This window comes from Sinohyriopsis cumingii, chromosome 14 (genome assembly GCF_028554795.1).
Source record: "Sinohyriopsis cumingii isolate HCF-2022 chromosome 14, ASM2855479v2, whole genome shotgun sequence".
In the NCBI taxonomy this organism is placed as follows: Eukaryota; Metazoa; Mollusca; class Bivalvia; order Unionida; family Unionidae; genus Sinohyriopsis; species Sinohyriopsis cumingii.
The window spans coordinates 74,247,421-74,309,603 of record NC_142974.1 but is presented as its reverse complement, the minus strand read 5'-3'; the positions used below and the strand labels follow the sequence as shown (position 1 = coordinate 74,309,603).

General features: G+C 35.0%; 1 protein-coding gene and 1 long non-coding RNA gene across 2 annotated transcripts in view; both read right to left on the bottom strand.

The window, feature by feature from the left end:
- Positions 1-1,977: 1,977 nt before the first annotated feature.
- Positions 1,978-26,519, bottom strand: LOC149784158 (uncharacterized). The gene is made up of 2 exons (XM_089932239.1): positions 26,449-26,519; positions 1,978-13,808 (listed from the first exon to the last, which is right to left on the bottom strand). The coding sequence occupies exon 2, from the start codon at positions 13,781-13,783 to the stop codon at positions 10,214-10,216; it is 3,570 nt and encodes a 1,189-aa protein (XP_089788365.1). The 5' UTR covers positions 13,784-13,808; positions 26,449-26,519; the 3' UTR covers positions 1,978-10,213.
- A 33,729-nt stretch (positions 26,520-60,248) lies between these two features.
- Positions 60,249-62,183, bottom strand: part of LOC149784157 (uncharacterized) — a 4,440-nt gene continuing 2,505 nt past the window's right edge. The window contains exons 2-3 of the long non-coding RNA XR_016414104.1: positions 61,415-61,508; positions 60,249-60,820 (exon numbers count right to left, since the gene is read on the bottom strand). This is a non-coding gene — a long non-coding RNA (uncharacterized LOC149784157). The remainder of the gene's footprint in view (positions 60,821-61,414; positions 61,509-62,183) is intronic.

Here is a 62,183-nt window from a genome sequence, read left to right as displayed (position 1 = left end):
ATACAGGTGTTCCGTGATAAAACGCACATCATGTTACACGGGATAATCCTACATACCCTAACTGAATTAGACATTTCTAATCATATGATGTTTATGTACGTTTTACATCTAACGAGACCTGGTCATCTGAAACCTATTTCAAATTTTCTTCGCGTTCCAATTTCAATATCCATCAGCGACACAAAAACACAATTGCTACGTAATTTGAATTGAAAAATAAATCATAAAACGAAGGGAAATTTGGCTGTTGGAGTAGTGTACCATTAGAGTGTGTCTTTCTTATTATTAGAGGCAAGCTATACACACAGCTAAGCTGTTTGCAAGTATATATTAGAAATTCTCCATATCGACTAGCTTCATACAGACTGTGCCATATAAGGAGGTATGAGGTCCTGGAGCAGTTCATAAATGCCTTTTCACCTCCATTCCATTTTATTGCGATGCCGGGTCTCTAACCGAACGGGATCCCTGGAAAAATGTTCCATTTGCTTCGCCTTTATTCAGACCTTGTATATCTTCGATCAGTTGGACCTCTGAACTTCACTATGTCAGTGCTGTGGTTTTATGTAGGGATTTTAGTGCGGTGAAACTAGATATACTGTGTGTTCTTTTCTTGCAAATAGTGTAAGGAATTTAACGCCTTTTGTCAGCACATGCTGGATTATACACGTACGACGGTACTCTATATTGTCTTGACCTCAATACGAATAGTTAATTATGTTCGTTAAGCATAATCTGTAGGTTACAGTGACCTTTCTTTGAATATAGGTCCATTAAGTTATCAAGCTTTACTACTCTAAAATGAATAGTAAAAGTTTAACGATATATCTCAACGTATCCAAAGTAGCACGAATGTACATATCAGATTACTTATCGCAATGAGGATGAAGTTTTTATCAAGGTACATCACTTCACAAAGTTTCATGAGTAGGAAAGGTTGAAAGTAACATGACCAAACCCATGCATTCATGTGATACTTAACTAATCCAGTCAAAGGAGAAATATAGTTTACATCGACTTTCATGAATCTTAAGTAGGTTGTAAAAACATAGAAGCATTGAAACCAATTATTTACGTGCAACTCGAAACCAGACCTAGAGGCTAAATGTAGCAGACACGCAATGTACACTAATAACCATCTCACACAAAATGTTTCTGCTAGATTGCTGTATTGAGTTTGTTACGTTTCCATGCGGAAATAACGTAGAGGCGAAGTTTCTAAAACAGTGCACCTAAAGACACTATAACTTGTCCTTCAAACAAGGAAGAACTTTTTTATATTTTTAATTACTGTATGCATGCAAAATGTATAATGATCTGCAAAGCAAATTATGTTATTTATACATGGATAATGTTACGTTTCTACTATGTTTATACAGATGTTGTGATTAACGTTCAAATCAGATGGGGAAACAATATTGTTTCGAGCATATTTCAGTGCTATTTTCAAATGATATGACTGATTGAAGTCTGCAACTGGTGCTGGGAATAATTTGTCTGTCGTGTCTACTTGCATGTTTACACAATTTCAGTGTAATAGTTGCGACGCTAGCAAAAGAGGGTTTTGAACCGTCAAAGTATTCATTGAGGTACAAATAATTTACGGGTCATTTCGTAACAGAAGCTGTCGTACACAGGTAAACACATTGCGTGGAGGAGTGATACTGAGGGGAAGAAAATTATCTGGTAGATTGCTATGTACAAAGGCTAATATAAATTCTTAGTGGATTTAAGTAGCCTTTAACTGACTCGTATATATTTGTTTATACATATTTGAAAAAAACACGTGAAAGCTGTAAAGGGGAAGTTCTGAAAATAAAATCGGTTAGGGTTGGCAAAGACAATACCATGATTGAAATAGTTAGAAATGAGTTGGCGTGTGCATCACATGGGTAACATGGACCAGAAATAAAAGTATTAAAAAAAACAAGAATGAAAAAAGAAAAAAATCAAATGTAAAGAAAAACAATAACAAAATTTAAAGAGCAATCGAAAGGAAACGAAAATCCTGTGTATTTTAAACACGTGTTCCTGTTGGTGATAGGCATAAATATAAAGACATAAACACTTTCTCAAAAAACAACAACCTGAAACAAAACAAGCAAAATACACACGAAAATATAATTCAAGTGTGTTGCTGATGGAAAATATTAATAAGCCCTAAAAAATGTAAACATAATAAAGAAGATTTGTGTAAAATGATATGTTCGTGCATTGTTATTGTGTATATAAAACCTGAACGAAAAGACAGAACATATTTGTCTAATAATGAGTTGATTTGTGAAACAAGCGCATATGCTGTCAAATTACAATAGTGGATACGATAAGTTTTAAACCACCAATTAATAAAGGTTGTCAAGTAAGAAGTTGCAGAAAAATAAATTAATTTTGTATTGGAACTTTCAACTTGTGAATAGAAATTAACTGATGATGCAGTTTTTACATCTTGCCAAACCTATTTTTATCATAACTTAATTTCGCACGTATCAAATTTTCCGGAATGATGTCATTAGATATATTTGTCAAGATTTATTCATTTATTTGAATTTAATTTTAAAATGTTCTATTTAAAATGAAAGAAACAGTCATGCTGTTGCAAACACAACGATATTTCTGATGGTAAACAAATTACTTCAGGATTTAGTATTATGGTTCTTTAAATCACATAAAGTGTATGATGCATGATAAGATAACAGTTAAATATGAATCTTGTTACATAGATTGTAGATACTATGCCCGGAATACATGTATAAATTTGAAGAATTGTTACATAGATTGTAGATACTATGCACGGAATACATGTATAAATTTGAAGAATTTTGATGCCATATTTGATAACAACTTACTGGATAATAAATACTAATGTCTTGTTTTATAGTCAGCAGAACGACCACTGTTTTATACGACTTGGTGAAAGTGACACTGAAGATATTCATAATTTTTACTTCTTACTGAATTGTGCACTTTTGGCCCTGGCAATTGATCTGGAAAATATACAAGAGCATGTATCCTCTCAAAGGAAAACTCTTCTGAGAGTATACGGAATAAATATTTTCTAGGTTCAGAGACGCAATACAAGAATACGACATTTGCCGCATGCTGAAAGCGACTAAATTCGTTGCGGAAAATGATAGTTTAAGATCTTTTGTTTTCAGGTATAGAATAGAGAAACAACCTTTGAAGGATTTATTTATAGTTTTACAGTTAACTATGCACCACGTACGTATTTGTATAAAGTATATAATATGTGTATTGTCGCTGCAATTAGCCCAATCGAGCCCAATGCTCAATGTCATTTAAAGTTTTCGGTGATCCAATGTCGGTTTGTTTAATTTTTACATTGTAGCTAATATGTTGTGTAATTTAGTCCATGCATGTTTATACGGTCTATTCTAAGATGTGAGAATGTAGGAATCTTACTTGTTTCTAAACAATAATCACTCGTATGAACTGACCCTCTACCGTTAAAAATGAATTTCCGGAAACTGAAATAATAACACGCCTTCTTTATAACTGCTCAGTGATGAAACCATCTCTATTTCTTCCTGAAGGATAGGACTTTTATATTAGCCTCTGTGGCTGTAATATTATCTTTAGAACAGGATTATTTTTCATCTAATATATATCATTAGAAAGCGTTTGTTGAAAACAGCAAAACTTTCATATTTGACTTCCTTTACATACAGGGCCAATTGGATATCATGCCAAACATTACAATGAAAATCCTATATTAATATGGCCATTAGTTCTGCAGAAGTAGTGATACCAAGATTTTTAAAAGAGCGACCTTCGTGGTCGTTTTGAATTTCAGATCTGCATCATTTTCATGCTGCATCAACTGGTTACAATATAAAGTCTTTTGTTGAAAACCTACGTGGAAATGACCTCTCATTCGTTAGCAGCAGGAACAAGATTTTCAAGATGGCTGCCGCTGCGGCGATGTTAGAATTCTGAGAAACACTATTTTCATTTTGGAGCAACTAGCCATCAAATATATTCAATTAAAAAAAATAACAACGTCTCGTTATGATATTCAGTTGAAAGTGAGTGTTAATAATACTATTGTAAATAACTGAAGATCATAAAAAGTCCTCTAGTTTGAACACCATTAGTGATATGTCCATACATTCAGGAAGGTAGCCATTGAAAAGAGTTTTAAAATAATCGCTGTAGCTGTAAGTTGTAAGAATGCACATAGGTACCAGTTTAATTTAGGACTTACCAGGCATCATAAAATATCTTCAGGTGGAAACCCCCTTTAGATATGTCCGTCACATTAGGTGGAGATTATATCAAAAGAGTTTCACGTAAGCTAATGTGGCGATCATCTATATATTAGAACTGAACTGTTTTCAGTTCAGATCAAGCTCAACGTCATTATAAGTCTTTTAGTGAAAACCTCTAAATAGAGTAATGATTCAAATTTGTGCTAACGAATGGACGGAATAACTACATCACCCCAACAACGCTACCAAATGATTAGGGTCTCAAGGTCAGTCAAGGCTTCTGCTCAGTAAGAATGTAAAAATGCATACTGATGGATAACCATTTTATGACGATCAACTTTCTAAAGAATGTCGATTCTACATTTATATTGATTGCTATGCCATAATGTACCCACATCGACATGGACATCATGATAACTTTATAATCAAATTAGGTTTAACCCTGTAGTTGCTTACATATTATCCAGTATACACAATTTCATTTCAGACAAAACCTATAGTAGAATAAGTTCACAAATGTAGGCTAGAAAACAGGTATATCAGTACACACACGCGCTTTATACGCTGCAGATCGATCGATCTATCGATCTAGCTATCAATCAATCTATCTATCGCGTCGAATTGTCCTATTCACGTGACCTCACCCAACCGATGGGAAGTTACATAATTATTCTGGAAAAATCAAAATCCCATCAGCTCTGAGAAACTAAGACATATGATCCATTTCATTCTTATTATAAAAATTATTATTAATAACTGTTAACACATGGGTAAACATCTATTTATAGATCCTAAGTAACTGTGCTCTTTAAGAGACTAAAGTCAAATAATACAATTTAACTAAAGGCATTCTGTTCAACTTACAGCCCCGATTACAAATTATAAAATAAATAATAAAAGCATGTATCAGAAATTGCCAAAAATATAAATATACATAATAATATGATGAAACAAATTACCAGTTTGCATTTAGTAAACTCAAGTATAATGAAAACGATAACGTCCATCAGAAGGAACTATAGAAAATCGTATGGTTTGACTTTTTTTATTATAGGTTGCAGTCACTTAGAAATTTAACATGATAATGTTAAGATACTCGTATTTACAGCAGCACTTGAAATGTTTTGTTCTTGAGCATATTTAGGGATACCGTTATGTGTTTCTGCTATAACAAATTTAGATAATTGCACTCCACCTAGCTGTATGTAATAAGAATTAATAATTAACACCCGTTCATCATGATACGGTCTGCTTATTTGTTTCTGGAAAGCTTAAACATCTTTCAGGTATAAAACACGAACCAAAAGTACGTATGAGCTCGCTTCTGGGTCTGTACCGTTCAGTCACCGCCTATATAGGTTTGTCTTCATTTTTATTTGGCATGATAATGAACGTCACAGTTGAGTGTGGTGTCTCATTTGTCTATAAATTTCATGTTTTGCTCAGTAGTTAAGTGTATCTTTAGTCTGAGGTGATAATATATACATACTATTTGTTTAAACCTGTGCGACCTTACTTTATTATTTGTTTTTTATATTCCTTGCAATTAGTGATAAAATACTTTTCTCCGGTATGTTATCGTGTGCTATTGATGTATTGCCAGAAAATGTATATGTGCTCCAATCTGATTAAAATCTTGCCTCTACTGTAATAAACGAAGATTTAGATTAGGGGTCATGTTCTGGTAACATGGTATTACCGTAATCGCTAATGTTATCAACCAATCAGATGCAGTCTTATATCTTCGCGTTTGGAAAAAAGAGAACTGTGGATGAAGAGCACGTATGTGTTCCGAACGAGTTGATTTACGCTTTTATTTTTGAAAGCTGCATTTCGATTTGCTATTTCAAGGGTGACCAGAACACAACCCTTAAGCAGTCATCATTAGACCATCACACATGACAGCGGAGATTTTATTTTAATAGGATTGTCTCTTCTTACACCATGTTATGTAGAACATCTCTCCCTAGTTTGTATTGTAGTATAATATTATTCTTTGTATTGAAAATAATTTAGAACTCTCAAGAAAATACAGTAACAACAATGCTGTTTGATCATCGGCTTAATCGTCTAAAGTCGATGCAACAAGTAACTACGAAGTGCATATAGTCCTATTATATTTTCAGCGTTTGTTTTGAAGTATTTGAGAAAGATAGAGAAGGTGCATACAATTATTGCACACTAAAGATTACTCGTTTTTGTCAGCAATATTATTATTGACAATCAGGCCCATTCCCTTTTGAAACGCTCAAATACAGGTAACGAATCTACTCCACAGAGCTGTGCACTATTCTGTAACTTGTTAAGCTATACTAAAGTCTACTAATAATAAGTTAATAATTCAAACAATGAGTCACAATGATAAATTCTTAGTAGCGATGTAAATGTTATTAGAATCGAGGGTAGCTCTGTTGCAACTACCAAATACTTGCATTGTTATGAAGCCGCCATATTCAATATTAACTTTCGTTCGGGCTTTGTGAGATCAGTTTAAAGTCATACATTGGGCCTACATTATGTTACCATGACCTCCTCCAAAATGGGAACAACATATAAACATAAGACTGAATATAATCTTTAAAAGAAACCATTTGAATATATATCTCTTGTAAACCTTTTGAAACTGACGCATTGCAAATGATATCCGAGTTAAAATAAAGAATCAGGAAAGAAAAGGAATCTTACTGGATACGCCGCCTTAGAACATTGAAAGCAAGCGGTTTAAACCAAGAAGGCTAGAAAAAGACAACCATGCACAAATGCAATTATCTTTGCAGCCAACACATTTTCTTTAAAATAGTTCTCTAAACTTGCTTAATAGCTGATGACTACTATAGCAATGAAATATCCGGAATATGATCTGTCCTTACATAAATTTACATAAAATAACAGATGACGTTATGGTTCATTAATATCAAGGTAAATACAAACATTTTCCAGCATCAGCAACAAGCGGACCTAAACTAATTCACACATAATAGAGTTAATTGGTTGAATTCCAGTAGAAACAGCCATGAAAAGTTTCGTAAACATAACCGTTTTTCTGTTTTATTTGTTTGTCTTGTCAATGTTTTGTATTTGTCTTTGAAAAAGATTCAGTAAAATAGTTTAAAGTGTCAAAAAGAATCTATTAATGTATTTGTCATTTTTTTTAAAAATGTTGATGCACACGTTAGGATTTATAGAAATTCATACTTTAAAAACTTAGGGTTTCGTCCATTATGATATAATTTGTCTACATCAAAGAAATGTTTGAATGTATGATAACAATTCAAAAATGTTATCTCATTTTATTGCAAATGCCTCTGGGAAATAACGGTATTTATATGAATATGTCTTCTACTCTATTATCGATTTCATATCATACAGGTATAACGACAAAATCTGAAAAATAGGATTTGAGCAAGCTACTAAATCTTACTATACATAAACAAAAACAGAACATTCTTTTCTGTGAAATGAACATAGAATGACAATTTTGAGTTGACTCACATCAAACTATTAATTTTGTCCATCACATAATCCAGAGTTTGTGAAAATGACAGACTTTCAGTGGAATTGAGCATGACATAGGTAAATACCATAATCTGCACCTGAAATGGATGCACTCTAATCTTCTCAAATCTAATCTTTAATGTTTACAATACACATTTGTATACTGACAGTAACCTAGCTTAATGTAATTATCTAGCCACAACTGTCAAATGTTTACTTTTCAATAAACCTAATTATTCCTTTTTCAAATCCACTGTCATATAAATTCTTGTGTGAGGGCCGTTATGTATATAACATACAGAAAGTAATTTGGTCAAGAGCTAAAGACAAAAATTCATAATGTTCGGACAACGCGCAGCTTTTGATTTGGCTGTTTTTCTCGACCTGATAGCAAATGTAAAAGCCACATAGTTTGGTTGAAACATCTCTGGCTTATTGAAAGATCGTAAATATAATAAAATCGATGTTTCGAGATCGAAGCAATATCGTTATTGATTTGCATGCGTGAGTGGGAATTGAATTCGTGTGAAATTAACAATGCACACAAACACGAGATAATGTTCTGTTACAAACATAGTTTTTGTAAGAATAATTGACCAAAGTTTATGACACAAGTGGTCTTCATTTTAACCCTTTTATAGAAAACACCCCCACACAATAATCAAATCATGTTTTCGTTGCCAGCGCTGTTACCCGCCACATTCATATCAAGCATTAGTAATGGGATTTCGTTTTACGTTATTTCTTAGTTCCTAGCCTTTTGCAACAAAACTGCATCGTTGCCCCATTTGACCTACGATACCTCCATCAAACATCATTAGTGGCTAGATGTCTCCATAAAGTGAATAATACTATGAACGCTACCGTTAACAATATAAGGTATTTGACGGCATGGCGGAATAAGCTCTAATAAGAAAAGAGAGGAACCAGAATACAATTATGACGAAATTTATCTTTTAAACTCTTTAAGCAAATTAATTATGTGAAAACATCAAGTTATTTAAACACATTATGCATATTAGTAACCGAAGCAGTCCGGTAAGTTATTTCCTGCCTTAAATTTACACCAGTACTTATTAGTGAAAGAATACAGCTGAATGAAACCATCTTGTGTTTATAATAATAATAATAATAATAATATATATATATATATATATATATATATATATATATATATATATATATATATATATATATATATATATATATATATATAGACCGCCCGGTATGCGGGAAGTCGTGGGTTAGATCCCCGGTTGAGTCATACAAAAGACATACAAAAATGGTACTAACAGCTGCCTCGCTTTTCGCTCAGCATTAAGAGGTTAGTGTTATGACTGGTCTGCCTGGTGTCTGGATAATGTGACAGGGCAGTGCATCATGCTACCCTGGTGCTAGATTCCACTTTCAACTGTCACAATGTAGACATTGTATCGATATGATTGGAAAATTGTTAAAGCTACGTTAAAAATTAAAAGCACACAAACATTTTTTAAAATTATTGTTCTTAATATTATTAAAAATAAGATTCATCTTGGTCGAGATAGAACGAAAGCTGTGCGAGTCCAAATTATAATGCACTGCATTCTACCGTTTGATATCATTTTCCTACTGGACAATGTAATTTCATGATGGAGTGTTTTATTTCTGGAAATTTAAGTAGACTTTGAGTTAGCAGCAAATGTTTTGTAATAAGACATGCGTATTAAACATAACAAGCTTACCACGCAAATGACTTTATGTAGAGCTTGGGTGGATATCTTGTTGGTTCCCCTTGGTATTCACCAATCACACAAATGCCTCTGTTTAGGTCACTATTCCCGAAACGTGCTAGAATAGTTCCACATATTGTCAACTTGTGCTACATGTATTTTAATTATATTTCTGCTCCCACTCCTACCTATAGGCCGCAGAAAGGAATCAAAATATATACTACATATAGGAAAATTGTATTATCCGCCAGATTGTTTAACAAGATAACTTTGTGTTGGCAGCTAATAATCACGAGCCTGATCTAATTTCCTGACAGGAGTGAGAAATTCAGTCAAATAGCTACCATTGGTTCGTTAGGTACATGCTTTCTCCGAGGAAAATAGCTTATGTGTCTCAGCTTATTTATATCAATATCCCCATTTGAAACAAATTAGACGCCGGGGGGTGGGGTGGGGGGGGCAAATTATGTGTCTTTGGGGATATACGTTTTATAAACAATTCCTGATTAAATTTGGATTCATAAAATCAGAAGAACATGAATCATATTACTTAAAGACGCTTTAAAAATAATAAATCAACTAAATATTGAACGTTTTACGTTCTGTAAACATAAAATATCTCTTGCAATTTTGTTCTTATATCCCATGATACTGATGAGAACTTTCAAATCTAAGTCTTTCCCGATATGTTATACCAGTTCTGCTTGACTTACATGAAGTTATTTTCGATAATTCTCTACCACATGTATTCACTGCATGATATTTTGTTTTAATTCTTTCCTAACATTCAAAGCCAAATCCAAGCTCTCTCAAGAGGCGAAGAATAGTTTGGATGTAAGACATTCGCAGCGTAATGCTTGCGGAAAGATTGTTATCGTCTTGTGGCTGGCGATAAATATTCTGACCTGGGAAGAAGAGTGTGGTCAAAAACTGGCTTTCAACTGCAGTTTTAAGTTTGTCGTATACTTTATACGGAATTGTTTGCAACTGACGGTCGGAGAATGTGCCTGATTTTGATAAAATGTCTTCTGCTTCTTGAAGAAAAAGAGACTTGAGGTGGTACGAAGGTATACATTGTTCAGCTGTTATTTCATACGTGTCCTCAGCATGATCATTTCCGACTAAAACCTTAACTATGCCACCATATTTGTCAGTTGAAAGACTACTATCCGGTATGGAAAGAACACCACTCTGATGCTCACCGATATCGAGGTCATGCCACTCTTCACTCTTAGCAATATCATTATTTTCACTTTCAGTCCTAAATTCATTCTTTGCGTCTTTCCTCTTTTCTTTCGCTTGTATTTCACTGTCATCACCATGAAAATCATCTTCACTATACTCACCAAAGTTGCCATCATCCCCGTATGGAATCACGTTTCCTCGTTCATCTAGAGGACAAAGCTTCTGTAAACCTGTTTCGGACATCCAGCCCTCAGTTTTATTTACTTGGATACTGCACGTGAGTGGTTCCAAGCGGAATGCTTTGCAAAGCATGTAGGAATCTTTTGCTTCTTGAGGAAGCCTGTGCATCATAATTGCTTCAACATGATGAGTCGAATACCTCCACAAGTCCGAGTCGAGCGTAACACTTTCCACAGCAACAGCAAAGCAACGTTTGTTGCAGTACTTCGGAATCAGGTACATTCCTTCTTCCTGAATATTTGGAAGTAAGATGCAGCTACGCAGGGCTTTTGATGGCCACTCGGTCGTGTAAAGTACTGGATTTATATCGATGGATACATCAATGTGTTTGTAGGTTGGTCCTCGCCAGGAAACAGTAAATCCTTGCAATTTCGCAAACGGAATAGGTGCATCCCCGAAAACTGCCGCGCATTCACTCAGTAAAAGGAATCCAGAATAAATGTTTTGGTGGGTTCTTTTAAGAACATCGTATGATGCAATCCTTGTAAGTCTATAGAAATGGCGAAGAAGAGCACCGGCATTAAGACTTTTCTTTGAACGAAGACAAAATCTGGATATATCTGGAGGCAGTGAATCTTTCATTGTAATTTGACAGTATTCCGGGATGTCGACATTTTCCACCTTCTCTACAAAAGCACTGATTTTCTCTATATGACAAACAAAATCGAACTCATCAGGATATCCTACTTTTACTCCTTCAAAACCGCTGCCTGCATTCATAAGTTTGCATTGGAAAAGGGGGTCTAGTTGCCCGATACGTTCGACGATTTCCAAACACAGTTGTTGGATGCTTTCATATATACGTTTGCTTTCCCCTTCATCTAAGCGAAGTCTTCCCAGTCCAGGTGTGTCTAAGATAGCTTTTCCGATACCAACTCCGGGTTCTCCGATGGTTTTTAACGGTTCTGTGATTTCTTCCAAGTAGTCGTCTAATTCATGCATTTTTCGAAGAGGTCTATTTGGGAAAAGACCTGGGGGTAGTCTCCCAAATTTCACTGCAGATGTGGAGTCTGCAAGAAAAGTAGAGACTCTGTATTCTCCTCTCAGCAATGCCAAATCTAGAGGCACTAGCCCTTGAGAATCCTTACAGTTCTTGTTGACGTTTTGATCCAGAAGATATCTAACGGTGTCAGGATTTCCATCTGATGCAGCATAATGAAGGGGTGTTGATCCGCTTGCATCTGGAGTGGAAAGATCACAACCCATGTTTTTCAAAATTTCCATCATTAAAGAGTCACCGTTTTCCGCCGCTATATGTATTGGTTGTATTCCCAGATCACCATGGGCCTTATAATCAGCACCATGTTCAATAAGAATCTGAACCGCATTTGTATTGCCATGGAGACAAGCATGAGTTAAGGGTCCATCCCCATGGATATCTTTAGCTTCAATGTCTGCACCGAGTTTAATCAGTGTCTCTATCACCATAATATTTGTGTTCCGTGCTGCCATATGCAAAGGCCTTCGCTGGAGGTAATCAGTCGCCTCTACGTCAGCTCCTGATTTTACGAGGAATTCACAAACAGTATGATTCAAGTTCGCAGCAGCAAAATGTAAAACGGTTGAATCATCAATCCCTTTGATATTAATATTAAGTCCCGCGTTCAGCAATATACGAAGTGAGGGAAGAAGGATAGTTTCAATATCAGTTTCATCTGACCAATCACCTTCGCAGCAAATGGCATATGCTGGAGACATCTTTACATTTGTTTGATGGTTAACGTTTGCGCCATGCTTGACGAGAGTGTCTACTACATCTACATTCTGATTTGCCAATGCTATACACAAAGCGGTATTTCCATAGTTAGCAATGACCTCTAGATTTGCCCCTTTATGCAGTAAATATTCAACTATTTCGCTTTTGCATCGTCTGGCATCAATAATGTTTCTCCTTTCTTCCGAGTCATATGCATCACTGTCTTCTAATCCTGTTGGTGGTACAATCGTGATAGCACATATCAGAGCATTGTGCCCAAAGAAGTCAATAGCGTTGATATCGACTCCATTTGCAAGCAATATGTCTATGACACTTTTCCATTCGGTCAGTTTTGTTACATCCGTTTCCGTCGCAATGGAGGAGAGAAATTCATGCAGTGTTGTTCCAAGATGTAAAGATCTTGTCATTACATCGGCACCAGCGTCAATCAATCTTTCTAACAATTTAAACTTTTCTTTCACAGATATTTCTCTATTTCGAATACAAGTCATTACAGGTGTTTCGTCGTCGTTTGCACCTATATTGACCCCAATGCATTTCAAGAGAACGTTTATGATATCATAATTGAGGCTGCATTGTTCAACAGACCGGATTAATAAGGTCTGGCCTTTCAAATCACGAAAAGTCTCTAAATCCATTCCCGTCTTGATACACATATCTACAACGTCAATGTCGTTTCTCTCCACAGCAAGGAACGGGACACTAAGCCATTGGATATCTTTTTTCAATATCTGCAAATTAGATGAATTTTGCTCATTTCCTGTATCTAAGACTTTTTCAGCTTCAGTATTTCCATCAATGTTATGCGATATATCCGGAGATGTTCTTGAGTATAACACAGATTCTGTCACAAATTTAGCTTCTTTGCTTACAGGAATTTGATGAAAGACTTGATCTTTTTCTGTTTCCGAATCGATTTCATCAGAAGACATTTCACTTGTAGGTCTATCTAGGGCAATTGCATTTACAAATGAAACCAATGCGTTTAGTTTTGATGCTTTATTCGCAACCTCTATTAGTCGATTTCGAAAGTCTTTAGCTAAGGCTTCGTGCCGTTTGATGAATTCCTCCTTTGTTAATGAACCGTCACGTGGAATGGTGGTGATGACAGTCTCGTAAGCATCTTCGTACTCTGTGAGGAAATTTTCAATGTCTTGCTGATACATAATCATCGCTGACGTAGTTCCTTGTGTTGTGCCAGTTGCCATGGTTATGACAGAGAGATTTTATTTCCTGAAAAGAAAATTAAATATTATTTGTGAAACATTTGCTGCAAAAGAAAGAGGACTTACATTATATCATATGAATCTTCTGATTAATGAGATGAATCAGTTTAGACGTGCCAGAGATTAATTAAATTCACAAATATATTACCAATGCTAGAAAAAGCAATCACAGTATTAATATTAATGCTTTAAGGATGCTTAATCTCTAATTCATAGCATGTCTTTCAATACCTTATGGCATAATTGTTTAGCTAAGAGTTATTTGTATCTTGACATAATACTACATTGATCTATTAACAAAAAAATAATACTTTATTCATTGAATACAATTCATACTGCAAAGGACTGGTACAAATATTGACAACGTCGTGTGTGCATTAAGATTGCTGCAATAAAATATTTGCAAACCAAATAACTAATATGATGATTCTGAAAATTTCTGTAATGTAAATTGTTAATTTAAAGGACCGTTGTGGCATTATCGCGTCCTGTCGAGGGAGATGTTCTCGTCTATTTTTGCATGGTACTTCAGAAGAAAGTATTATATAATTTAGAATGACAGTTCCAAATGGAGAAAACAATAATATAGTTAGAATATAATTTTACGTCATATGACGTTATACCGCGTTCGCGCAATACAGTAGTGCCTACTGAAACATATGTATGTATGTATGTATGTATGTATGTATGCATATGTATGTATGTATGTATGTATGTATGTATGTATGTATGTATGTATTATCTTTTACATTTTTCTTACAGATCTTCGATAATCCATGTAAATTCAAGCCATATAATGGAACATGTGTGGAATTGCGATGAGAACTCAATTAGATGTAACATGTATGGAATTGAGATGGGCAATCAATAAGATGTAACATGTATGGAATTGTGATGGGAAATCAAAAGGATGTAACGTATGGAATTGCGATGAGAACTCAATTAGATATAATATGTATGGGATTGCGATGGGAAATCAATAAGATGTAACATGTATGGAATTGTGTTGGGAAATCAATAAAATGTAACATGTATGGAATTGTGATGGGAAATCAATAATATGTAACATGTGTGGAATTGCGATGAGAACTCAATTCGATAACTCAATGTAACATGTATGGAAGAACTCAATTAAATGTAACATGTATGGAATTGCGATGGGAACTCAATTAGATGTAACATGTATGGAATTGCGGCTCGAAATCAATAAGATGTAACATGTGTGGAATTGTGATGGGAAATCAATAAAATGTAACATGTATGGAATTGCGATGGGAAATCAATAAAATGTAACATGTATGGAAATTCTATGAGAACTCAGTAAGATGAAACATGTATGGAATTGCGATGGGAAATCAATAAGATGTACCATGTATTGAATTGCGATGGTAAATCAGTAAGATGCAACATGTATGGAATTTCTATGAGAAATCAGTAAGATGTGTAACATGTATGGAATTGCGATGGGAAATCAGTAAGAAGTAACATGTATGGAATTTCTATGAGAAATCAATAAGATGTAACATGTATGGAATTGCGATTGGAAATCAATAAGATGTAACATGTATGGAATTGCGATGAGAACTCAATAAGATGTAACATGTATGGAACTTCTATGAGAACTCAGTAAGATCAAGTGTAACCATGAGCTTTTGTACTGTTGTACATTTCACACGATTAGTAGTACATCATATATGACTGAAATGAAGCCCCATGTTAGCGTGGCATAATTTTAAATATCTTATAATTGTATTGATTTTAAAACCGATAGTTCTGCGTTTAGTGGAATTTAGAATAATAATTATTTATCTTTCAGTAAATTATAAGAATTTATATATGATATCAAATATATAATTTTGATGACACATACAAATCACTTCTGGGAAAACATATAAAAGTACCGATTATCTTTAAAAGTAACATTTTTCTGTTGAAATCAGCGTATTCCTATGTAATAGCAATGTTATCGTTAAAGCTTTAGGTCTCCTTAGCCATAAAATAATCCGGACAAAACCATAGCATGAAATGTTTCCATTATAAATCCAATGATTCAGATATAGTTCATATCATTATAGGCAGGAAAACAGTGCTTTGCTGGTCGGTTGAGTGATTCACTCTCTCGCCGAATAAAACGACCCACCATGTTAAATATGCAACCCTAAATAAAACATCGTATTAACTATAAAAGCGATTATTTCCCATAAATAAAATACAATTCCATCAAGGCTAAATATCATTGGTTTTCAGCAATGGATTTTAATTTGCCTTGGCTACAGTTTATACGGAAATCGTACAAAATTGTATGAAGCTCTTTTCGTTAATCGTAAAAGCAAGAGCATCAACGTAACGAATAGCATGTATCTTTGCAAGAAACTTATATATTATTATCCTATTATTACAAAGTATTTTGTTTTACAGTCATACTATCATATATTATATATAAATAAAGACTATCCAATTTAATCATATTAGAGCACTAAACGAATACAATATTTCAATAGAATTATGTGAAATCATTCGCGTATCTTGTTTCTCATCGGATTAAGTCGATAAGAAAATTAAAAGCGATAGACACTTGTATTAAATATCAATTCCCGACCTAGTTATTTTCACACGAAAGAGCAAACACAATGTGATTAAAGCCCGACCTCCGGTTAAAAAATTGGATCGAAAGATATAGTATAATTGTTTTGTGTGTAAAACAATATGTAATAATAATAATAATAATAAACGATCTTTAACGAGGATAACACATTTGGTCATGACTGGCCCATCTGCCATGTGGTCCTCAGTTTTTGTAATAAAATAATAAAAATAGAAGTTCATGCACATAACCATATATCGTCGCACACTTATTTGAACATAATTGACATGAATGACTGTGTGACTATACTGGGAAACATACAAATATATATCAATTATGGATATGATTTTAAAGTTTTCTATTCAGAGCTTTTAATATATCATTCCAGCTGGTCTAGAAAGAATTTCTTTAATGATAATTTAAAAGAAGCAAGGTATGTTGAATTACGTATCCTCATTGGTAAGGAATTCCATACAGTAGGTGCTGATACAGAAAATGAGCTTTTGTAATGATTGGTTTTCGACCAAGGAATCTGGAGATCGTTGTTTGTCGTCGATCGGAGATTACGTTCAGTATTTGATGATCTTAGTTCAATTATGTTAGAGATATAATCTGGAGAAAGACCGTTTAAAGACTTGTATGTCATGATTCCTTTAAAATAAAGAATACGTTTTTGTATAGGTAGCCATTTCGGACGCGAAAACAAAACATTTGAGGGAGTCATAACAGGAAGTTTCAGTATTATTCGGGCTGCCCTTTTCTGGAGTCTATCTATTATGGACAGATTACAATTTGATGTGTTTCCCCATATGGTACAGCCGTAATCTATCAGTGGTAGTATATAACCCGAAAAATAGATTTCAAGTGATTGTGGAGGTAGAAATGTTGAAAGCAATTTTAATAGAGTTATTCTTTTGACTACCATTGCACATAAGTGATAAATATGCTCATTCCAGCTGAGGTGTTGATCAATGTAGATACCAAGAAGTTTTTGATTCTTGACAATAGATACGTCTAAGCCATTTTGAGTTAGAAGTAAATCCATGTTAGTGGATAGACGCTGCCTTGTTCCAATTGTCATACATTTCGTTTTAGAGTTGTTAATATGCATTTTGTTTTGATGACACCAAACTGATATATTGTTTAGGTCAGTTTGAAGTTTAGTTTTAATGGAGTCTAGAGATTTATCAGATAAATGCAATGTCGAATCGTCAGCGAAAAGATCTGTGTTAGCGTGCACTGGATACAAGGCTAGGTCGTTGATAAATAGTAGAAAAAGAAGAGGCCCTAATATAGATCCTTGAGGAACACCACTTAAGATATGACTTGGTTCGGATATATGTTTACCCGTGCAAACAACCTGGTGTCTGTTTGTAAGGTACGACGTGAACCAGGCAACTGAGTTTGGAGAAAACTTGTAGGCTGAAAGTTTTTTAATGAGCACCGAATGGTCAATCAAATCGAATGCTTTTTAAAATCAATGAAGATTGCACCAGTAAGTTCACCTGATTCTACTGCTAGTAGCCATTGGTCTATAAGTTTTGTCATTGCAGTCTGACATGAATGATTCTTTCGAAAACCTGATTGTGATCTATGGAGGAGTTGGTACTTGTCAAGATATCTGAAAATATACTTGCTGACATGTTTTTCCATAATTTTTGAAAGTACGGATAGAACAGATATGGGTAGATAGTTGGATGGGTCATTCTTTTCATTTCCCTTATAAATTACGAATACTTTTGCTAACTTCAATGACTCCGGGAATTTATTGGAAGTGTTACTACAGTTAATTATTTCTTTCAACGACTCTGAGATTGATAAAGCCGACATTTTCAGAGTTTTGGGGTGAATTCCATCTAGACCAGCTGATTTGTTCGTGTCAAGTTTATTTATAATATCAACAGTGTCATTTATTGTTATTAAGGGAATATTGAAACTAACATGATCGGGTACCCTTTCATTCACGAATTTAGTAAGTTTGTCTAAATTAGGCTCTGTATTCTTAGACCTGTCAAGCGTTTGGGAGATATTAGTAAAATAATGGTTCAGCTAGTTTGCAATATCGAGCTGAGATAAGTAAAAATATCGTAAAGATGTTTAAGTAATTCACATACTACTCCTGTTTTAGTGATACCGAATAATAAGTAACAGTGATCTATATAAAAATATATTGATAGATGGATGGATGGATGGATGGATAGGTAGGTGGATAGATAGATAGATAGATAGATATATGGATGGATGGATGTATAGGTAGGTGGATAGATAGATAGATAGATAGATATATAGATAGATGGATGGATGGATGGATGGATAGATAGATAGATAGATAGATAGATGCATGCATGCATACATACATACATACATACATACATACATACATACATACATACATACAATTTATCACGAAGATGACCAGTCCCAACCAAAACAATTCATTATGCATGTTTAATTATCGCAAGACTTGTGACAACATATGTAAATGCCAATAATAAACTGATGCAATAATTCAGTCTGTTTTTACATGTAATAATAATAATAATAATAATAATAATAATAATAATAATAATAATAATTTTAATAATGTTTAATTAATAATAATAATTAATAATTTTTTTTAACTTTGATTCACAGATCAAGCATTATAAATGCATCCATATATTCATTATGAAGGAAAGCTCAATAAAATTATTCACAAAATATAATCACACCAAGCACCAACCTAGCTACTTGTATGGTGGTGTCAATCAGAAATTGCTACTCTTTCTTTGACCTTAAATGTATATGGTTGTTCCGTGATAAATAAAACGCACATCATGTAACACGCGATCATCCTTTCTCATCCATGCGACAAAGAAATCTAGCTGTGTTGCTAAACTTACTGTTCTTATCTCAGTCTAGTCATATCAGACCAGTTATCTAGGCGAAGGTGTCCAAACGCTCAGAACTACTTTTAAAAAAAGAAACCCTTGTTGTCGTCTGCTGTGCCTGACGTAGTTGTACTAATATCAAACAACAACAACAAATATATCACATAGTAACTGAAAGTCAATCCATCTTTGAGAACACACTATACACAAACATTTCTAGAGAAACAAAAGACACACATGCATATGATGTCGAGCATTTTGGTATTATGCTAGTTTGTTCCACACAGTATGGCTATGTTTATCCTATATCCACATCTAGCTCAGTATGTTTTCAGGCCAGCGTCATTACATGTAGCTGAAGCTACCCAATTAGTTTTAAAGACTTCGTGTGAAACAAATTATATCGTGTTAGCTACATTTAATTACGCTGACCTGAACATTGACAGTGCTATATTTAATGCACTTACCAGCCAGGAGGAATCATGTATCCATCAACACATTAATCAATAGGCAAATGTTCCTATAGCACTTGCCATATTTCCAAGACAGAAAAGTAAATGTTTAAAGAATCCGTGAACTTGATAGCTTAGCACATGGTTATCCGCTAGGGTCCGTTATTGGATGATATCTTTACACACGGGGATAGTTTTACAATCTATATTAAGGACAAAACAAGAATGTCACACACAGTTTCAGCTTCTCCAAAGAAATGGAGAGTTATATACGATAGTGAGAGATTACTAATTACTCGTGAATAACCCAAGCATGGACACTCATGCTGCATTTAACTTTTCGTTATAATAATAGCTTATACACTAGAACAGAGGTGTGGGCCCATTATCGTTTTGTTATTTACAATATAATTTTCTAAATTTGAACTGATGAAAATGAAACATTGACTTGTAATAAATATTAACTATTTATTGATAATTTCATATAACATTAACATACTGAATGTGATAATAACTCAATAATATCCAACGGTTTATGTTGTTATTTATTTTGGCTCACGCATAAGAACTGTGTACTTCGGATGACACAGTCACGCCACAGTCCACATTAACATATTTGTATTAGTTCACCGTATGTAAACATTTGTGCGTGAACTATATTGCACAAGTGGTAAAGTCTTTTTTACTTTAAAATAAATTATTGGGTGAGACAAAAAACCTTCGTTGAGTTTTAGACCGAGACAATGAGATCACAGTCGCGGTCGTACACTATATGTTTTCCTCTATCGGCAAATCTCGTGGGAGACAAATCATGTAATCTCACACAATATATTTTTCTGGTGAATCACTCAGCAAACTACCAAAGCATTGTTTTCCTGCCTATAATGATATGAACTATATCTGAATCATTGGATTTACAGCGGAAACATTTCATGATATGGTTTTGTCCGGATTATTTTATGGATAAGGAGATATAAAGCTTTAATATTGTTATTACAGAGGATGAAGTTTGTATCAAGGTGCACCACTTCATAAAGTTTCATGAGACCAGGTAGGAAAGGTTGCATGTAACATGACCAAACCCATGCAGTCATGAGATGCTTAACCTAAGCCAGTGAATAGAGAAATGTAAGTCACAACGACTTTCATGGATCTTAAGGAGCATTTAAACCAGATTTTTGCGTGGAACGCCAAACCCGACCCAGTGGATACATGTACCAGAGCCGTAATGCACACTAGTAACCATCGGACACTAAATGTTTCTGCAAGATTGCTGTAAGGTGTCTGTTACGTTTCCATGTGAAAATTACGAAGAGGCTACGTTTCTAAATCAGTGCACATAAAACAGTTTAACTTGTCATTCAAACAAGCAAGAATTTATTTAATTACTGCATACATGCAAAGTATAATAGTTTGCAAAAGAAAATGTTATTTATACTTGGATAATATTATGTTTCTACTATGTTATACAGATGTTGTGATAAACGTTCAAATCAGATGGGGAGACAACGTTGTTTCGAACTTCTTTCAGTGTTAGTTTCAAAAGATATGACTAATAGAAATCTGCAACATTTTTTTTTGGGGGGGGGAGGGGGCACCAGACAGATGCCCTTCCCCCAATTTCCCCCAAAAATAAAGTATTTTATGTTCGTGTGTTTCCCCCTCAGATGTGTTGTATGTTTTATTTAAAAACAAAATTTTTATTTCAAAACATTAGTTTCTAGAATTTTTGATACGGTATTCATGTTTCCTTAGTGTTACCTAAAGGCTTCTTCGTCCGAGCATGGTTTCCCTCACCTTGCTTGAAGTTCCTTCCTTTGAAATATTGTGTGATCTTTTCTAGAGGTTGCCTAGGTTTCAGCGTTTGCTATATGTAGTGGTGCTATATGGTGTGTATACTATATTTTATGTATGTTTGCGACATCAAGTATAGATCGAATATCTTTTCCAGTTGTATTTCTTCCTAATTTGAATTTAAGATGCGTTATGATATGTCATATTTCATCTTTTAATTTATTTATGGTATTCGAATTTTGACGATGGAACTGTGTACTATTTAGATTTTGTTTATAAAAAAATTCCTATTGTATTATTCGAGTGATAATTGTATCGTTCCTCGTAAGGATGTTGATAGGTAGGTTACGCTCGATCCAAGGTCCACACTTCTTTATTCTTTATGTGTTTCTTCTGTGTCGAGTTGGGCCTCCTTTAGTTAGTTTATCTAATTATTCTTTATTGAAAGGTCCAAAATTGTTTATGAGACCACATTATTGTGTAATGGTCAAACATAATCTGCGGGAACTGTATGGTTTTTAAGATATAGACGAAGTTAGACTGGTTTTAAACTAAGTGTTATCCAGTATGTATTTGTGTCTACAACTTCAGCAGGAAATATTTTATTTGTCGTGTCGGCTGGCATGTTTACACATATGGGGTGTGATATTTGCAAACCTACCAAAATAATGTTTTAAACCGTCAAGGTATTCATTAAGATACTGTTAATTTACGGATCACTGCGCTAAAAGGAAACGAAGATCATGTGTATTTTAGACACGTTTTCATGTTCATGGCGATTGGCATAAATATAAAGACATAAACACCGTCTCAAAAACAACATGAAACAAAACAAGCAAAATGCACACGAAGTTATAACTCAAGTGTGTTGCTGATGGGAAATATTAATAAGCCCATACACATGTAAACATAATAAAGAAGATTTATATAATAATGATATGTTCCCTCATTCGTATTGTGTATTTATATAATACCTGAACGAAAAGACAGAACATAATTGTCTAGTAATGAGTGGATTTTGTTGTTGTTGTTGTCGGGTTTGACGCCATTTTTCAGCACACGATACGCTATACATGGCGGCCAGTATTAATGGTGGAGGAAGAACCCGGAAAACCCCCGGAAAGAACCACCGACCCACGAGAAGCTACCGGCAAGCTTTCTCACATACCCGCATTAGCCGAATCCGAGACGCAGACATATGTGAGATGGCAGTGATTCGTAACGGAGAGCGCTTTAGACCTCTCGGCCACTCGGGGCCCCCAATAATGAGTGGATTTGTGAAACAAAAACATATGCTGTCAAGTTACACGACCAATTAATAAAGGTTATCAAGTAAGAAGTTACAGAAAAATATAATAATTTTGTATTGGAACTTTCAACTTGTGCATACAAATTAGCTGATGATGCAGACTGTACAGCTTGCCATACCTATTGTGATCTTTACTTAATTTCGCACGTATCAACGTTTCCGCAATCATGCTATAATATATCTTTGTCAAGATTTATTTATTGTAATTTTAATTTTAAAACGTTCCAATTGAAATGAAAGAAACATTCACGTTATTGCAAATACAACGATATTTATGACGGTGAACAAATTACTTCAGGATTTAGGTTCAGGGTTATTTAAATCACATAAAGTGTATAATGTACGATTATATAACAGTTCATTATGAATCTTGTTACAGAGTTTGTAGATACTATGTAGGGAATACATATATACATTTTAAGAAATGGGATTCCATGTTTGATAACAACTTATTATATAATAATTAATAACGTCTAGTTTTATAGTTAGCAGAACGACCACTGTTATGTACGGCTTTGTGAAAATAACATTGAAGATATCTTTAATTTTTAATTCTTACGGATCTTTGTACTTATGAAACTAAAACGTGATCGAAGAATAGAGAAGAGCAATTAACGTCTCCACGGAAAACTCTTAGAAGAATATACGGAATAACAATTTTCTCCGTCCAGAGACACAGTGCAATAGTAAGGCATTTGCCACAGATTGAAAGCGACTCCACTCGTTGCGAAAAAATGGTAGTTGAAGATCTTTTGTTTTCAGGTATGGAATAGTGAAACAGCCTTTGAAGGATTTATTTATAGTTTTAAAGTTAACTACGTACCATGTACGTATTTCACAATATAGTATATAGTATGTGTTTTGTCTCTGTAATTAACCATTGAACTGTCATTTCAAGAATTTGGTTATCCATTGTCGGTTTGTTCATTTTGTACATTGTAACTAATATGTTGTGTAGTTTAGTCCCTGAATGCATGCATAGTCAATTTAAGGACGAAATAATGTAGGAATCGAACTTGTTTCTAAGCCATAATCACTCGTAGGAACTGACGCTCTACCGTTGAAAAAGAATTTCCAGAAACTGAAGATAAGACCATACCTTCTTTATAACTGCTCAGTGATGAAACCGTCTCTGTTTTGTCCTGATGCATAAGACTTTGATATTATCCTCTGTGGCGGTAATCTTGTCTTTAGGATAGGACTAATTGATAGATGGTGCATATAACGACAACTGTTATGCCCAGTCTTTCATACATGTGTGTAAGTAACGATAAGAAACTCAAGAAACAATAATCTACGTACATGCCTAATATAAGAAAATGAATGCAGGGCACGTGGTACGAAAGAAGGACCCAGAAACGCTGTGAAATAAGGAGGTACAAATTCCTTCTAAAGGTATGCAAACATGACTTCATTATCTTACCTAAATGCAAGGTCGAATCGCCCTGTTATTTTGACGTTATTACAAAGAAACCGTTTATGTACAACATTTGTATCATTTAATTAACTCAGTCAGCAACTTTTAGATCTTACGTAGTATTAAAAATAGGAATGACCGGTTTAGGATCTCATCACATATTCTGTTAAAGGGACATTACATTAGAACAAACTTCAATGGATGAAAAATAGATGTCAAACATGAGCTTCAATAAGACAAATTTCATTACAGCAGTGATTCCGTCCTCAGAGCAGACACTAGATTTGTGACATAATTTGCAAACAATTCCTACTGTTATGAATGACTTTAATGCGTCTTTGCACCTATATGCTGGCTCCGTTGCCAATTTTATGACATTGATTTACAGCTTTTGCAGTATGCGTGTATCCAGTATGCAGTTACGGTATTGTCAATATGGCATTCTTAAAATTTATTTCTTGCCAAAGTTAAATTGGTTTTTAATGACAAACATAACGCATGGAATGTGTTATAGGATCAGCCTATATACGGTATTTGTTGTAGTCGTCCCTACTCATTTGTTAAATACGTTTTACAAAGAGTGCGACGTGCGGATTATAATACGGCTTAAACATGTATTCATGTTACCTGTACAATAACGATCAGCGGTAGAAAACACCCTGACAATGTCGTTTCAACTAATAGCAACATGAATACGTTAAGTGATCTGGAAAGTGGGCTCCGAGGGGAGAATATCATATAATACATGCCTTGCTTATCAACGGAGCAAAACGAAAAAACGGTTTGCATGTACAAGAAAATTGCCAAAATCCACTAACTGTAAACCATGCGTAATACCATATATTAGACTGACCCATGTTTTTCATTTCTGCAATTACAGAACGTCAGGCTATAGCTAAGAACTTTATTTCAATTAAATTCAATTTGCTCCATTGCCTTGATCGTATTTGTATTGTTGAAGAATAATACTTTTTTTTTGTATTGAGAATGATGTTGAACGCTCATGAAAATACGGTAGAAAAAATGTTGTATGCATCATCGGTTTAATCATCTAAAATGGACGCAACAACTCCAAGTAGCTAAGAAGTGCACAGCGTCAAACTCTATTTTCAGCATTTGGGTTTGCAGTATTTGAGAGAGGGAGAGAGACAGAGACAGAGATGTAGAAGGTATACACATGAAGTTTCTTTACAAATCAAAGATGGAGAACATCTGAATATAACATGAACTCCTCCAAAATCGGAACACAGTACTGAATATAGTCCTTAAATATATAATTTAAAGTGTCAAAAAGAATAATGTATTTGTCAACTTTTGAAATTTTTATGCTCACATCAGGGTTTATAAAAGTTCATACTTTTAAAACTTAGTGTTTCGTCCATTATGATATAATTTGCCTCCATCAAAGAAATACTTCAAGCTATGATAATAATTTCCAATTTTTTTCTCATTTTATTGCAATGTATTTACGGTATTTGTGCGAACATGTATTTCACCCTAATATCGATTTCGTAACATACGTGTATAATGACAATCGTCTGAAGAAAAGGATTTGAGCAAATTACTAACTCTTACGATGCGTAAACAAAAACAGAACATTCCTTTATACGAAATGAACATACAGGGAACATTCGGACTGGACTCGCATCAAAATATATAGAAGTTTTCTTTCTCTAATACCTTTTAATTAAGATCAGTTTCAAAACTGTTATAATTGTCCATCTTAAAATCCAGATTTGGCTCGAATCTTTTAGTGATTATGATTTCAAACACAGATGAGTTATATGTTAACTCGAATAAGGAAGTGATTTACTTAAAACTGAACAAAAACTTAACCTTAATTTGCCTTGAATTCGTTTGTAAATTTGGTTATAGCATGACAATTAGTCATTTTAAAATAGCTACCTATTTTACAGCGTGAAAGCATAATTACACTGGTCTTATGCATGGCGTGACTTCAGTTTGAATCAACCGATCCATATCGAATTGTGAATATCCACAAAAGAGTCGTATGGGTTGATCATTAGGAACTCAATTGTGCCACCTATATTGATGTTGACAATAAGGCAATGCGTACGTTAGAGACTATAGTGTGTCGTATGTAGTTTGTTGACAACAATCTGCTTGAATTGCGACTTCGTCCTGCAGCTAGTCATGTTTACCTTGTATGTATGATAAGTTAAAACATTAATTTTAATCGTTTAAAACCACACATTCTTACCTTTCTGGCGACTTTGTTCTAATTTCTGTCTCTTTCCGTGTTTAATATATCTTCCCGTGTTTGATATTGACGTCTTAGGTGTGAATTCATGGAAACAAGAACAGCAACTTTCAGACGACAGATAAAGCATGAGTTATCTATCGGTACGTAGAACTCAACTTTTCTGAATCGCAAAAAGTAGAAAATTTGGACAGATGATTTCATTTAGACATTCAATTTTCTGTTTGTTTTCAACTCTTCTGAAAAACTTGATGTCGGTTTAAATTACATTGTAAATAACTCACGATGTTAAAAAGAGGAATCCAATTGACACATGATCAAGGCACTATGTGTTAAAGATATCAAGCCCTTCCATGTTCTGGCTCTCTTTATTACGTCTGTCTGCCTGACCGTCTGTCTCCATCTGACTAGCCACATAACCACTCGTCTGTTTTATCAGTGTCTGTGTATGCGTCGATAGTGATAGAAAAAGTGCAAGTAACAACATATCATATATTGATTTAATACGAAGAGATAAGCAGTTGTCATATTTGCCCCTGGCTGACTCTTGAATTATCTTACTACCAAATGTCAGATTCATGAACCTTCTGAAGTGAACTTACTGAGAAACGAAATTTATTTATCTGTACAAGGACATACAAATAATTCGGAGTGAGAGAAAGGGGATTGCAAATTAGGTCTCGCATCTACACGTTGCGGTAAAGAAATACCTCCATTGTTAATGTTTAAAAAACGATTCCAAATTAGGTTTGTGGTTAAATAATTACTTCCTTTGATAAAGTTTAAAAAATAAAGTTTAAACGGTTTGTAGGACATAACGCAAAATTGCCAGCCGTTTTGTGAAAGGCAATACTACTTTTATATTTTCTTTCCATATCGCAGTTTTATGGGTATTGAGGCAGGAGTCCCGATATTGAAATATTGTTCTGGCTAAGAAATGCTCTTGCAAGAATCGCCCTGATTTGAAGAATATGTGGTTGCAACGACTACCACCACCACCACCACCACCACCAGCAAACAAACAAATTAATAAAAAATGAAAACGACAAAAAATATGTTAAAGTGCATTAGATCAACTGATTTGCACATACAGTGTTTACTGACCAGCCTGTAAATCTTGCATGTAGAGTCTGTAGACGCTTGATACAATCGTGCTTTTTTAGAATACTGTCAGTTTATGTGTGTGTGCGTGCGTGTGTGTGTGTGTGTGTGTGTGTGTGTGTGTGGAGCGTTGACAGAGTTTGTGAACATATTTCACTTCTTTTCAATGTCCAACGTCGTAAAGTTCTTTTGAGAATTGGTCCCGATTCCAATACTCGTTTCACACAGTGGTCGTTCCAGATGAATTATTCCGAGAAATGCCTTTGTTTCACTGAGACGAATAAGAGTCCTCGCTATCCAGACATATATTGAACAATCGGGATAAACTAAAATAGTGCAGATAATTGTCAACAACTAACCAACATCTTGTTTCTGTGAGTGATATGACAAGACTAGTGAAAACCCGTACTTTACATAGACAGATGGCGTGCGTGGAAGGTCGCTCTTCCATAAATTACTCAAGAACGGGGTTCACATTTAATGTAAGATTTTAAATGGTTTAAATCTAAAGCCCTGGCAGAGAGAGTGTCCACATTTATTAATATTAGTTTATCTTATTTCAAATGAAACAACAGTGCCGGGTTGACATCAAGATCGCTTTACTTTTTCCATTACCCATGACAGCTTTAAATCTACTACGTATAGAATTCAACGAAACGGCTGAACTAATGCTTTCCCAAACCATAAAGAAAGTTCAAAAAGTGCAAGAATCGAACGATGAGTTTGATGTCACCAGTTTAAAGTGAACTTATTTAAAACTAGTGTTTCATTTCAGTGTAGGAACAGCGATGTTGCGAAGGTTTTATGTGCGTCAATTCCCCACACTCAAACAAAGTATCGTAAAGATAGATAATACCGAAAACAACAAATGGTTAGCTAGTGCAATTGTGGCTAATGGATATTTTCGTCATTTTGTCAATACTGAAGAAATGCTTCGAACGCCCTAATTTTCCGTACGTTCAATATTACAAAACTATACAGAGCGTGAGCATTGCGCTTGAAGGCTTCGAATATAGTGTGTCAGTCTGGCTTTGACATGATCGATTTTCAACAAATGGTTCTCAAGCAGTGTCAGTCTGATTTGGACATTCTATGATGCTGTGGAACATTTCGACAGTTATTTATTCACTACAGTTGTACTGCCCCTTTTAAGAAATCTTCCTTCAATGTCTACTGAAAGAACGTAGTGCCACACAGCTATAGTACCACCTCATAAGTATAAATTCTTTTATCATCAGTATTCTATACAAATATTGGGCTGGTTGTATTACTTTTGGGAGTCAAGACAAATTTATCCGACAAATATAAAATGGTAGAGAGACGATGTGTCCATATCCTCTTGACGGTTGAGTTTAAATAACAGAGATCACGCGCAAACCTATATGGATATCTGATGAACGGACGTAGAATACATTATCGTGATTGAGCTGAAAAATCCATATACAGTGCTAACCTTGCAAGACCAGCACGAAATAAGTTACCGTCGACATGAGATTCTGGAAGCTGGAGGATAACAGGATAACATGATACAAGGTGTTGAAAATATGGGAATACAAATACGATCGACCTCTGGAAACGAACACACAATTTTTGAAGTGTCGTCGAAGATATCGGACACATCGAACCTTTGTATGTTCTTGGTTTTTTCAAGATATGCAAATGATACACAAGTTATGTAGCCATTATTGTCTTCATAATATAAAAAGTTATATATATATATATATATATATATATATATATATATATATATATATATATATATATATATATATATAAACAAAACAAGACAACCATTACATCCAAAAGGTCATGGATTTTTACAACTGGTATCTGAATGTTACGAGAAGTCGGATTAACTTAAAGAACATTCATTTCGTCAGATATTAGAAACCAAACAAACTGCAAGCACATTATAAGACTTTGCTGTTAATTCCGTGTGAAGATGCCATTCAAAAGGTTAGAAGAGTAATATGAGCTCTTAAAATAATTAAATCTGGATTTCATCGGGTTTCGAACTCAGTTTCATTAGGAACTTTTATTATTAGGACTTCTGTGTTTTAATTCTTGGATTATTTTTGGATTGATTTTGGAGTTGATTCGTAAAACCGTAAGTTCTTTTTATCATCTTTACCCCGTTTTTCTAGGGAAAAAACTATTTGTTTAATTTTACAAAGCTTGTCTTCACTCTTGTCCTCTAATTGTTTGAAACACGTAACCATATATTGTAAAATGATATTATCATAAAACAGTGAACTTTAAATGCATCCCCTACCGAAATTGCATGGCCGATGAACTATCATGATCCGACATTTCGTCAGTCATTTTTAGAAATGATGATGCAGCCATGGTCTTTTGGCTTGGGAATCTGAAGGAGAACATATCACGCAATATATTTTAGGCGGAATTAAAACAGGACGTAATAAGCCTAGATAATACAACACATGGTCACACCGTCATAGCGCCAACAGAATCGATTTCAACAGATTCATTATGTTTCGGTCTGTTGTCATAGCACGATCCATCTGGATTCCTCTTGTGATGATTGGGTTGGCTAGGCATATACACATAACATATATACTCTGTAAGTTAGGTATGTCTCCTCTCCTCGCCTAGGATCCAAAACATTTGGAGTTACCACAATCTATGTACATTAGTTTAAGTGTAATCTCCATACCTTGGATCCAAGGCGTATCCTGTTAACACACATCCTATCAATACGAAAGTTTACGTATCTACGTCTTAGGTACAAAACATTATGAGTTAAGACACAACCTGTGTACGTTGGGTTACGTCTCATCGCAACGATTTATATCCAAGATAATTTCAATCATTGTATCATTCCGGTTCAAATTCTGTTGGCATAAATCACAGCGATTCAAAAGTTTGCTAAATTTATTGTGAAAACAAGGTGCGACGAATTTCATCTTCATGCTGTTTTTTATCACTAACTTGATGACTGACTTGTAGCTTTCTACAATGTTGTTTTGTGTAAAATACAACATATATGAATATATAGCTGTTTCAAAGTAGATAGCTGTAATTATTGAAATTAATTCCGTCTTTCGGATCTTGATGTGTTCCATCAACTTTTGGTATCGTCATTTACTATCTTAAGTGGGGATGAGAAGACAAATGTTTATAAAAAGTACAAGCAATCATGCACCTCGGATGTTTTACTGATTAGAACGCTTAGACTTGGAGTTCATTATATCAATGCACACATATTTTAAGTCGCAAGTATCATTTCATTTTTTTTTCCCTTGAACATTAGTCGCTGTTGATTCTTTTCTTTATATTATACAAAGATGTTTTAGTACACTCAAGTTCGTTACATGCAACCTATAAAAGGACTTTCAAAGTAAAAAACACCATACACACTAAGATATAATAAGCAATTCCTGAAAAGTACCACTGGATACATATTAAGATCATCCTTTTTAAACACACACACACACACACACACACACACACACACACACATATTACTATATTACTGACCGGTTCACGTTCTGCTGCCCGGTTCACGTTTGTAAACAATGTCACCGTAAAAAAATGTTGTCAGCTCGGGGTCAGCCTGCTCTTTATTTATTTTACAGTAAAAAGATTGTTCCTCTTGTTGTGTTTTTGAGAGTCAGTACCAATCAAACTGACAGAGCGTTCACATTGTAAAATGCAAGAGGAGAACTGTGCATAGTGCGTGTGCTCGCCACATAAAATAAGTCTAAATGAAACGTGCGGGATGGTCATGCCGTGGTTTTGTTACAGTCGGGAGTGTTATCTGATTTTCGAATTAGACCACGACACAACTTTTAGACTTCGACAGCAGCATGATATACCCAAACCCAAACCATACATCAGTACTTTGAGCAGACATTGGATTGACACATTATGGTTGCATTCGTGATGGAAATATTTCAACCAAAACATTTTGTTTTCCATTTTTTCTCATAAGAATGTTCAGAGTTAAATAAATATTGCGAGATGTTAAAGGCAAACTTTAGCCAGATTGGGTGAAAAGAAAATATCTATACACTTCCCAAAAATCATATCTTTACATTACACGCCAATGTTCTAAAGAACATTGTGTAACTCTGCCATTATGAAATAAGGTAAATTCAGTAAGGACTCCATTTGTTTAAGGTAAATATCAGATTTATCTGCTTACGGCAGTCTTTAACGGATGATGTGCTGGTATAAAGCAATTTTATATATCAATAATGTTTCTAAATCACATGTATTCATTTTTGTTTCAAGAGTATGCATTCAATTTATACTCTCTAAATCAGTGATAAATATCTACTGATTATTAATTGGTCATGTAAAAAAATAACATGAACAAATATTCATAATCCTTGTCTTATTAATGCATTAAACATGGTACACAGTTTCATCAAAATTCTTTGTTTTTATTTCTCTCTCACGCATAAGGGACATAATAAGGAGAAACATGTAAAGTGATAGAGAAAAATAAATCTGGAGAAAAGTAACCAACAAAAACCTGGGACTTCGTAACGGCTGAGTGTATACCTTAAATGGGATTTTAATACTGTGTTCATAATACCAATGATACAAAGTTGCAATGGCCGGTCGAGACTACGGTACATTCCTTTGTTAGAGTGAATACTTCTATTATAATCTATATAGAGCGTGATTTTTTTTCTTCTCTTTGTTCCTCTTTTATAAAACACACGATTAAGCTTCTAAAAGCAGATTATTTAATATTAGTATGTCTGAAGGTCTCACCCATCTGCGACCCAGACTTTCTATCTCACCGACTGTAGTGGTTGGTAAGGCTGCAGATCTTTCCACCAACAAAGAAACATATGAGTGGGCAAAAATAAATCCTTCTCTATCCATCTCTCTCTCTTTTTCTCTATTTGTGGGCCCTGTTAAGAAGATTTCGGCGAAAATCAGTGAAGAAACGAGCGTGGCGGAATTTCGCCTTCAACATAGAATGATGTCTCCTGACCAAGGACTGATGGTAAAATGTACAGTTACACGGACCAACGGAAAGAGGATAGAAACAAATGTATGGTCGGTAGCAATGTTAATTAAATAAGAATAATGACTTAGATCAACTAAACTAAATTTAAATGTTTTAAGTACCTTTTGTATGTTGGTAATTTCACATAGATTACATTTTCCACTCGCCGGTTAGTGAAAGGCTGCATGCTCAGTGTACAAGTAACTAGCCAAAACATGAAGCGGTTATGGTGCTCTAGTTTCTTTATTTAAACCATCTTTCATGCTTAAATCACAATGTGTTTTATATTTATTTGATCAATGTTAATTAGAATAAAAGTTCCAAATACAAAAGAAACAACTTATGCATTTTGTAGTAGACACACTGGGCAGTGATGTGCTCAGTTCATTCATTATATTAATATACAATAGCCTGTAGTAAATTTTAACTGCTTTTGTGAGTAATTAATTACATGTGATATTTAAGCAACACACACACACACACACACACACACACACACATATATATATATATATATATATATATATATATATATATATATATATATATATATATATATCTATATATATATATATATATATATATATATATATATATATATATATATATATATATAAAGATATCTCATTACAAGGAAACTCAGATAGCCTCATTTCCGTTAAATACAAAATGTATACATCTCATGGTATATGAATGGTACACCGTCTGACATCCGGATGGTAAGCTGAAAACTCTATCTAGAGGACACCTCAAATGACCACAACAAAACAAGCTATCCACTTTACGGATGGCTTACTGACCAAAAAACCTGTGAGGCAAAATGCGAAGCAGAGAGATCCGCCCTGCATAATCAGTAATACACCAATAATCAAATGAGGAAGTTATCACGTTACGTAAACGGAATACAATGAGACGAAAAAGAGTGAACACTGCGCAAACTCAGAAAAATATTTTTATGGAGAAGACAATTGCACATAAATACACAATTTTGTTATGGATAAAACTAAATCCCCAAAAAGAAAACTCTGTTCCTAGCATGGCATACCGGGAGAACGAGCGCCTGGGTGTGCAGGTGTGTTCAACTTCTTATCTTGATTTGGCGGATGCTATATGTATGCAGGTTACAAAGTACAAAAGCATTAGATCTGATTTATTTGACTTTCTTCACTGAAATGCTTCATAAGTTCACTTGTTGAAATGTTAGATTAGAAATAATTAAAAGGAAGTAGTATAATCAGATTTCACTATACAATATAATAGATTATACAAGAACTCAATAACAGGTTATCTGCGTGATTATGAATTTGTTTGCTAATTTCTTGCCCCATGGCCATCTCCATCTCCAAAGAATCCTACGATTAGGATTATTGGTGACATCTCTGAGCAGCATGTGAAAATGAGAAACGTTTGTTGAGTGAGAATTTGAAACATATATATATATATATATATATATATATATATATATATATATATATATATATATATATATATATATATCTGTGTTTCTCTTTCTATACCTTACAGTCTGTCTGTTTATAAATCTGTTGGTCTATCAATCTTTGAAATTATCAATTTGCCTTCTTATGAAAATTTCACCTACGACCTGTAGTCATTGCTTCCACCTGCCCACCTATCTATCTTACGAGCCAATCAACTACACTGTACCTATCTTCCTTCCTCCATTTTATCTATTGTTTGAAGCACTGATGTCATTGCACAATCAGTGTGACCTGAATGAACATTGAGCGACAAAATGAAAAACAAATGTTCAGTTCTGATTCCTTGAAACAAGCGTAATTTTAATCATTCTTTTATTTGTTTCTTGTAGAGAACTAACTTTTAATATCAATTAATTTACCGGACGTGTACAATATTTTCACAGACTTAGTCTATCATTCCATCCTCGATGTCTTTCATTAAAGCATCCATCATAGCCTCATCATCAGCCGTGTAGCTTATGCATTTACGAAGATCTTACGGAAAAAATAAAGTGTATTGGAGTTGGTACACATGCAACAATAAATCTTGATAGTCGTTTCAAAACGAAGATTACAATGTGAACAATAAATAAGGGACTCGAAGTGCAATTTCAGAAAAGCCCATTATTTTGTGCAAGTGAGATAAGTATGCACATAAGCATGCCATTTTACATAACTTATATGCATTCCAATATAAAATCTCATATAAATCGAGACGTAAATATAATCTCAATATTTTGCTTAAATGGAATGGTCTCATTTAACTTCATATTCGCGATATTTTATCCGATGCTATGAATGTGTCGATTTGAACAAAGTCACCTAATAATAGCTAACCTAAAATAACGAAAACTTCGCAATTGGCATCATTATAAATGGTCTTACGATTACGGGAACCGTTGGATTCCAGAAATGATGGCCTAGAAAGACTATTCTCCAATGGAGTTTACATATCAGCTCACTAAGTCTGAAAAATCAAACGCAGAATGCTGTGAATGAAACAGCGATAAACTAATGGATTGCCATTGTACTTGTACATTCTTTAACGCAAATATTTTTGAAAGAAAATAGACGGACACTGATGAGGTCGATTCCGCCGTAGAAAAGGATCGTTAAGTCTCAGAAAGTTGCACATGCGTGACAATGTGTTACATCTTTCGTTTTTTCCTTGCCAAGGTTTTAAATATAAAGCGCTCTGTACGCAGTTCGTTACGCTGAAGTCCTTGTATTTTTAAATTAGGACAACCTCCTCTCTCTCTGTCTTTCCCTCTTCTCTCTCTGTCTATCTCTCTCCACCACACACCGCCTAACGTTAATCCAACACGTATGTTTCTTCAGTTTTATGTGAATTTGTGTTAACTGTTTGATGCGTCTAAAAAAATGTTCGTCAGTGTCAATAATTGCAAGAGACTTCAGTGAATAAATGAAGCGCGAGATTTGAGGTGTCGGTCAATTAAGCGCATTGTATGGTGTCAGTTAATAAATGGCGTTGTGTGAAGTATCAGTCCATAAAACGTATTGTATGGTGTCATTTAGTAAAGAGCATTGTATAAAGTGTGAAAATAGTGCGAGGAATAATTAATAGTAAATTGCAAGTGCTTTTGTCTTTATATTTCTAGTTGACGCGAACTTCGTGGCATAAATTGCCTATCTGTTTCTTATTTAAGCAATACCCAATACTATGAAGTTTTCAATGTAAATAGGATTATGAATAATAGTAACTACCTAAATATGCAGAAAGTGTACATTTAAGTGTACATTTCGTTTATTTATATATTTTACTTTAATAAGGGCTGCATGTAATCATCTCACAAAAATACAATTTGGCATTCAATCAATAATTAGAAATATTCGCATTCATCATCAAGCACAAGCAAGATTTTGAAAAAAGCAACAAAATAAAACACAACATTGGGAAACATTGACACAACTAGCTGATCAACCATCGATGAATTCATTTTAGTATTTGATCGGTCTCATAGGATCGCAAATATAATCATCTCACAACAATATAAATCAGCATGCAATCTTAAGACGACTCTCCATTTAAACGTCCCGTGAATGACGATTGCTGGCATATGTGTCATATGAAGTTGCTGAACACCTTAAACAATTACTGTTATCATGCGTATATATGACCGCACATATGTACGTATCGAACCTGCCAATGTATCCAGCCGCTCATCCATTAATTCAACGAACAAACCAAACAAAAAGATCACCAAACAAACTAGCTAAGCAACCATAAATACATACATACATACATGCAGACATACGTACGTACGTACGTACGTCCGTCCGTCCGCCCGTACGTACGTACATACAAAAATGCATCCATATATACAAACATATGAGTGTTTATCAAAACGTTTGCTAAGATCATATTGACAAAGGACCCAATAGGAAACAAGAAAAAATGAAAACGCTTTACGAAACTATTATATTTTTATAGGAAATAAAACAAAAAGTTTGCTTATTTCTCTAGAAATGTTTGACATTACATATGACTATGTTTAACTGATACGTATTATCCACGAAGTCTATCTACTGTAGATTATGACCGAAATGAGCAAATCAGGAGACATCTATGAATACAGTTTTAATGCAAACTGATTTGAATACATGAAGTACTTCCAATACAACATTTTTAAAGAAGATAAATCGAAGATAAATAAAAGAAACAAGTTGGGTTTAGGATTGTTCTACCGCACACAAAGTCCACATTCATAAAAATGGGAGAAGTATAAAGATTGCAAATCTATCAAACCAGTAGCGGATTGACTAAAGCGGATACTGGATTCAGTTAGATTGGGTAAGCTCATCCAGTATTTAATATTTATGGAAAAAGAGTCTGCATTATGTTGTGTGCGTGATTAAGGGATTAAGTTATTGTACTTACACGCCGGGTAGAGTCTTTATAGATTTGCCAAAATAATATTTTTACTCATTTTATTCACACAGACTAGGGAATTCTGAAAGTGATTTTTTTCTAGGGACTGCCATTTTAATATTGATGTTTTCGCCAGACAATCATTTTGCAGGCTTTTGGTTTCATTCGGTTGATTGTGGCAGGTATATAGCTATTAAAAACGTTACGGTAATATTTGCTTTACCTGCAATATTGTTTATAAGACGTCTACTTATGGTCAAATGAAAATGGATATCCCCATGTATCTGCATCGTCAACAGTTGAACAAAATGAGAAAAGGTAATGTAAAGAAAGAAAGAAAGAAAGAAAGAAAGAAAGAAAGAAAGAAAGAAAGAAAAAAAGAAAGAAAGAAAGAGAGATGACAAAAGAAATGAAGACATACTTTTGGAAAACGCCACAGCACACACGACGTAAAGCAGCAGTAAAACGGTGAGATTCATCATCTTTAGAAACTGAAGCCCTTGTCTGTTTCCAACCTGTCCACGCAATGACATTGCCAGAAAGACTCTGTAAGTCCGCTGAAAAGTATTCGTTTCTCTGACGACTCAAAGCACTCAATATAAGTCACATTTTCTCTGCATATTTACACAAGATCCATTGGCATATGCCGTAGTTGCGTACCGGGGTCTGATGCGTCCTCTTGAAATAAGGGGCAAACCGGTTGGTATGAGAACGTTCTGTCAACGGTCAGATCGAGTGCATATACTAGATCGAGCGAAAACCAGTGGTATGCAGCATTTGTTGTTGTTGTTCTTGTTGTTGTAGGGTTTAACGCCATTTTTCAGCACACGATAGGCTATACATGGCGGCCAGTATTAATGGTGGAGGAAGAACCCGGGAAAACACCGGAAAGAACCACCGACCCACGAGAAGCTACTGGCAAGCTTTCTCACATACCCACACTGGCTGAATCCGTGACTCGAACCCACGCACTCAGAGGGGAGATGGCAATGATCCGTAACGGAGAGAGCTTTAGACCACTCGGCCACATGGGGCCCCGGTATGCACCATTTGAAGAAATATTCTTTATATAGTTTTTGGATTGCCTGTATAGTATTCAGATATGGCTTTTTACGCTAAGAAACAAGTTCGTATGACTGAAACTAGGGAATACGGACATGTGTGGGTAATGACGACTGAACGAATATTGTGACGCACACACGGAAAAGTTGGGGTATGGATGCAAAATCCAGCAATGTTGAAAATGTGGTGCTTGTGTTACGATTGAACGTCTGATATACCTGCGATTTGGTGGTAACTGAATGCCAAGAAAGCATAAAGGAATAAGAAACATATCCTGGAGGCAATTTAACATGGTCAAATCATAAAATAATCCAATCAGAGATTAAAGGATTAGTGCATATAAAACATGGTTTAACTTGGCAATTAGCTAGCTCAAGACCATAGGGTAATCGAATTAAAGATTGTTGGATGATGATATACAAACCCTGGGATATGATACACTGCCCACTGCCACACGATATAAAAAAAACTTTAAAAAGGACTAGTGTATCTAATGAAAACACACAAATGCAACAATTATGGTTGTCAGTTATCTTAATTATTCATTATCACTTCATTGCTCTAGTAACATCTTTAGTACGTCTGGAACTTGTAAAGCAAAAATAATAATGGAACTAATGAATATAGTGACATCAGCAATTTCCCTTCTTTAACAAACTTAAAGACCTAATAATGTTTCCTACCTTAAATATTCTCAGCATGTTTTTTAATGTTTTCTAATTTCATGGTGTTTGTTTTTGTAATCATATCATTATATGTTTTTTATCTTATAGGTGCTGTCTAATGCTATAAAGCGCTTAGAGCTTCTAAAGATTAGGCGCTATACAAAATCCTCATTATTATTATTATTATTATTATTATATATTTTAATAAGCTATTTCATCACAATAATCTACGTTTCTCCACTTTTATATTTTGTACAAAACAAAATTGTAAGAGCGAATACGATAAGTTTTTACTGTCTGTATAATTACCCTGAAATGGGCAAAGTGGCATCACTTTCTAGCAGACGGCCTCGGCATAATGGGAGGCAGCGCAAAACATTTTTGTTGAACATGAGACAAGTTGAATATATGAATCGCATCATGTAGAGTAGGTGCATGATCCTGATAACTTTTTTTTAAAGTCGGTACATTATACTTCTCTTCGTTATGAAATACCTTTCGTTTATTCTGAATCCAAGCATAATGACGAATGTTGCCTAAAGGAAACAAGTTAGAACTGTTGCAATTCTCATCCTACCTTTCTTCCTAACACTAGCGGTAGAGTAGAGCAAACGACAATGCGTGTGTTGATGTTACGTGTGTCAGTTCTTTCAATCAGAGCGTAGGCAAGACTATCTATATCACTTTTTAAGCTTCATATAACATCTGACAATGGCGACCTTCCTTGTTTACCCTTTTTAGGAGATAATAGTCTTGGAGTGTTTGCTAACGTGAGTCATATGACCTTGAATACAAATGTATCTGTCGTTAATTATATCCACACATACAAAACGAACGAAGCGTAACGTGTTTACGATAAATGCATGATCTAATATTAATAAAATATCAACAACTCCTACATTACTCTCAATACCATGTATATGGCAAATTTACTCACATCGGCATTGAATAAAAAAATGCTAATGAATATTATTTAAATAGAACCAGTTTACTCTCATACCATTTTCTTCCTTCCTTCCTTCCCTGTCGTATAGCAAGATTAGAGTAGAGCAAATTTCAGCATACATGAAATCGTGAGTTTCTTTATTTAAACTCTTTTATACGGGTGTGTGTGTGTGTGTGTGTGTGTTTGGATTTTTAACGTAGCTTTAAGAATTTGAGTCATATCGCTACGATGTCTGTGGTGTGGCAGTGTATAGTGACGTTTAGAACTGGAGCATCTTGCCACAAACATGTAGCACGACGTAACACCCAGTCCCATTATCCTGACACCAGGCCGACTAGTCCTAACACTATCCTCTTAATGCTGAACTCCTAGAGAGGCAGCTATAGTACCACTTTTGTAAGTCTTTGGTATGATTCAGCCAGGGTTTGTACCCGCGACCTCCTTTATCCGGGACGGACGCTCTAACCACCAGGCCAGCGGGGCAGTTTCTTTTATACGATATATATATATATATATATATATATATATATATATATATATATACGCGCGCGCGCACGCAGATTGCTATACTTATGAATCATCTGAACTAGGACCAGTTTATGGACACGTACTTAAATAATCACTGAAATAGCAAATACAAGCTTTACAATGTTATAATGTACTCTATTGATACTGTCTATATCCAAATATTTTCTATAAACACTAAACTTAAAGAGTTATTGAGTTTCAAAATCTTGACATTATGAACACTAAATTGTATTTCTGGACACCGTGTGCATAATGCTATGTTTATATTATTGTGCAACAAGTTGTGAACCATGTGTCCACAAATCTGATGAAATATCAGTGTATCATAATAAATGTTCGTTCATGTCACTGGCGTAGCGTGATCTTTCGAGGCGAAATATCTTTACAAAAACGTTAGCTTTCGCGACGAAAATATGCTTCTGTTATTATCATTACTTTTTCCACGAGGAAAGATAGTTCCATTGCGAAAAATGTCAGCATATAATTTGGGCCAGCAAGTGTAAGATAAAAAAGACCAAAGTTTTTGTGATGAAAGTAGCATTTTTTCCTGCTGAAATAAGCAATTCCATCATAATTTTACTATTAACATAAATATATTGTCAGACTATGCAGTAAATAAAAAGTGTATTGTCTAGCAGATAATATGTCAGTGGTGAAGTTGTAGCGTTTTAATGGTATTTGAACATCATGGACCAACGTATATATGCCTTTTAGAAATTTTGATGTCTTTCACGAAAGTTTGCGGAAACAGTCATCGGTAAGGATACATAAAACGGCACGAAATATTTAGTTTCTTTTAGCTACAATTTCTTCTGCATGATCCTGATTAAGAGCACAATGATGAGTCCGTGCCGATAAATCATTTGAAAACAATAGATTACGAGATATTTTTCAAGTTTGTGATGTTAGTTTTAGAAGCTAGTATATATTTGTCTTACATCACTGCTGTTTTAACTGTTTAAAATTGCCTTTTGTTCAGTTTTCACGTATCGATACCTAATACCACTGGATAACCTGGCATAATTTTTTACGTATAAGAAATCAAATACTCTGAAGCTAATTTATTTATCTTGTAAATATAGAAGAAAAAAATCACCATAGGTTTTAGAAAGATGTGCCTAATGCTTAGCTTGAAGGAATTATGAAATAATAACGGATTATAGAGAAGCGGCTTTATTCTAAAGAAGCTCAGAACTGTTACTTTAAATATTTACTGAAATATTCGCAAGAGTTTAATAATACCAATTTTGTTCTTCGATATGTAGATCTATGAATATATTCTGAAGGGTATGAAGGTAAGGTTTATAACAAAATTCATAACGCTTGGACAATTTGAGCAAGCGGTTTTTTCAAGTTGAGTAATCGTAGTAGTGTCAATATAGTGGTTTAGGATTTTGATTAGTTTTCCAGGTCACAACCTCCTGCAATTTGCACATTTTAACATAACCGCCACTTACTTTACGCAACCCAGGGATTATTAGCATTAATAATCCATGAAAGTAATGTGGTCCAAGAAAGAGTCATATAGTGACGCAGAGCAGTGACGGGCAATAAACAGCCTTTAACCAATTGTTTTTGTTTTAACTCAAGCTGTATTGTCTTTAAATCTGCTACGCGGCTCCTTATGTGTGTTAGGAGTTGTCGGTGATTTTCCTTGTCCTCCAAAATGGTCTCGAACTGAGCCTTTACTATTTAGCCTCCGAACACAGTTCACTAATTGTGTTGAGGTTGTTTTGTGCCATTGCAAGCAGTTCTGAATTCACAAGTGCACATTAATATAATCGTATATAAATTAATTTGCTAGCACCACCAGAACAAATGTTGCTATTTATATAGATTAGGCAATAATTCCGGTCACTGCACCGGTGATGGTTGCCGTGGTTGCACTTCCAGGCACGCCAAAAACAACAGTTGCTACTACAGCAAATCCAGAAATGGCATCCACAAAGACGCGCGTTTCTTTTTCAGTATCAATATTTTCTTGCTGATTTCTTATCGCATCTGCTGGAATTCTTCTGTCATTTTTTCACATCCGTAGCACTAAGACTCTATCATAATTCATCTATTAATAATACAATCGCATAGTACAATTGCACGACTAATAAACCTTGTCCGGACTCATCACGTCCAGGTACAAAATGCACACACACTCCTAGCCAATTGCCCTTTTTTTTAAACTGGTATAACTATCATACAATTATACAAAGGAATAATGGCCTCGGTAATATTTAAATTTCCGACGATTGTGCGTTTTGATGGTCTAGCATCCTTTTCATTTGAAAACACATGAATTATGCCTCTACCTTTTTGCATCCAAAGATCGTCTTTGCCCAGTACGTGTTACCCGAACAAGTATGTTCTTTTTTATTAACAGTCGAGATATTTTCTTACTCGCATGAGTCAATGTTGGTGTAAAATATTCATTGGTGCACATAACCTGGGTGGATACAGCGGTGAATACCACTTAGCTGTTAGATAAACAATCCATGAATGTTCTGACATCTTGTAGACTAGTCACATTTTGAGCGTTTGCCTGTGCAATAATTCTAAGTCGGCTTCCAGTTAATTGTGATATATCAGGGTGGTTCTAATCATCAAGTTAAGATAAACAAGTATGATCCAGACTCATGCACCTTTAAGATGTGAATTTTGGGTCTGTCAGAACCATTTTGATCAAGTGAGCATTCATCTCGACCCTTTTCCTTCTCTAATTCGATTTTTCTCTCTTCTGTTTCTTTTTGAAGCTGAAACTTTCTAGCCCTATTTTTATTGTGTGTTTTAATTTGAATTCTGTGAGTTTCATTTCAGAAATCGGCCTCCTAATCAAACCAAAAGCACTTTTATCTAACAAAATCTTTTCCACCAAATACTGGACCAAAATATACTTTTATTTTTTGCTTCGTTAAAGAAGCCTTCGCCTCAGAAAGATCTTATTGCCTGGCAAGCTGTAGCAATTCATCCCTTTTGTCATAGACTCTAACCGTTCCAGGGTAGAATTTGAAGTAAAATTCTCCACGCTCACTGGTGTAACTAAATATATCTAAAATATATGACATAATAAAACCAAGGAATAAAATTAATCCTAAAGACAGTTTTCCAAAATACGAATCTATTGTTTTAAACTAAGTAACAGGAAGGAGCGTAAACTAATAAGACTTTTTTTATAAATAAAAGTTAATAATATAAAAGCCTTCGGATTGTGAATTTTATCTAAGACAGACGAACCATTTTGTCACAAGTCCAAATGAAAAGAATTGAATCCCAATTAAATTCCAGAGTATTCAAAATATGCTCCAACACCGAATGTGTTGATATGCCTGTAGTCTCGAGTGTGCTAATGTGCCAGTTGCCTGGAATGTGGACATGTGATAATAGTATTTTGTTGTATTACAATTGTTACCTATATCTATATTTTGGTAACTCCTGGTACATGATTGTATTTAATTTTCGAAAGTTTTATTCATAGTTGTAAACTGTGTAGAATATATTTTGTTATAAATGGTGTACCTGACCTTGCTCTGTTAAGAACGCAAATTGCATAGGATTTATATATAGATGTTTACGTATGTGGTGATAATTATTAATAACAGTCTTAATAATGAAACTTAACATGTCGTCTATAGCGTACGTTTTCAGTGACTGATGGGATTTAAGGGTTTCAATAAATAATTATGCAGCTTCCCACTGGTTGTGAGAGGTCACGTGAATTTTCTCAATTCAACGCAAAATCAATAGTGTATGCTGTCACGTGGGGTCTATTGCGAAGTACTGTCGCAATATAGGCTTATATAAGGAAAAACTCCAGCAATCAGATTCTTTACGATTTTTGGATTCACTCGAACTTATTGTGTTCCTGCTGTGAGTCAGTAGATGTGTTTTATATTGTACTTAGATTTTATTCGAGAGAAAAAATATTTGTTTGGACTGTTTAGTGGAAACAAAAAGTGCTCATTATTTGAACTGTAATAATGTTTATCTGAAACTTATAAATTATTTGAAAGAATTCTGGAAAGCACCATCTTGACGCATATAATATTGAAGAACCAGTACATTTTGGGTGTTAAAATGTAGTAGGAAGTTTTCGTTCATTAGTACTTTTATAGACCTTTGTAGCGACTAGTCATAAATCACGTCATAATCCTGTTAAATTCCTCTCACATATTTCATTCATAATTTTAATAGTTAAATTGTTCATTAAGTCTTAAGAAACCTAATTGTTTTGCATCTTTTCCGTTATTTAAGTTTGTGACCATAGATTTGCAACATATATTTGTATGCTTGTCCGGGATACGAATTTCAGAGAAATTGAAATTATGTTGAAATTTGAATTCATTTCATTTCGGAATTGTCTTAGTCGCTAATATGTTTGATTTTGCGTAGTGATACTAACAAGCTTCAAAATGTCTGCTAAAGTTGAAAACTATATTAAATCCTAACCACGAGCGGTTTGAGTCCTTAAAAATGAACAAATTGCTCCAACTTTTCAGACAATATGATATTTCAGAGACAAAGCGATTTTTGTTAAAATAAGAAACACAAAATTTTTTCGTTCAATACTTGGTACAGAAGAATATTTTGGACAAAAGTGTTTTGAGTTTGATAAGTAATTTGGACTCTGGCTGTAATTTGCAAGTTATGGAATTTAAATTAAAAAGCAAGAATGAAATGCAGTTAAGGAAACTTGAGTTCAAATGCAAACAGAGGAAAGAGAGAAACAAATGCAAACTCCAAATAAAAGAATAAAAAGAAATGGAGATAAAATTACAAATGCAAAAAGAATAAAAAGAAATGTAACTGAAAATGAAAATGCAGGAAAAAGAAAAAGGTATTAAAATGCAGGAAAAGAAAAAGTGGAATAGTTTAAAAAAGAAGAGTTCCAAATGAAATTGCAAGTGCATAAAGAAGAAACAAATATGGAAATGCAGTTAAAAGAAAAATACATAGAATTGGCAGTCACGAATCATCCCAATCATGAAGGTTCATTTTTTGATTTTACATAAAATATTATATTGGAATCTTCTAATAAGGAGCACGATGTAAATCTACATTTTCTTATTGGGAGAAAATAGCAGAGAAATTAAAATAGCCAATAGGGTACCGGACTTTATTATTACAGAGTGTCCTTATTGGCAAAGCTCGTGAAGTTTATAATTCGCTGTCAGTAAACGCAAGTACTGACTATAAATCGGTCACGGAATGTATCTTGAAGGTTATGGGTTGGTACATGAGGCATAACTACAGAGGTTTCGGAATTGCAAGAAAATAAATAGCCAAGCACATGTCGAGTTTGTTAGAGAAAAAGAACAAGTATTTGACCGTTGGTGCACATCTATAAAGATTAATAAAGATTATGGCAAAATTAGACAGCTACATTAGTCAATGAGTTCAAGAACTGCGTCCATAGTGACATCAAAATTTACCTTGATGAACACAATATTGATAACTGAGAATACGGTGCTCCTACTGCTGACACGTTTTCCTTGGCTCATAAAGTTTCATTTGTCAACAAATTTTCCTCTCAGTTGATGATTGGTAAGAGACCAAATCAGTCCCATGCTAGTACCTACAAAGCTCCATCTGGTACAACTAAAACGATTCCAACGTCTGATAAGACTGATCAGAAATCTTTATCTCTTCCAATGTGCATATGTTACAAAAGAATGGGGCAAGTTTGATTTAAGTTAAAATAAAAGCAACATAATAAAAAAAATCAGCACCAAATGATATTGTTTATTATAGGTCAAGGTCATGTTCAAGTATTGGAAACTATGTATTTGTCGGGCCAAACAAATCCCAGTCTAACTATATTATGGAGAATTATGAACCATTGGTATCGAAGGGTTCTATATCACTGATTGGTGATTGGACCAATCTTATTCCTATTAAAATATTAAACGAAGCAGGAACTTCTCAGTCTTTTATTGTTAAATCTTACCTTTGTGTAAGAAGTCTTCTTCTGAAAGTGCTTGTTAGGGAGTAGAGTGCTGTTTTCTTCAGCTTCCTCTCCATAATGTTAATTTGACATCAGACTTAGTTTCAGGGCCAGTGACTGTTGGCACTGTCTTTTTCCTGACCCATTGATGGTGTTCATTTATTGCTAGGCAATGCATTAGATATAGATAAGGTTGTGGCTGATCCAATTGTAACTGCCAAGCCTTGTTTGTATCAAAATATCTGATCCTATTAAGAATGAAATCCCTTATTTATACTCCGCTTGTTCAGTTAATATTGGCATGGCAAAAAGAGCGCTTCAGAATGAAGTTGATCAGGAAACTATTCCTTTGACTGCCACATGTAGCGGTCAGGCTTTTGATGATGCAAGTTGTGCTCCTGTTATTGAACTATCGAAAGGTATTGTTCATTGTGATCCTCTTTTAACCACTCATTCTCTTATGTCTAAGCATGGTGAGAAACGACAATTACTTGTCATTGAACAAATCAAATACCTTAGATCTCCTGTTTGATTTACATGGCTCTTAGCAAATCTGACTCCGCAGAGGTAACAGGTCCTTATGAGTAAATTTAGACCAACTGATTACCTGTTGATGACAAGTGGTCAGCTAGCTATCAAATTCTAATGGCTAAGTGTAGCCCATGCTGGTCATCTGGGAGTCAATAAAACCTATCACAAGATCTTACATAATTTTTATTGGCCTAAAATTAGGAGTGTTGTTTATAACTACCTTAGATCTTGTAACAGGTAACTAATGTTATATAAAACTAACTAAAATATACATACTTTACCACCAATTCGTGCATTTGATGAACCATATAGTAGACTATTAGATTGTGTAGGTCCTTTACCCAAGACCTAGTCAGGCAACCAATACTTGTTGACCATTATGTGCGCGACAACAAGGTTTCCAGAAACGATTCCTTTACTTAATATTAAGACTAAAACTATAGTAAAATCTTTAATAAAGTTATTTACACATTTTGGCCTTCCTACGTCCATCCACTTTGATCACGGTTCTAATTTTATATCATGGACCTTTCAACAAGATATGTATGAATTAAGTATTCAACAGTTCTAGTTATGCGTATTGCCCTGAAAGCAATGGGGCATTGGACAGATTTAATCAGACTTTAAAGAATGTGATAAGGTCATATTTTTTTATAGCAGAAGAGATTGGGACAAAGATGTACACAAATTGTTGCTTGCTGTTAGAGAGTCAGTTCAAGAGACCCTCGATTTGATCATTTTGAACTTTTTTTTAGAACACACTGTTCGTGGACCAATGAAGTTCTTGAAAGAAAAACTTCATTTAAGCAAGAATAAGAGATCAATTTACTTGAATATGTCGCTTATGTTAGATACAAACTATCGAAAGTTTGTGATATGGCAAAAATAATCTTCAGCCTACCCAAACTGAGGTGTGACAAAACTGCAAACAAAAGAACTTTTCAACCTGATGAGAAAATTATAGCTCTCTTGGCCATACCACAAAGTCATCTTCAAGCTAGTTTTTATGGTTTCTATACAGTGAAACAGAAAGTAATGTATTTAAATTATATAATAGATGCCCCTGGGAGTTGAAAATGGAAAACACTCTGCTATATCAATCTGTTAAAGGAATATGTTGATTGAAATAGTTCTGTAAATCATTCAGAAAGTTGAGTTGCTCCTGTCCCACATACTGATGGTTTAAATGATGACATACGACTGTGATTTACTGACTTTAGTTTAATCAGTCTTCAAAATTCTGAAATATTACAAAATCTGGATAATAAACTTTTCAAATCTACAGGCAAAAGGGAAGATTTAATTAAAGCAGTTAGTATGTTAATATAAGTACTTGTTCTCAGATGTTCCAACTGGAACACGGCCTACAATGATGTTGAAATTTTAGATTATAAACCTGTCTTACTATTAAGACTTAAAATGCAAAGTCAAAAGTGTATGGTACCATGTGGGGTATATTGCCAAGTATAGTCGCAATATACGGTTTATATAAGGAGAAAATAAGGCAATCATATAAATTCAGATTGTTTTTATAGTTATTTTGCACTTAATGTGTTCCTGTTGTAAGTAGGCACACAAGGTTTATGTTGTTCGTTGATATTATTCGAGACCAAGCATTTTTGTTTGGACTGTTTAGTGGAAATGTAAAGTGCTCGTTATTGTGACTATAATATTATTCTGGAACTTTAGAAATTATATGAAGGAATCATGTACAATGCCATCTTTGATGGTTTACCCACGAACAACACATCTACAATTTCACAAGATGGTGAATCATCTTTGGGAATGGTAGAACTTCCTACACGAGCATACGGCATTACCTAAAACAATGATGAGGTCTGATGAAGAATTTCAATGTTGACCAGTAATGATTCTAAAATATCTCCATCATCATAATATAATCTACACAATATTTGGTTAACATCGGACAATATTCACTGAGAACAGTGTTTGATTAACCTGTTCATAAAAGACTGGAATTCACATCGATACGTTATGTGTGGTTCTTTGCAATTGTGCCAAATGTATTCAAGTCTTTATTGTGTCACTGTCCAACCGTAGCTTCATTTCATGAGGACGCAAAAGGACCATTCAGCTGGGAACGGCATTTGTCTTGAGGTCATTGAGAATAGTTATATATATTAAACTTAAAACTTCCGTGTCATAGTGTCATATGAGGAATGCAAATCTTGCATCCTATTTGTCGAGCAACACACTTGTTCGGGCGACCTTTGTATCTCGAAATATCTGCTTCAGTTTAATGTTTTCTGTCTTTATTGCTACTACGTCCATACGTTGAGTCAGTGTATCAATCTTACCATGTCTAGATATTGTTAGAATGATGCAGATATTCCTGATCAAACATGATGTACAAATGTTACATCTATTTATTTCATTTACATTTTTCTCCGTTGGCCTAAAATGTAGACAGCCTATAAAATCGACCGAATAATAGCTAGTTTTAGTTTTAAACAAACAATTTTTTTCTCCTTTTTTCTCTTCTTGTTATTATTACCAATACGTTTGATACTGCTTGAGTTGTTGTTCTCTGTTAAATGTGGTTGATTATGTATATTATATCTATACAGTTTATATACGCTTACAAGCACTAATTATCCTTTTAAATATGTTATCCCTATATTTATTAGTGACTTCATCTTCAGGAAAATTATGAATGCGTCTTCATTAGATAAATCAAGTTTGCATAGTGAGAGATACAACGAATTTCAGTGTAGAATTCCTACTGTATGAAATATATACGAATATTAATATAAATGCATATTCTATATATAATCTAATACCAAGATTAACATATCATAATGAAAGCAATACAAATGTGTTTCACGGACGGTTCGGGTAGTGGATTATTGCATTCATAATGCAATAGTATGCAAACCATTTGAAAAGTACACAAACTGATCCATGATAGCCCAAACCATAACTAAGTCCAATTTGTCAAAGATAAAGCAAACATAAAGCAGACCCATTCGCAATATAAGAAAGCAAAAAGACGGATATATTTCACACAATCTATGTACAGTGAGTATTATAAGGAGGTGGTTCTAGAATACACAATCCACGGCAAATATATTTTATATTGGCCTGATTTCTGCTTCCTAGCACCAGTCAAGAAATGGATGGAAGAAAATAAAATAAACAAGCAGATCATAGTCAGTCCAATGTCCACTCGATTAATATCAGACACCGATCTTATTCTATGCCATAATTGATCTCTGACGCCGACAATGAAAAATTTCACCATTGGTCTCTGACTCGGAACCTTTACCATGATGTCAGTGACCTTAGACGCCAATCGTGTACAATGTTGGCATTGATGTTGGATGTCAAACGTACACTTTATTGACTTTGATCTCAAACGCCATTCAGGCACGGTCATGATAATAATCTCCGACACTGAACATGCACAAATCATAGCAATAATTTCAAATATTTGTTATGCATAATATTGACAGTCATCTGAGATGCCTATGACGTGTCATGTCGGCAGCGATCTCAGACGCCGGTCATTTAATTTGTTGAAAGCATGAATAAAACATTCTCCTGAATAATCGCGGTATAGGACTTTCCGTTCTATATGGTCTTCATTTGTAATTAGCAATCATTAGTCTATATACCTTGATTTCACGATTTCTTTCTTAGGATTCTGGAATTACTTTGTAGATTGATGAGAATTAATTACTATGTCGTCCTGGGGATGTGCCTGCTACGCAGTAGATCATGTACAACTGACCTAGTTTTTGTGATGTGACTAGTCGTGATGGTATATAGACTGCTGCGTTTAGGCAAGGCGATTGGTGCCGTTTACATGTTGGTCTGCTTTGAACCTCCTTTGAGATAATTAAAAATTATTTAACCTGTACGATATTATGTTTGCATTAAATACGATTCCAGCCTATTTTTCTCAATCATAATTCTGTAGAGTCAAGGGATATCAAGTTCGGTTATGTTTGTTGTATACATACATACATATATATATATATATATATATATATATATATATATATATATATATATATATATATATATATATATATATATATATATATATATATATATATATATATACATATATATATATATATATATATATATATATATATATATATATTAAGAGAGAAACTAAAAACGATCTGGTTCCAGGAGACGATCGCTTTTGTTACAGAAAACTGTATACACATATGACTTGTATGGCAGAGTAGACAATACTGGAGAATCTTGACGTGAATTATGTACCTCCTTTGACCGAAAACTGTCGTTCTAATTCGTTTGTATCAATGTTCACACTAGGTATATTTTTTAAACTTTTACATGTCAATAAATCATAATGCAAACGGAATATATCTAAATCACCAGCCCGATTGTGATAGATGCAATTTTCCGAGTCACTTGGCAGATGGTAATAGATGTAAATTTCGATGTAATCTGAACGATTTCGAAGAATCCTTGTTTCAAATACACCCGTCCAGTTCTAATGTATATATTTGTCGAATCACCTGGCCAGTTATGATAGATGCCTCTTTCAAATGCATCAGGCCGATTTTGTTACATGCATATTTCAAATTCAAGTGGCCGATTCTGACTCCCATGCTTTGATTGTCTTTACGTCGTATGAACAGGCATCACGCGTCGTGGAGGGGTTCGCAACGGACTAAATCGGGACAGTTCCTGCTTGGACAAATCCAGTATACTCTGTAACATGCCCGATCTCTCGTGGACTTTGATTTTGGAAGCATGTACTTTGTGAGCAACTGCCACTGCTGCTAAAGAGGAGGAGGGTGTCACCGCTGAAGGAGAAGTTTTTTGGAGACACTGGTTTCAATGGTTTCATCAAATGAGGAAGAACATGTGTCAGATTGGGTTTGGCAACATCACCAGCAGCGTATAAGTTAAAGAACCTGACGCTACTGGAGACGCGGTCACCGAAACTGCAGGTTGTGGTTTGCGAATGTAATGTTGCGTCCTGGTCGAAGTACCTCTTTTGCGAGTAGAAGCTGTTTTCTGTGGGCTTTATTTTGTTGAAACAAATTTTGAGTAACGTAAATGACACTGGCATTACGATGATGCCCTTTGCATGTAAACCACATTATAATTTCTTCCTTCTTCGTCTTCTCCTAACATGTCGTCGTCAATGACCAGATGGGTTTGACTGGTGTCAGACACGATCCCGTCGTCGTCGTTAGGAATGCCTTTCACAAACACGATTGAATCGCCTTGACTTTCTCGCAAGAGGCTGAACGCCCATTGACACATTTTGTAGCACCACACGATTTGTTGAGGTGGACGTTCGATCAAGTAATGTTTATGTTCGATCAAACGTTCGACAAATTCGGTCTTGCCTGAACCACCAGGTCCAGCAAGTAACATGTTAAGGGGATTGCGAAGATACAAAGCCTTCCTACTGGCACAATATATGTGTTCGTTTATGACTTTGAAAGTGGAGGAAGAGGGAACAGAGATAACAGAGGTAGCCATAGACCATGAAATGTCACTTTTGACACGAACACAAACAAGACAAGAGTTGTTATACTTTTTTCATGACATGTTTAATGCAAGTTAGAAAGGAACAACACGAAATACAAAAATACATAAATGCCAGATGGTTAAGTACAGCGATAAAATACACATTAAAACGATCAAAGTGGAATATAAACAAGTCTTTGTACAACATGTCTGTGATAACCAAGATGTCCTTGGGACAGGGTGTAATGTTTTTAGAGATTATACATACGGTACAGTTACACACTTGTCCACCCGAAATGGTCTTTTGGGAATGTCCATGACAGTCCAGTCCTGAAGGAAGTGGTTGTCCTCGATGACGGGTTCTTCTGACACTGTCACTATCACAGGTTAAAAAGTGATTTCTTTCCTTGGACGATTGAGTCGAGGATCATAACCCTTGAACATAATGAGTCACTTCTTTGGTCCAAGCCTCAAAACCCCAATTTTTCCAGTCATGCACATCTGTCCAACGAGGGTGTAACTCACAAGCTACACACACGAATCTTTTTTTTCTTACCTGTAGAGGTCGAGAAGTATCCTAATGAAAAAGTAAGGCTTTTAACAACACGAGTTTATCTTGTTCATTTAAAGGGATCACTTTCATGTTTCATTTGGTGGTAAGTAATGTTCGTACACAACGAATCGACTGGTAAACGAAATCCCAGAAAACAAGTCACTAAGCACACACCACACGTAGATCCAAATTCAATGGACACAGACCTCGTATTAAGTGTTTGTAATCTATCACTGTCTGAATACATTCATTGATTTCCTTCCTTGATGACAATCTTCGTAACGTTCGATGTCCTCTTGGATCCACGTCTCGTCGATGGGGTATAAGATCCAATGGGCGAAATCGGCTAATGTGTTCGGTCCCCGAAATATTTTTTCACGTCCTCCAAGAATCTTGCTGCAGTGAGGGCAATGACTAAAGATAGGCGCTTAGTGAACCACGCAAAAATTAAGAATGTGAATGCCAGTCTCTTGCGTGAATTCGAAATCGAAAAAGATGAAATTGCCTTTCTTATGGTCATCATCTTCCTAGTGAAGTTTGGAATGGTATTTTTGAATGTAGCATTGGTTTTCCTAGTCCACGACTTGGTGACAAATGTGACATAGTTTTGTTCCTGAACATACTTGTGCCTTAACATTATTTGTACGTATGCCTTGTCCACAAGTACGGCACAATCTCAGGAGTTGACAAGCACTTTTCTACTGTGAACCATGCGTCTTCGGATGTTGTTGGTAGCAGGTAGGACTGACAAAAGTGTTCTGACAAGCAGGGCAATGCACTCGTGGTTGTCTTTCGTCCAGACAAGGTTGAGAGGCCAAAAATCCTGCGCATTTCGATCCATAATGTTTGTGTTGCTCTCGATTGTTATAACCATAGTCACATTTATCACAGTAATAACTGTATCCAAAGAATGAAGTGATACTGATAAAGGCAGCGAAATGTCCATCGTGATAATGGACGTGAATGTATTTTCCATCTGGGAAGTCTTCGCCTCGAAACACTAGAGGTCCGCGCACTTCTTAAGGCTGCACGTTCAATGTGTAGCGTGGTGTCAAGGCATCTTGCAATTTGGATAGCCCTGCTTGCTGAAAAAGGAGATCTGCTTCATTTCGTTGCTTGGCACGGTTCGATTTTCTAATGATCTCCAAGACTCTTTTCAGCGTGTCGTTCTTGTCGGCATATATTCGGCCCCACCACGTTAGCCCTGGCTAAATACATTTGGTCTTGAGGGTTGTTAACTTGGAAGAGGTTTGTTTTGGTGTTACGAAGGTCGTCGATCAATAACACTTTTTTGCGTCCGGTCCCTTTGGGAAGAGACACGTGAGTCATGAACATGATGTGAAACCTATCATTGCATTGTTGCACGTGTTGAATCTTGTCGATGACTTTGGAAGGTGTCAATTCTGCTGGGCTGCTAAACTCGATCCAAACGGGGGACTTTAAACTGTCGTGATGAATGGAAAGTCTCAAGCGATCGTCTTCTTTGGCTTCACATTGTTGTTTCAGTGTGGTTAACAAAGAATCCCACACCTCGGTGATGAGACCCTCTGCTTTCTCCAAAGGTACGTTGGACTTTTACTCTTTAAACTTCACCATGTACGTGCAAGCTGCGGTTCTAAATTTTCTAGAGGAGCGCTTTTCTGTCTCTCGAATGTGGTAGTACCTTTCAGGATTTACTAATGGTGGTGAACTTTGGTTGCGTGTAGAATCTCTGGATCTGGAATCTGGTTCACTCATGTCATCTTCAAGTTACTGGCACGAATTTGTGCCATGACTTCAGCTACTGTACGAGGCGATAAATCACGTTTTTGCCTCTTACTTTCTTCTCCTTTCTCTGTGATATGACGCGATCGTTTCATCTTGATTATGAAAAGTCAAATGACTACATTGTAAACGGCAGGGTCACTTTATATCCATGGCAAACCAGCGTATATATAAAGGTTATGTGTCTTCCCTTCCAAAATTAATTTCACTCTCAAACCGAGCAGAACGATGAAAAAGCCCTCACAGATCGAACTTCTGATCAGAGCTTTGTGAGGTGTCATAAGAAAGTTTTCTTAAGACAAGCCAGCATACTACTCTCCCTCCTTTCGAGATAAAAGTCAAGATTCTTGTTACATCTGTAAGAAGAAAGGGCATTGGTCTTCAGAGTGTCAAGACCGTCAAAAAAGCAAAACAAGTGTCAGAGACAAAAGTCAAGATACCTGTTATCATTGTCAAGAGGAAGGACATTGGTCTTCCGAATTCCGTAAGAAACAACAGGAACAAGAAGAAGAGAGGGATTTAGAACAGGAAGAAGAGGTACCCTTCCCAAAGGAAGAACCCATAAACGTGCAGAAAGAGAAAATAGATAAAAATAGAAGAAGAGGAGAAAGTGAGAAACAAGAAGAGGAAAAAGGTATGAAGGTGAAGAAAGACACAGAAGAAGTCTATGAACTTTTTAAAGTATTGTGTTGTGAATTGGATTGTAAAATTTGTACCAGAATAGACCAGGCAGAAAACGTAAGTGACTCTTAGTTTTGATTGTTTTTAGAACAAGGACCTACACCCACGCACTCACTCACACACGTACGTCATGGGTGAAAAAATGGTTTTGAGTTTTACTTGATTTTGGCAATTGAGATAGTATCTCTATTCGAGAGAAGTGGGTGGTCCTGAAAAGGACTGTTAAGTATTTGTTTGTTTAAAAAACAAACTCAGGAACGGGACGTAATCATCTTTACTGCCTTAAGCCTTTGACACGGCCAAGGCCTACTTCTGACCTGGCTCCTGTCAGTGCTGATTTTGTAGAAATCACTAGGGGTGGTATGGCAGGCGTAGTAACAGAGCTTGGTTGTTTGGCTCGAGAACGTCTTTTTCTCATACGTCGTATTAAAGAAGCCTGATACATTTGTTTAATACTCCTTCACTCTGCTAAAATGTCTAAGAGTACCGTTGCCGTTTGACTTTCACTGTCTTCCTTCTCTCTTAGACCTTGTTTCTTCTCTGCTGCTTCTTCCTTTCGTTTACTTCTTGCCTCTTCTTTTTGCTGTTGTTGTTGAAAAAGAAGAGCTTTTTCTGATTCCTTTTGCTGCTGTAAAAATTTCTCTAATTCTTCTTTCTGTGTGGTAAAGAAGAGAAGGTCGCGAAAGTACTGGTTCCAGAAAAAATTGTTGCGAAGAAAGAAAATCGACTAAATCCCAATTAAAATAGACCTCTTCTGGAAGTAAGTCTGTGTTGAATTTGGTAGCCACCGCTATTTCATCACTTCTAGTCTCCACAGCCGGTGCACCCCAATTAATTATCTTTTCAGTTTCCGTCATGTTTGAAAACTGTGTCGCATGGATTGACTGCGCAAAGACGCTATCGCATCTACAGAGGGAATGTGACGTCACAGACTGCTCTCTTCGGATTGAAAGACCGAATCTGTGCTGTGAGTGAATTTTGTAACGCGTGTTTGGATTGGTGAATAAACTCAATCCGTTTCGATCCGCCCTTCCTTTATAAATAACCACAGTTCACTCCATTCTCTTCGCCTGTTCTCCTCACAATATATGGACAAACGTAGAATCGTCTACTCTCGTATCGTCAGTACTGTTCCGTACCGACTTACCCATGTATGTCAGATCATCATGGACAATTATCAGCATCACGGATACAGGCGTTTGGAAAAGAAGAATTTATGTGGAGAAGCAAGGCTGCTTGAAGAGAATCCTTACCTACAGACCAGATGTCAGAAGAAGTTTGAGGAAGAGAAACAAACCTATGCATTATCCTCTATGTTAACGGAATAATGTTAACATAAACACAAAGGCCATATTCAGGGCTACTCATACGCCTCGAAAAGATTTTCTTTCTTGCCTCAAAGATTTTGTTATGTTGTTTTATAGTTGTTTGTGTTTATTTATTATATATAATTTGTCTTATCTCTGTCTTTGTCCCGCTAGTCCTATGTTAAATTCCATTTGTCCGCAGACTTGCCGAAGGGGTTCTGTAGTGCATTTTCCCATTATCCCAAAGGTGCCGGTCCTGTATTTCCCATGTTAAATTTCCCATGTTAAATTTCAATTGTCCCCAGACCTGCCCACGACTGTTTTGACTGGGATTTCCATAGTCCCCAGGTTGCCCCATTTCACTACTACCCACGTAGTCACTTATTTATAGATCCTACACAATCTTAGATTATTTATAGATCCTACGCTATCTGACACTCTTAATATCTTAAGATATCACCTATGCCAGTAAACAACATTTTAGCCACAGACAATGAATACAATGTATAGTCAGGAATAAAGGCGAAAGCAGAAAAATTCGGTTTAATAAAGGTCGCCTCTGCTACATTCCATTTTCTATGTAAAGACTGAGTTCATGTCTGGGCATTTTCTAGTAGCAACGAATCAATCGTGATATGGTTAATGTTTGTAACTTAGACGAGTTATTTCCCTTGTCTATGATATCTGACATATAACTATATGTGGCATATTCGGTATTTTGTTACATATTTTGAAATCTACTGCATAAATATAAAAGATAAAGCTCATTTACGTCATGTCAAAAGGTACAGATGCAAAGAGTTGACGTCGTTCCAGAAGTGTGTTTTCATTTGTATTTTAATCTCATCACTACTGCAAAAGAAGGCCGGCTATTCATCTTGACAAGTGAGCAGCGCATTGTAACAACTGACATATAAATATGATAAGGAGTTTATTCGTTGCAGATGCACGTCTTTCTTTGCACTGACTCAGATTGTCATTGTCACGATTATGCGAAAAAAGTGACGATGTCATCATAATAGCCGCTTGTTTCTTACGGTGAAGGAAACGGTTCTTTTGAATACTTTAATACAACATTTACAGGCCATACAGATGGTTTGATGAGACGCTTTTGAAGAAACTATATATATTGCGAGCATTCGCTTTCGTGAGCACAGACCAAAGATCACAATGTTTCGCCAAACTAGAAGGAGTGTCTTTCCTTTTCATGTTCGGAGGAATAAACGTTAAATTGCAATATGCCTGTGAAGTCACGGAAGTCGACGTCTTGTTCATACGAAGCTGAATTTTGTTTTGTTCAGCACTTTTTTATACTGGAATTCATCTCCATTCGTGATCGAGAAGTCTCATAAAATTGGGTTTAAAGACGATGTTTTGACAATAGACACAGATTTACAAGTTCTTGTTTTAGACAAATCGAAAAATCATTCAACCATTCCTTTTCTGCCGTCAACGTTTGTCTTAGCTGGCTGCAATAATGTTAGCTGCAGTTTCAGATGCCAATTTAGAGCACGCCAGAAAGGATGAATGTACTTCCCATTTAGTCGGGTCTATATTTTCACACTTTCCATTGAGTTTGATAGCTCGGGCAAATTACTTACTCCCTTATTTTCACTGATTATTTTAATTCATGAAACGACCCTGCTTCTGACAGTTTTTGTAAAATTGATTTAGAATTCTTTTTGTTTTGGTAAATAATTGATGCGTGTAATTTGGGTTGTAGAGTTTGGTTTTTCTTCAGATATGCAGGGCTTGAGACGGCTTTGAAAACGTTTTTGCCCAAAAAATTGCCAACCGCAATATTTTGTCGGCAATGTAATATTGTCAACATAAGTGGATGTTAAGAGAAATAATCAGAGGAGAGAGGCCTTAAAGAAATTGAAATTGCGACTATAAGTGAAATTTTCAAGAGATGTCCTATCCTCGGTGACTAGGATTCATATATATATATATATATATATATATATATATATATATATATATATATATATATATATACAGAAATTAAACAATGGATACTTTGATTAAATCAAGACAACTAGCCTGAAATACGCTTGTATATCGAAAACTTACATTTGTTTAGTAAACTCCACAATATGTAAAATAATGTACATGTATATGAAAGATCCTTGAATTCGTATATTAGATCATATGCCAGAAAATTCTTGTATCAGTAAAATTCCGTAAAAAACAAACACGTTTGATCTATATCCCATAGTCAACAAACAGGTTTCACGAAATAATTAACTCTGATAATGATATTTATTAAGCTAGTAGCACATGGATGTATACTTTTTTATATGCTACATATCCATGTACTTAAATTGGCCTATATTTTGGTGAGCTAGAGACAAGTACCATCATGGCGAGGCTACTAAGTGAAAGAAGATATTCATAGGGACAGGAAAACGTGAAGAAATTTAAACGTTAAACAAACATCCTTGTGAGATGTCCCACCTTCATTTAACTTGACAGCCAGATATATATTCTTTCAAAATATTGGAAATCTAATTTGGGTTTTATGCTACCAGTGTTTCTGGTTGCAAACAGGAAACTTTCTCTGCACAATAAATATGTTCCAATCACTATGAAAATTAAACAATCCTTTTATTTAATTTTGTTGCTGACTCCCTTAGATCAAAGGTCGTCGGCTTGCTTTTGTGCAGGTACAGGTTATCATGAAAGCACTGCTGAACTCCCTTTATGAGGGACCAAGCAAATGCTAGATTGTTATTGCTGCAACAACATCAAATAATTGGTAAACCTTGACACATTTTTGTTTCATTTTCTCAGCATATATACAGGAATATCGGTGATTCAAAGGTAATCAGTTTTCGTTGAAGTTTCGCCAAAATCTTTTTGTTTGGTACATTTTTAAAAATAACGTATTGCCATCATCTGGTCAATTCCCGTTCCCGCCTTCAGAGGTGGTCGATTGTAGTCTGTCAGGTAGCATGCCTGTTTTGGTTATATTATAGCATACATTACTAAGGCTAGACAACAGCATAACCGGATTATGATATAGCCATGTACTCTTTCGGGTGGTTTGTCAATAGCACATTTTATGACGTATTTAGGTATTATTTCTGAGGAGAAATATTTGTTTGGATTGTTCATTGGAACTATAGGTGCTCATGAGAACAAAATTATGTTTTCGGACTATTGCTAATAATAAAAAGGAGTTATGTCATTGGTACACACCGTAACACTTGGTGACCAGAATATTCGAGGACACAAACTTTATACGGAGCATTTGGTACTTTAGGTCTTAAATATAGCTTATTTAGATTATTCTAGATTTATTTCATAATACTGTAAGAGCCTCCTATCTTTTCAATCGACAAAACTGATAATTATATTGCTTGTTAACGTTTAAGCTTTGCTTCTGTATGACTATATATATATATATATATATATATATATATATATATATATATATATATAAATGTATATAAATATATATATATAAATATAAATATATATATATATATATATATATATATATATATATATATATATATATATATACGTGTGCTTCGATCGGACACCCGGAAGGCATGTTAAACTCCAGTATACGCAGAGGCGTAGCTATGATATTTTGCGCCCGGGGACGAACTATAAAATTGGCGCCCCAGCCCCCTCCCCGTTTAATCACATTTTTGAATATTACCCTTTTTTACTTATTATAATGTAACGTTGTAAGCCTCATTTTGGCGCCCCTGTACCTTGGCGCCCGGGGACATATGTACCCCCTGCCCCCCACCCCCCAGCTACGCCTCTGAGTATACGACACCATACATGACCACAACTCAACACAAGCTTTGTCAGGACGCTGTCCACATTACGTATGATTTACTGTTTCACAAAATAATTTAGAACAGGCTCTGCCCAAGCAGGTAAGGCATCGATTGTTTATTGAGAAAAACATACAAAAAAACTTCAAACGACGTGTGTCAGAAACCTCTCTCATCCAGGTTATTTACTGACTGTATGTTCAGAAACACATACATAAATAATCAAATAGGAAGATATCATGTTATTTACATGCAATTCAGAATAGTTTTATTAAAAAAGACAATTATAAAATACATATACACAATTTGTTATGAACAGAACAGTAAAGTGAATAGGGTTGGGCAGGTTGATTTTGCAGGTTATCTTAACTTCGCTGGTGCGATATCTACGCAGATTGCACACGTATACGATAATGAGATCAGATTTATTTGTCTTTCATCCTTAATATACAAGACAAAATCAATTTTCGAAAGGCTGCATTAGAAAGTAATTAAAGAGAAATCGTCCAAAGCGAGGTCACTAAACAATATATAATAAATTGTACAAGAAGTCTAGAACAGAAGATTTGAGTGGTCATGACTTTCATAGCTCATTTTTCGCCGAATGCCCAGTGCAATTTCGGACGTCTGGTCCCGAGCCTGCGATCAGGGTTACTGGCGTCATCTTTGAGCAGTCTGTGGAAAATGGAAAAAAAAACAAAAAACTTTATTTAGTGAGATTCTGAAACCTAGTAATTTTCTCGAAGGTTTATCTCTCCATTTATCTATCTATCTGTCTATCTATCTATCTATCTATCTATCTATCTAAGTGCGTGCCTGTAGGTTATTACATGATACATGTGCGCATGTCTATCTTTTGAGTTATTGTTCTTTAATTCTGAATTTATTATTTCTATATAGGTTTTTCTCTGTATAATTTTCCGTCTGTCTGTTGATTCATCAGCTGGTCTATCAAAATATGAATTTACCTTCTTACCAACCGGCTCACCTACAACCTGCTCACAACTGCCCGTCTATATATCCTACCAGCCAATCACCTACAGAGTACCTATTTTACTCTCTCTCTTTTATTTATTGTTGTTATAGAAGTCATTACGTAATAAATATGACCTTAATGAGCATTAAGCGACTTGAGGTCAAAAATGTTTCTGTTCGGAGACCGTGAAACACGGGCAATTTCAGCAATTGACTTTCCGCTGTTTCTTATAGATAAGTAAAATATAATTATGTAAGTGTTTACGGAAATGTACAACATTTTTACAGACTTACTCATTAAAGTCAACCTTTACATCATTGATGTCCTTTAATAGAGCTTGCAACACAGCAGCATCCTCGGTCGAGTAACTTCTCCGTTTTCGAAGATCTGTGGATAAAGCAAATTTATTGGTACCCACACGTGTCAGATAATACATACTGAGATTAACTTCATATGGATAATTGAAATGTGAACAAGAAATATGGGCCTCAAACTGTCAGTTCCAAAGTCCGTTTTTTGTGCATGTGAGCTAATTATGTATAGGAGCATGACAGCTTTGCATAGTTTTCATTTGATTTCCAAGACAAAAGTAATAGGGTATTGATATAAGGTTCGATTTCTTCTAAACTTCAATAAGGTTTGATTATTTTGTCTAAAACATAATCATACGTCACACGCAGGATATCTTACTCAATTCTACAAATGTGTCAGTTTATACATAATCAGCTAACATAGACTAATTTGAAAAACCGCATCATTATAAACGGACTATAAATAGCAGGCACCATTTTATTCCGGAAAAAATGTGCCAGAAAAACTATTTTTCCGAAAAATATTTACAGAGCAGGGAATTATGTCTGGAAAGCAAATGAGGCATTCAGTGCATGATAACATGGATGAACTTTTTTATACCCATTGTATCTGACATGAAAATTCCATAACGCATAAAAGAGAAAAAAAAAATAACATCGATGAGTCAGAAATGAATATCGTTCGCTCATCATGATTGCGCATGTGAAAAGAATGAGTCAGCTCTTTCTGTTTCCGTTACTCATTATATTT

Excerpts from the sequence above, each read along its gene's own strand:
- LOC149784158 (XM_089932239.1), bottom strand. The coding sequence starts at position 13,783 with ATGGCAACTGGCACAACACAAGGAACTACGTCAGCGATGATTATGTAT.